The sequence below is a fragment of the Myotis lucifugus genome, unplaced genomic scaffold (assembly GCF_000147115.1).
Source record: "Myotis lucifugus unplaced genomic scaffold, Myoluc2.0 scaffold_9, whole genome shotgun sequence".
Classification (NCBI taxonomy): domain Eukaryota; kingdom Metazoa; phylum Chordata; class Mammalia; order Chiroptera; family Vespertilionidae; genus Myotis; species Myotis lucifugus.
In genome coordinates, this window is record NW_005871057.1 from 4,493,319 (window position 1) to 4,565,407 (window position 72,089).

The window sequence follows — 72,089 nt, forward strand, 5'->3', positions numbered from 1 at the left end:
TGAGCAAAAATATTTATGATATTATTCTTTAAAGGTTCCTTCGTGTTTGAAGTATTAAAATTTTTAAAGCATGAGCACATTTTAAAAGTTAGCAATTTATTAAAATGACATAAAATTGTTTATAGATTATTTTCACAAATCAACCAAAGTATCCTGCTCTCCTGCTTGAATGAGTGCAACGTGGAGAGAAATTGTTACACACTTTTGTTACTTAGTTATTCCATTCTCAAAGCACTAACAATTGGTGTTTTAAATATTAAAAATAAAACTTGATATGTTCCAAGTGCTTTCCACAGAATTTCTTATTCAGTTAGTATTTACAATCAGGCGAATTGCTATGGAAGATACTTGCTGGACTCTGGCACTGGGACACAGCTTCATCAATCTGAGCACCACATTCATAAAGTTGATGCGTGCTAACAAGATAAACCCCTTCTCTGTGTGTCTGTTAACATCAGAAATTTTTACAAATTGATATTTAAAAAACTATACTTAAAATTGTGGTATGAATTATCTGCATAAAATAGAATATTATTGTTTTATTTACTATAATCAATATAGCTTTCTTTTTTGAATTATTATGCATCAGACACTCTTCTAAAGATATTACAAAAATTAATACTGACAATTCTTGGAAGTGGATGCTATTATCTGCCTTTTACACATGAGAAAACAAAGCAAAAAAAAAAATTAAACAAGCTGCTCAAGGTTACTTACTAAGTAAGTGAAAAATCCTAGACTTTAAACCAGAAGTTTGATTTCAAAGTCTGCAGTGTTAGCCACCACCATACCCCACTGTATTACCTATAGAACACCAGGTTTAAAATAATATCTTTGATATTACCTACTGGGATGAAGAGCATACACTTGAACTCTAAAACAAAAGATTTCTGATATCATCAAAAACAGACCACTTTATGTACTAAAATTATGTGTCATATACTTAGTGATAATGCTAGCCCTTGAATTCAAGTATCAAGTTCAATATTCTTTCTATTATTTGTTCCTTCCTCCAATATATATTTGGTCCAAACAAAATTGTATTGTTTATTTGTTTTCCAACTCTCTGCAACTTGTTGCCAGGTTTATCTCCCCAGCTCTGAACTGCTCATTTCACGGATCTGTTTAGTAGCCCTCATTGCCTATTGAATTAAAGTCATAGAAGATTCATTTCCCATGCATTACTCTTTTTTCCAGACCTAAGCCAAACTAGAATACTTGCTGCCTACTAAAATGCACCCTACACCTTCCCAATACCATGCTTTGGCCCTGACAATTTCCTCAATAGCTCATATCCACTGGAATCCCCCACTCACTAGGTTGTCAGTTGCGGTGAACAAGGACTATGTTCTCCTCGTGGTTTTAACCACATGGCACTTGAATAACATCTTACACATGAGATAAATTCAAGCAAGTATGTTCAATTGAAATTTCTCCGTGGCAGAAATAGAACAGTTACCACGTGACTATGTATTTCACATGCTAAGTATCTGTCAATCAGGGAGCAAACGAACAGTAGTGGGTCCTGGTTAAATGGAGGTGGGAGAGCAGGGAAAAGTGGGTGCAGCCATGAGTCGCTTGTTCAGGTTATCAGTTACCCAGCATAAAATCAAGATCTTAATAGTATACAAAGAACCTGTAACAACTGAAGTTGGCAAAAAGGAATTCTGTACAACTGGGTAACTTATTAAATAGTAGTCTATCAAATTTATTTTTCTTACACTGTAGATAACGTCAACAAACTGAGTTTCCCAGTTGGAGGAGTTTGGAAATAGCAAAGCTAATGGTTTATATAGTTATATTGTGCATATGTACACATGCATGCATGCACACATGTACATCTTTCTAATTAAAAGCACATAGGCCTTTAAAACATAAAAACCCAGGACCATTTATTAAAATCTAGCATATATCAATAGCCACTGGAGAGAACAAAAATAAATATTTCAACCAGTCATTTTTGAGAAAACACATTTTTTCCTCTTTAAATTACATTATATTCCCTCTTAAGGAGGCAGGAATGAGTTTAACACTTAAAAAAAAGATTTTGTTAAAACTAATTAGACTAATGAGACAGGATGAGGAGGTTTTAGAAAACCTTGGAACAAGGCAGGTCTGGAGTTAGTGGCCAACATGCACATGCGCAGAGGCAGACACTAGGTCTAGAGAGGACAGTAACAAGCAACAGGTGGCAAACCAGGCCAGCAGGACACATGAGGGTGGACTAGTAAGAGGTAGCATATCATAACAGACAGGTGGAGCAAGGCTAAAGAGAATCCAGGAACTGGCCCTGTGCAGATCCAAAAAATTCAGAGGCAGGGAAGTGGGTCAGTAGGAAACAGGGTCCTACTTGCCAGCAAGATCCTGAGGCGGCTCACTTCCTCCCAGCAAGACACCTCATTTCCTGAAGGTAGATGAATAAATGGATGGGTAGATAGATGATGATAGATGATGATAGATAGATAGATGATAGATTGATATAGATAGATGATAGATAGATAGATAGATAGATAGATAGATAGATAGATAGATAAGCATATACCTATCTCTATCTCCCCTTCATAGTGCTTAAGAGTACTAAATAGCTGGTAACTGAGTGAATGAATGAACAATTGCTTTAAATAAGTAGACTAGTAGAGAAATTTTAGAGGCAACAAATATCAAAATCAGGTAGCCAAAGTGTATTACCACTATTCTAACCAAAGCAATGATAATGAAAGCAAAAACCAGGAAAAGCCAAAATTGCCATTATTTGATACAAAAAATATTTCATACCTAGAAGATACAAATAAGTAGACTGAAAAGCTTATAAGTAAAAAATTGGAACTTTATAAGTAACGAGTTCTTTAATAGAGGTGACCCCTAAATAAATACATAAAAACCAAAAACAATTAATGAATGAAAGATATAATGAGGAAAATTATTTTCTTGAAAATGTCCAAATGTTATAAAATACCAGGAGGTTAAACTTATAGGGCACTTCTGGAAAAAAATCTATAAAGCAGAGAAATCTAAAACATGATCAATTTTTTTGATATAGAAACCTGTTATAAAGAACATGTTTCTTCTCAAATTACTTCATAGGTTTACTATGACAATTAAAAAATATTAATAATATTAGATTATATCAAACTAGAGGTCCAGTGCACAAAATGCGTGCATGGGGTGGGGTCCCTCAGCCCGGCCTCCACCCTCTTACCATCTGGGACCCTTGGGGGATGTCCATCTGCCAGTTTAGGCCCGATCTCTGTGGCAGATGGACATTCCTCTCACAATCCGGGACCGCTGGCTCCTAACCGCTCACCTTCCTTCCTGCCTCATCACCCCTAGCCACTCTGCCTGCCTGCCTCATCACCCCTAACCACTTGCCTGCCTTCCTGATTACCCCTAACTGCTCGCATGCCTGCCTGATTGCCCCTAACTTCCTCTGCCTCCCCGCCTGATCACCCCTTACTGCTCGCCTGCCTGCCTGATTGCCCCTAACCACCTCTGCCTTGGCCCCTGACACAGTGGCTTCGTCCAGAAGGACGTCCGGAATGACGTCCAGAAGGTTGTTTGGCTGTCTGGCCCAATTAGCATATTATGCTCTTATTATTATAGACTAGAGGCCCGTTGCAGGAAGATTCCTGCAAGAATAGGGCTTCCTATGGCTGGAGCGAAGAGAGAAGGGAGCGAAACCCCCCCCCCCCAAGGTAGGCTTCGCTCCCGCCTCCACTGCCCCGCTTGCTTCCCTCCCACCTCCGCCGCCTGCTTGCTTCTCCGCAGCTTTGCTCCCTTCTGCAGTGGTTGGCTTCCTTTCATGTTATCTTCAGTCTTTGCTCCTCGTCTGCATATGCAAATTAACTGCCATCTTTGTTGGGTTAATTTGCATACTCATCTGATTGGCTGGTGGGCATAGCGAAGTGACACCAATTTGCATGTTTCTCTTTAATTAGTGTAGATTTGTAAAAAATGCTTAAGTTTGTCTGGAAGAATAAGTCACAGAAATAGGTTAAATTTTTTTGAATAATAAGTATGATAAGAGCAAAACTTCCCTTTCAGATATTAAAATGTTTTATTATCTAAATCAAGTTAAAGTGTATTACTTATATGAGAAGCAATCAAGTTAAATGTGTTACTTATATGAGAAACAAGCAGCACCTCAATGAAACAGATACGTTTTTCTAACACAAACCATATTATAAGATTCTAGTATGGCCAAAACCAGTTTGGCTCAGTGGATGGAGCGTCAGCCTGTGGACTGAGAGGTCCCGGGTTTGATTCTGGTCAAGGGCATGTACCTGGGTTGCGGGCACGTCCCCGGTGGGGGATGTGCAGGAGGCAGCTGATCGATGTTTCTCTCTCATCGATGTTTCTAACTCTCTCTATCTCTCTCCCTTCCTCTCTGTGAAAAATCAATAAAATATATTTTTTTTAAAAAAAGATTCTAGTATGTCAGTAAAGAAATAGGACCCACCAAATGGAGTAAATATATGCTATTCAGTAAATGATGTAAGGAAATTGGCTGCTGGGAAAAAACCAACAACAAAGTCATGTTAACTCCCTCACCATAATCCAAAATGAATTTTGAAGAAAACAAACGTTAGTCTGTTTCATGGCCCTGTTTCCTTTAAAAGCCATAAATAATTTTGCCTTCTCAGGTGGCTCAACCAACTTCTAATGCCCAGTGCATTCTACCACCCAATGTGAGACATCTATATTTTCTCCACAATTTATAAAAATTCAAAGATGTATGTCCCCAAAACAAAACCTGAAGTATTGACTAGTAGGCAACTTTAAGTAACTTTACTTCCCAGCCCAATAAATTTAATTAAAGTAGCATATAACATAATCCCTTATACTTAAGAAAGATCTTATTTACATAATTGAATTTTCTGGAAAATAGTAGCTTATAATCTGGAGCAAGCCACCTGATTCTTTGTTCCCACAATCCTCATCTCTGTTTATTAGAAGCAATTCAGTTTAACCAAAAAGCTCAGCCTCACTTTAATCTATGGGAAGAATTTAATCCTTATCTAGGGAATTTTAAGGTATATTCCTTCAATATTCCTGGGTCAGCATCAAGAGAACTTTGCTGCAAATGTTAACTGTTGTTAACAATCTGCAGTAGTGATTTCCATTCTTTTTTTCTGATCATGGTCACTGAAAGAAATGCATCAAGATTTTGTGATGATTCCTAATCATTGGTAAGCTTATATGACATTGGCTAGAAATATGACCATTTTGCTTTCAAGGTTTGGGCTTGAATTATATGTAGTTAAAATAATCTTATATAATAAAAGAGAAACATGTAAATTGACCATCCCCCTGCCATGCTCACCAGCCAATCAGGAGTGAGTATGCAAATTAACCCAACAAAGATGGCAGATTAATTTGCATACACAGGTGCCAGGTATAGAGCAGAGCGGGAGAGCCAGTAGAGAGTGGAGCGGCTTGAGGAAATTGGCTTCCCAAGCCGCCAGACGGAGAGCAGAGAGGGAGAGCTGGTGGCTTGGAGGTCTTGGCAGAGTGGGAGGCCATGGGACAGAGACAGAACAGGAAGAGAAAACCAAGATTGCTAGGAGCACCAGGAATTCTGAGAATAGTAGTTTTGGTGGCAGCCCCAGGACCGGAAGTGGAAGCCCAGAGCACAGGGAGCACCAGGAATGCTGGGAATCATAGTTCTGGTGGCAGACAGATCTCCTAGACACTAGAGCAAAGTGAACCTGAAGCAAGTTACTGTTGCGGTGGGGGATGGAGGGAAAGCAAAGGTGAGAGACACAAGTAAAATCAGAGTGTCTAGGAAAAATTAAAGGGAAGATATCCTAAAACTTCCAGGAAATCTCCACCAATGAAGCAAAGGGAAAAAAAATGCATCTATTATTCTGTGAGCAACAAACCAAACTGGGTTGGGGTCTCAGACAATTTGCTCATATGATTACAAAGACAGACAGAAACTCACAGATTGGAGAGGGCTCCCCTGAGGGCTCCCAGATTGGAGAGGGTGCAGGTCGGGCTGAGGGACCCCCACACCTCTCAGTGCACAAATGTTGTGCACCAGGCCTCTAGTATTTAATAAATGAATCCATTCAAAATCTTTGACATTAAGTCATTTGAAAGGAAAGCCTACTCTACTGAGTGTTTCATTATGTGTTGTTTCCTAAGAAGTTTATTAAAGCCTGATTATTTCACTAGCACCTTATCATTTCAAAGTCCTCTTATACATGTTCCTTACTGGTAAAATATTTTGATTACTATAAAGCCAAGACTTTATACGGAAGAAAGTTAAAAAATATGAAGAGGTACGTTAACGATTACTGTTTCCAGTGCTGGGTCCCATACTCTTGTTACAACCTTCAGGTACCAGGGGAGCCTGAACCAGCAGGGCTCAAGAGGTCAAAAGGTAGCAACACATGTCCCTTCGGCCCTCCCATTGGGGTCAGCTGGGTGAAACAGTGACTCATTGACAGGGAGACCAGGAACATCAATACCTTCGAAGCCAAGTATCCAGGAGCTGGGTGACCAGGAACAAGAAGCTCACCAATACTTTTTTAAAAAATAAAATAAAAGGAGGAAAATTATTAAAAACAAAAAGATGTGCTTTACCTTAAGGCCCTTTGTTCAATCTAGTAATGCTAAGAATTTTAAATAATTCCAAAGTATGTTTTTATTTTTAAAATGTGATCTTTTTTATCACATTCCATTTATTTTTAAAAATTTTATATTTCAGTTACAATTGACATTCAATATTATTTTGTGTTAGTTCAGGTGTAGAGCATAGTGGTTAGACAATCATAATCTTTACACAGTGTTCTCCCCTGGATATTTTAAGTAACCACCTGGCACCATACATAGTTATTACAATATTATTGACTATACTCCCTATTCTGTACTTTACATTCCTGGGACTACTTTGTGGCCTAAACAGTCAGTATTATGCTCAGTGAAATAAGTCAGATAGAGAAAGATAATACTATATGATTTCACTTATATGTGGAACCAAAAGAGTGGGATAAATGAACAAACAAACCAAAAAGAGATTTATAGATACAGAGAACAGACAGATGGTTACCAGAGGGGAGGGGAAACTGGGGGACTGAGTGAGAAAGGCAAAAAGATTAAGAACTGTAAAACACACTTTTTTAAAGGGTTGATTTAAAGTGGTCAATTCTGAACTCAGAATGATTTCCCAGCCCCACTTTCCCCTTCCAGCCTTTCCTTCTCCTCCCTCCGCTCTCCCTTTTTTCTTCCCTGCCTCTCTTGTAGCCCCTCCTCTCTCCACTGTCTGCCTTTACTCCAGATAGACTATTAAAAGCCCCAGAAAAGTCTTGCTGCCCACTTCTGAAGGTAGAGCTAAATTACTGCACCCTCAGGAAATCTCACACTAATCTTATAAGGTCTTATAAGATCATGCTTCATTTTTCCTGTGGCTGAAGTTATTGCTAAGATAATGTATTTATAAAACTCTTTAAGTAACACGCCATTGCCAAAAATAGTATTATAGTATTATCATATGTCCAAAAGCGGATTTTAATCATCACTTTAATCTTCAAAAGATAACTTATTCCATGGAGAAGACTAGGATTTTCTTCAAAGTCAGGAAAAAATAAGCTTCCTCAAGAAGTGAAATGGATAAGATTAAAGAAAAAAATTCTGTTATGGGAATTTTAGAAAGCTATATAAAATACCAAATCCTCAAAGAAGTAAAAATAAAGTTTGAAACCTAAGAAGTCTTAGCTATCTTAGAATAATACATAGAACATTAAGGCATTAATATCTTGAAATTATTTAGTTCTTAAAAAAAGTAATATATGTTCTTAGTGCTATTACATCATGACATATTATAAAATCTAAAAGATTAAACTACATAATTGATCTAAATATAATGGTAAAAGAATATTAAAACAAGCCAATATTACCTATCATACATATTATTTTTAAGCATAACAGCAACAAAAATTGCTATCTTTTTCGAACTTCACATACAAAAATTTGCAAGAATAGCGCAACAGATTGGTAACGTGCAAAGCAACCCTTGAGGCTTGCATTCTTTCTTCGTGACGTGATGTTTCTCACTAACCCAAAACAAAACAGACACACAAGAAAAGAGCTTTTGCCATGGAAAAGTCATACCACTGCACGGTCCAACTTCATTTTAGTACAAAACAAGTATACTCATCTATAGCCATTTATTATTCATTTTTATGCTCTTATATCCTCAAAGTGCTGGGGTTTCCCAATCACGAATAAAAATATCAAGGTTGACCACATTTCACAAAGAGATACAACAGTCATTCTCTGTTTCCTGGGATCTGTTATTGCTTTCAGTCCTGGCTCACTCAGAATATGCCCACATGTGCCTCCCAATCAGAGTGGGGGAAAAGAAAATAAATAGATTTTCTATAAGTTTATAACTACGGATCTATTGGATCTACTCAGGTCAGGTGTGTGGAAGGTTCCAGGTTAGGAAAGGAAGCATTGGCACGGATTTACTGCCATCAAGACCATTAAATCTTGGCAGAGAGAACTAATTGTGCGCTTTTCACGTTTTAAGAGGTCAAGCTAACATTTCCCTCTGTGAGAATGTGTAGTGAAGCAAGCGGCCAACTACATTAATGACTGCGACATACTTTAGGGCGCTGGTGTTATATGGTCCTCCGAACACAGAAACAGTGTTCAACAAAGAGCCATATCAGAAAAGCTTTAAAACTCTAAATTGCTACAACAGCTGAGTAGAGGAGAATAGTTCTACTGAATGGAAATTAATGAACAAGTGTCAAAATGGACAGTTGGTGTCTATTCCTAGAGGATTTGGAAGTGAGAAGTGGAGTGAAGGAGCCTTGTTAATAGAGCTCTTGTTTGTATGAAAAGAACATCGTTCTTCACAAATATACATCATAGGAGTCATGCTTGTCACAATTCGCATTAGTCTGTGTTTAGCAGAAAAGAATACTTTATGAAGGGCTATGTACGCAACTCAGTTTCTTGATCTCCAACAGCATGTGATCATCTGTTTTCTTGGACACAAATTTAGAAAGAAATTCTACCCTCAGCCAATGTGGTAATTCTTGGACCAAAATTTGCCCACCATTTTGAGAAAGAAATGACTCTTTCAAGCCCAAACTATTTCTGAGTGAGTTTAAAAAATATTTGGAACTAAAATATTTTAAATTCTAGCCTTTTTTAGTAGTAGCACCATTGAAAACTAAATCTTCTTTATTCTGTCAACTAATAAATGAATAGTAATAAAAGTAAATAAACATCGTTCCCTTGATTATTAAATCTGACTAGAAGATAGTTAATATTGACTGAAAATTTGAAGTGTATTCCTTCTCTATCTTAGGAAGACATATTACAGGAATTTCTTAATAAAGACTTTCTTTATGACTTATATAAAATAATCTGTTAAACCTTAATGTAAATTACATCAATAAACACAATATATCAAAAATTATATGGAAATTTAATTTGTTTCAGCATATGAACATGATTAAAAATAAAATTGTTCTTCCGAAAGATCTAAAATGCCTTTTTCCATGTGCTCACTTATAGAAATTGACAAGATAAGTATTTGTTTCTTTCTCTTTATTTCATTGACCACAGTTGCACTTAGACATTTCAATAATTTCAAAAAAGCTTCCCTAAAATATCTGACACCCAATTGGAAAAGACTCTCCCTACTCCCAATCCACAATGGATACCACTACAAATCTCCATACAAGACTAATAGAAACATGCAATTTTATAAGCTCAAAAATATTTATGGTTCTCCTCTCCCTATAAGCTTAGCCCCAATAGTCACAATATTTATACTTTTAGGTCTGTTCTACCAATCATTCTCATCACAGTTTGAACATGTCCTGTCTTTCATGTTCATCAACTATACCACTACAAATCTCCATTGAAGATTTTAAAGAAAACGACTTTTCCATAAGATCCTCTATTCATTCAAACAACCTTTCATTCATGCCATATTCCCAACATTATTCATTTTGGAATGTCACTGTACCGGTATACTAATTTGTACTGTTGTATTACTGCTTCAAAAGTTACATCTCATACCTCTAAATAAATTGTAAACTCTGTGAAGGCAAGCAATACATTGATCTTTCTAAATTTAACATATAATTTTGCACAAAATAAAGGCATATTAAGAAACAGACAGAAAAAGAGAATGAGAATAAAAGGAGAATTTTAAAAACATTTCATATGGGGAAGAACTAAGAGTTTAATTGGAACTTTCTGAACCTTTTGCTCAATTTTTCTGTAAACCTAAAACTGTTCTTTTATTTATTTTTATTTTATTTCTTAATTAAAATTCTTTGGGTAACAATAGTTAATAAGATTACATAGGTTTCAAGTGAACAATTCTATGATATATCATCAGTATACTACATTGTATACCCACGACCCAAAGTTAAATCATATTCTGTCACCATCTATTTGACCACATTTATCCTTTCCTATCCCCGTCACCATCCTTCCCTCTGTTAAACATCACACTTTTGTCTGTGTCTATGAGTAAAACTCTTCTTTTAACAAGTCTGGTAACTTAACAAAACATTTGAGAGGATGTATTTTTAAAAGAAAAAAGTTATATTGAATTTAATATATATATATAATAAATAGAAAATGCAGATAATGTGAAATAAACTTAGATCTATTGCTCGATAGTTAATCATATCAATGTTTGTAACATAACATGAAATCTGAAAATCCAAGAAGGATTGTAGTAAGTGATAGTTTTTCTTCAGCAAATACATAAACCTGTGGAATATAGGTTTGGGTTTGGGGGCTATAAATAAGTAAAATATCAACTTTCAAAAATAAGCCAAAAACAAGGGATGAATGAGGACAATTAGAGATTAGAGGAAATAAAACTTTTATAAAGACAGATTAATGTTACATAATTCAAACAAGTTAGTTAAGAAACTAAAAACATCAAGAAATAGCACTTCTAGTTGACAAGCATATAAAAATTATACATTTTCTGTTACTTAAGAATATTCAATTCTACCATAGAGAATAGAGGAGAAAACAAGGACAATAGATGAAACTAAATATAAAAGCAAATGTTTTGGAAAACATGTGAAACATAGATAAAGTAGGTGTAGCCTATGCTTGTCAACACAGGAAGGAATTGATTAAGCATCAAATCATCAAATACATCTGAGACACCCAATATTCAGGAGGTCATATATTGACCACTCATGGTGGCCCAACAGATTATAGGTAAATCATAGCCTTTGAGCAAAGATGTGTCATTAGAGATCAAAGCTAAAATCAACTACACCCTCTTATTCCCAATTACTATGTACAATGTGAAAGCTGTGAAGGATGATAGGAAGAAAAAATTAATTCATTTGAAATACGGTGTTAGATGAAGGCTCTATGGATACCCTGGACCACAAGAAAGGCAAACGAGTGGGTCCTAGAGCAAATTAAGCCTGAAACATTGCTGGAAGGAAAAATAACAAAACTAAAGTTGCCCTACTTCAGGTACATCATGAGAAGGCAGGTTTCTTAGAAAAGACAATAATTCTGGGAACAAAAGAAGGCAACAGGAAAAGAGGAAGACCAAATATGAGATGGATTGATTCCATTAAAGAAGCCATAGGAATGGGTCAACAGGAGCTGAGCAGGACTGTTGAGATCAGAACATTGTCGACATCACTCATTCATAGAATCTCCAGGAGTCCGAGCCAACTCAATAGTACATAGCTTTTGATTAGGAGTATGTAATATTGGTTCCAGACACCTTCCATCTGCTGACATCCCTTAATTCTAGTCTTTGTGGCTATTGTAAGTGGAATAGACTAAAGGGGAAGGGAGAAAAACAGATATGTGAGCATTGTATAAATCAAGACCTATTTAGTATGTTCTCTCTACCCAACTTTTGCCCTATCCTAAATAGGCTAAACTACTCCATCTTTTTCCCCTTTGCTTCATTTTTAAAATTTATTTTTATTTTTTTAATCTTTATTGTTGAAAATATTACATATATCCCACTTTTTCCCCCATTGAACTCTTCTAACCTGCCTCCATCTCCCTGCCCAATCTTTCCCCACCTTATTGTCTGTGTCCATGGGTTATGCATATATGCATACAAATTCTTTGGTTGATCTCTTCCTATCCATCTACCTTCCCCTCCCTTCCCTCTGAGATTCTATGGTCTGTTCCATGCTTTTATGTCTCTGGACCTATTGTGTTTGTCAGTTTATTTTATTCATTAGATTCCACATGTGAGTAAGATCATGTAATACTTATCTTTCTCTGACTGGCTTATTTTGCTTTGCATAATGCTCTCCAGGTCCTGCCTTGCTGTCTTAGTGTATATATTTTAAATAATGAAATAGAGCACGGATTTCAAGCATTTTTATGAGAACATCCGTTTTGTGACTTCTGGGACAGACTGTCTGTACATGGCAGTGTACGGGAAAACACCATTGCATCATTATTTCCCAATGGGACAGTATGCAGGTCCAAATATCAGCCAACAGCTATCAATAGTGCCTCTCTTAGTCACTCTAGCAGAAAAATGTAACTTACCCTTCAGGTGAGCAAATAAATACTCAAAGGTCCTCTAAATTAGTTTATCCTAGATTTTTTTTTCACTGAAGACTATTCTTTTATTGGTTAGTAAAAGCAGGCTCAGAATAATTACTTTGTGATTACAGGAAATAGAACTTAGTTTATAAGCATGTGACCTTGGGCAAGTAGATTAATTTCTCTTTGCTTTGTTATTCTCTCTTTAAAATAAAGATAACTATATAACACACTTGGTAAAACAACAGGTAATGAGATCACTCCTTTTAAGCATTCAGGGCCTGCTACATTTTCTCTTCTGTTCAATAATGGCTACAAGTTTACAAAATAAAACATTTATATATTTTTTATCTATATTCTAAAAGCACCAATTCTTGAATTTATATTGTCAAATGTATTAAATCTCATAATGGTTTATACTTAAGTACAGAAAAATGAAAAATCTATTTATATGCTTTAATAAAAAGATCACAATTATCTTGTAAAATTACATAGCAAGGCTTTACCAAGTACATATAGCCCAGATATGAAATAAGGGAAGCTAAAACTTAACATGATTAATTTTTTTGTGATTAGTGATATGTAAAACATATAATGCAGATACTTACAAAGCTCCAGATTATATGCAATTAAACATATTATAACTTTTGGCACTTTTCTATCACTTAATATTATCAAAACTGACATCTATTGTTTGAAGGCAAAAATGTCTAAGCTTCTGAAAAAGTGTAAAATGTGTGTGTACATCTGATTAAACAACTTTCCTTCCAAACTGGTAGAAAAACTTTTTATGGAATAAATGTGTTTGTACAGTGGTGACTATTTGTCACAGTAGGCTCTGACATAGGCATCAAAGCACCAACTATTTTAGACAATATGTCATAACCAGCCAGTTGGAGGGCAGTAACAAAATACTTGGCTAACCATTCTATACTAGAGACATCTGTTTAGCTTAGCAAGTTAGTAACACCAGACACTACTATAATTCGGATTATCTGAATATCACAATTCTTTTAGTTCTTAAAAGATGTAAACAATAGTGAAAAATCATTTTATACATCTTAGACATTTTAAACATTTGTAGCATAAAATGTTTATGTAATATTTTAAGTGACAGAGCCAATATTGTATTATATTTATGTTACATTTATTTATATTTATTTTGTTAAATCCTATAATACAAAATTTATATTATGTAATATTATATTACATACAATTTTTGTTCATGTAGTGAGCAAAAAAAACACGCAGAATATGATTTATTGAGGCAACATGTAGATGGGTGATTTTTTCTTTTCTTCAATCAACAGTTAAATAACATAGAGAATTTGCTGTGCTAACACTGTCTAATAAATGCTTCACTGACATTTTTTAATCTTTAAAACAACCTTATAAAGTAACAGTATTTCTACTTTATGAATTAGTTAATTGAGACTTAGAGAAGTAATATAACTTGCCTAAGGTCAACTATTAGCAAGTGGCAGAACTGGACCTAAAATTTGGATCTAACACCAAACCCTGCATTTGTAATCACTGTAAGTTTTGTAAATAAAAAGTTTACATTATATATTCTGCTCATAGTTCTTATTTGTGAATAGCATCTATTCTATTTTTCTGGGAAGGAGGGTGATTTGCCTGGGATTTTCCCAGCTTTAAAGCACAAGGCGAACCTCAGGGGCACCCATCCTAAGCAAACCTGTGGCAGTTGGTAACCCACCAGGAAGCAATACTTAACCTGAAAGATTCTATTGGTTCACAAATTTTACTCTCAAAATTCGTAAACCTGAGTGAAAAGTAGGGGGGCCTGGGAAATTATGAAGAGGACTTCATTTTTTAAGCTCCTAGGACTGTCTCTCAGGTAGAAGAGCATTCATTGTCTCCTTCCTTGGAAATTATGTCTAGAAACTTAGAAATGAGCAGTAGCCTCTTTAAGTAGCACTTTGCAGCAGTATGTGAACTAAATACAGGTTTTTGTGGCAGTCACGTTCTACTCCCGATTGAAAGGGAATTAGGGGTGAGAGCAAAGAGCAAAATATGTATTTCATGGAAGCTCTGAAGAGCAGCCGGCTGGTTCCTCCGTGAAACTAGTGACTTAAATCACCGCCTAATGTCTTTGGAACTGTTTTAAAAGGGCTGCTCCACAGCATCCTCATTTCTCTGTATCACTTCTCATGGCAGCCATTTGGTCTTTAAAATCTTTCCTTTTCTTCTGCTTGGTTTGTGCTCCTCCCCCAGCTCCTTTGAAGTGACTGGCATGCTCTGTGGGTCTAAGTGCAAACCTATTTTTACCACGGTGTTTGGGAATCTCTGGGCACAAACTCTGTGCAGATTAGGTAAGTTACAGGTGCACAGGTTCTTGTTACTCATTTAGCTACCACCAGTTTAAAGCATTAATCTGACTCTTCTGAATTTTCCCTTTCAGGCAGCGGGGCTTCCTTCACCTTCTATTGAGACACTCACTGGCCTTCCTAGTTGATCCTTTCTCTACCTGCAGGGTGGACTAGGTTCTTCTCATTTTCTTTTTCTCCTCTCCCGAGCCCCCTCTTTATTCTACCCTTTTCTCTCTTCTCTCTCTTTTCAATACTGGAATGTTCTATGGGTCTAAGTCAGACCTATTTTTACCACAGTGTTTGGTAATCTCTGGGTACAAACTGTCTGCAGATTAGGTAAATGGCAGTATCATCATTTTTCCTGTCTATCCCCCAGTCCTACTTTCTTAGCTATAACTGAAGCTGCTTTCTTTGAACACAACTATGCAACAATATGGTCATATCCCTTAGACCTAACCCACAAAAATATCTTCGCCAGTTTATATAACAAGCCCTCACCCATGTCCATTTCTTCCATGAGCTTCCTCATTCTGTCACCTTCTCAATCCCCAGGTTTGCTATGAAGCTTCAACTTTGCTCCCTAGAAATAGCAACCCAACATCTCAGTAACTTCTATCTCCAATCATCCTTTCCCAAGCTTCCCATTCATGACACACTCTTCATTGTTATACACTCGTGTAGAACCATACTCCTTTCCATTCCCAGCTCAGTTATTTCTTTGTGTGATTTTTAAATTAATGGCTGTCCTCCAGTAAACTGGAACTATGTTGAGGGCAAAAATACGTGAAACACTATGATTTAAGTCACTAGTTTCAATATTTTCACTTCCATTATAACATTAACAAATAAATCCTTACATTTATTTTAAACAGCAGTGTTACCAAATCTAGGTTTTTCAATTAATTCACTATGGCTATTTCAATAAGAGGCCTTATGAATTGAGTAGGAGAAGAATGGAAATGCACATTTGTTGAGTTATTTCATATCATGGACTCAGCATACATCATTGCACAACAATACATTATATAAAATACAACAAGCCTATGATGTATGTATTATATATGCCATTTGATCTCTTATAAAAATGAGGCTTCGAACACATAATAACGGCTAGGACTGCAATTCTGTCTCACTCCAGAGCTCTGTTTTTCCATCACATACACCACTATCCCCAAGGCTCAGAGCTAAAATCCACCAGAGTGAGAACCATAAGCCTTTCCCTCCCACTCCTTCTCAAGCAGAGAACTATACATACTCAATCTTTTATGAAGATGATAGAAAGAAAATGCATTTACAGATACCTAAGTGTAAAGTAAGAGCAATGGGGTGGCAAACTATTTGAAAACTCAATCACTAACCTTGTTTTAGATCTGTTAAGTAATTTATTAAAACTTAATATTATTGTTCTCTTATTATTATCTACTTTTTTCCCTAATTTTTAAACATGTAATTTGAATTATTTAAAGCCTAGGGGATTTCAGTTTTCATAAACTTGTTTTGACCACTTGTCAAGGTTTGTGGCTTCCAAGTTCTTCTGAAAAATAATGTAATTGCAATTACAGACATCTCAGATTTTGCAAACAATTGGAGTTCCAAGAGTTCACTAGTTCACTTGGAATCATTGCATATTTTCCCATTACCTAATCTAATAAAGGATGGTTATTTCCCAAGCTGGCATTTCCTTTTTCTCTCCTCCCACTCCCACCCCAAAACAACAACAGAGAAGTGTCGACCAAAACGAACAACAACACTAATTTTGCTGACTTAAGTTTTACAAAATGTTGGAAAGGAGCTTTGTAATTTGATAAGAAATGATCATTTGATAGTGAAGGTTGAAATGCCTGAGAGGTTATTCTTGATCAGCACCTCAAAGATTTTTCTACTTTTTTCTAGAATATTTTCTTTCTACATTTTGAACTACTGTTTCTCAAGTGGAAACACTTAAATGAGGGAAAAATAAAGGAGAAAGAGCACACTTTCCTATTCTTTAACAGCTCATGATGTACAGACTCTCACATCTCTCCAATACCTCTTAAAATCAGTGGTGAGTCTAAGAATTATACCACCTTAAATGTTATATCTATTATCCAAACAACAAAATTCCTTAGAAGCAATATTTTTCCTATCTCAGTTTTTCTCTATATCTAAGAAAGCTAAGAAAGTAATAAAAAGTACTTTTATAGAGTATGCAATATTTTTAAGTGATTTTGCATTTTTTAAAATGTCATATTTATTCCAGTCTTTGAGAGTATGATATCTTTTGTCATTGTATCAATTTTATAGATTAAAAAATTGGGAATTTGAGGTGTTAGAATTGACTAAACCCTCATAGGCCCCAAATGATTAAAATCTAGGCCAGCCATACCCCAGTTCCAGGGCCATTTCTCCTCCACACACTTTTTTTATATATATCGTTGTCAATTTCACCCACCCTTCTACATCCAAACTCCACAAGTGATCATTTTCACCTCTTTATCCGTAGTATCCAGGACACTGTCTGGCACTTTGTAGGTACCCAAAAATGTTGAATAAATTAATTTCAGTTATTATTATCTTAGTAATCTTTGCAACTATGCTATGTAATTGTATTGGTTAAACGCGCCTTTTAAAGTTATCTTTACATTATAAAATGCAGCATAAGAGTGTGGTTAAGACACAGGGTAACTTTCCATAATGGATGTTTGTCCTGTGTTGTTGGAGCCTCCAATCTGCAGTCTTATCTGCTGACATTACCGCAACCAGGGCGCTGGCGGAAATAGGAGAAACTATCACAAAATACGTATCTTTTTATTATTATTCTTACCTATGCTCCCTGCTTTTCCAAAAAAATTGATTCATTCTCAAATTTGATAAGGAATTATTCGGCTGCACAACAACAAATACATAAAAACAGCCCCAAATGTCAACCTAACACCTGTGGCTCAATATAAAGAGACTGAAGAATTACTTTTTGAATAAGCGACTTGGCTGGAAAATGTAGCTAGTTCCTACATTGTCTGACCATTGATTCATGGCATTGTCTTCACTCTATTCATTTAAAAAAGTGAAGTCATATTGAACATAGCCTATAATTATCACTGCTTGGTTCCCATCCAGTTTTTCAGGCACTAACTATACAGGCCCAAACCAAAGATTCTCATTTGAAAGGCCACTTACAGGTGGAGTGGGTCCTTCCAGAACTCTAAGGGGGAAAAAGAAAGAAAAGGAAAAGAAAAGAAAGGAAAGGAAAGGAGAGGAAAAAAGAGAAAAGAAAAAAGAAAGGAAAGGAAAAAATAAATGAAAGGAACAAAAATAAAAGAAAAAAGAGGAGGGAAAGAATACAATAACAAATGAGAAAAAAATAACAATAGCTGTGCTTTATTTCCTTCCAGAGAAATGGTCTGAGCCCTGACATAGCCTTATGCACTAATGCTTATCTAGCAGTTAATATGGGCTATAGGCTTCACATGCCTATCATGGGATCAAATCCTCACCAAGATTCTGTTAAGCAACTGCTATTACCTTGAAGAAATTGAGATCTAATGCTTACCTATGCACACATAGATAGAAATGAATGAAGCTAGGACTTCAAGGGAGTCCTTAGAATCTAGGGCCTCTGCGCTTCATCCTGACATTGTACTGCCTTCCAACCACCGTACTTGCGTGCATTGGGCCTTAGGGAAGCAGTAATTAAAGTTCTGTTGCCTTGCTTGTGCTTCAGTGGCTGCCTTTCTCATCTGAATCCTATGAAACAACTGATTTGGAGTCAATGGACAGCGAGCACACCAACGCAAAAGCTGTGTAGAACAGGAGCCATAACAGGCGCCTTGAAGTGGGGGGCCACAATGAGTCTTGAAACATCGTCTAGTTTTAGTGGAAGTCTTGTTTCCACTAAAAACGATCTTTAAACAGGTTATTACATGTATTGCATTCACATCCTCTGTTCCACCCCTTACCTCATAGGTACTGCTATGCCACCTAGGAGAGGTACAGAATTCAGATTTTGGTTGCCACCCCTCCAAAAAAAAGATAGCAAAGGAAGGAATCTGAGCACCCTCCGACCACCCCCTCCAATTCCCAAACCATCTAACTGCCTTATTAAAAGAGAGGAAAGAGATTTACCTGCTGCTACTGAGGCCGCAGCCTGAAAGTCATGTAAACCCTTTGAAGGACTGTAATGGTTTTAATCACAGGAATAGCATCTTTTTGACAGACAGGAGAGAAAAGAACTGAACCACTCTGCAAATACTAACCAGGCTATTTTGGAGCGATGGCTATTGCCTTTGAAATCTTTCATCATGGATCTATACTTAGAATTCAGATGAGCCTGGGGGAGGGGAATGGGGCAGTGTTAATCCCCAGTTGTTTTGAAGTTGTCCTGTAAGCAGGTTAGCATTTAAACTGCCCCAAATGGAAGCATTGGATTCTGTGCTTAAATTGTGGGGCTCTCTCCATGAATTTTGTTTCAACCTGTCCTGCATGTAGATTGACACCTCATTCTGGGGGTGACACTTCTCAGTTTTCTTTCAGACTAGATGTTCTAGAGAGCACTGGCTGTAACCACATTGGGAGACTGATGCTCCATGACAGCTAAAAGTTGGATTGAGTTTCAGGAGCTACTATATATAAAGCTGGGGTGACTTATGTCACCGCACTAATTAAATGCCATCTGGGTGGTTCCTCTGGGTTTTTGAGCCCATCACCCAGTTCAGACTGAGTCAGAGGCCAAGGAGGAGAACATGATGATGGACCTTTTTGAAACTGGCTCCTATTTCTTTTACTTGGACGGGGAAAATGTTACCCTGCAGCCCTTAGAAGTGGCAGAGGGCTCTCCTCTGTATCCAGGGAGCGATGGTACCCTATCCCCCTGCCAGGACCAAATGCCCCCGGAAGCTGGGAGCGACAGCAGCAGCGGAGAGGAACACGTCCTGGCGCCCCCAGGCCTACAGCCTCCCCACTGTCCGGGCCAATGCCTCATCTGGGCTTGTAAGACCTGCAAGAGAAAATCTGCCCCCACCGACAGACGGAAAGCCGCCACCCTGCGCGAGAGGAGGCGGCTAAAGAAAATCAACGAGGCCTTCGAGGCTCTGAAGCGAAGGACTGTGGCCAACCCCAACCAGAGGCTGCCCAAGGTGGAGATTCTGCGGAGCGCCATCAGCTACATCGAGCGGCTGCAGGACCTGCTGCACCGCCTGGATCAGCAGGAGAAAATGCAGGAGCTGGGGGTGGACCCCTTTAACTACAGACCCAAACAAGAGAATGTAAGGCCACATGCTGCCCAGGCAGGGGAATACAGACAGAGTCTGATTAGCCGCTTTCCCTGGGGCTTTCCCATCCAGCTGTTGGGTCTCTTTTCCCGTCCCCCTTCCTCGCCCGCCCCTCCAGCTCCCTCTCTAATGAACCCCCAGTGACCCCTGGACACGGGGTGCCTGCAATAGGCAGGAAATGCGCACCCGGCCCGGCCCGAGGAAGCAGGGGAGATATCCCCACAAAGGCACCCCCATCCCCGGAACCGATGTTTATTTTCTAATCTGCTGCCTTGGTTTTTCTCCAGCTCGAGGGTGCGGATTTCCTGCGCACCTGCAGCTCCCAGTGGCCAAGTGTTTCGGATCATTCCAGGGGGCTCGTGATCACTGCCAAGGAAGGTAAGTGAAAGCAGGGGCGCCGCGCTAGGGAACACCCCGGGAGGGGGCTGGTTGCTCGCGCCGGGCAGGCCAGGCTCAGATCCACAGCAGGGACGCGCGCGCCCGGGGAGAAGTGCGCTCTTTTCGCGCGGGGACCCTGTGCCCCGGGGTTGCCTGAGAGGCCTGGAGCCGGGCGCGGGGCTGCCTCTCTGTCTTCCTTGGCTGCTATGTTTGTGTGTTTTCTGTGCTCAGGAGGGACAAGCATTGATTCCTCGGCCTCAAGCAGCCTTCGGTGCCTTTCTTCCATCGTGGACAGTATTTCCTCGGAGGAGCGCAAACTCCCCTGCGTGGAGGAGGTGGTGGAGAAGTAACTGGGAGCCGGCGTTGGGGATGGTCGCGGCAGCAGGAAGATCCCACCCTCCCTCCTTCGACTAATCCTTCGGATTAGTTCACATTACACTCACGTTGAGGAACCCAGACCGCAGACGTTTGTGAAAGGGAAGGAGACACAAAGAAACTTCTCCGAAACTGTTGTGCACGCTCGGATGCCTTTGGGCTCTGGGCTTTCATCTTTTTGGAACAGCGAGTGGCGTAGGTCTAGCAGCCTTACTTTGCTACTGTTTGGTTGGTTTTATAATATATTTCCTTTTATTACGGTGATTCTTTTGTGCCATGATCAAAAGAAGTTCATTCCTGTCTAACACAAAGTGGGAACGTTGCATTTAAATGTTAGGGGTGTTGAATGTATATTTGTAAATAATCTTAGTACTTTCATTTTATATGTAAACCTAAGAAATATATATTGTAAAGTAACAGACATATTGTATATACAATGTGAGAGGATCCTGGTATTGTAATATTAAAAAATGAGTTTCTGTATGAATAAAGTTGGTCCTATTTCGATTCAGCTGAACAAATATATAGAGAGCCATATTTTAATTTAGACATCACCAGCCCATTTATCTGGGTGATTTCTTAAAGGCTGATTTAAAGGAAGGAAAACGGGTTGTTTTTCTATGTCTGAATTAAACTGTTTGCTTTTCTATACGTGAGGAATATCCAGGAGGAAAATGTCCTTTTTTTTCTTGTATCAGCATACTTTCTCGTTCTGTTTCTGTCCTGTACCTGGAGCTCTGGGTGAGACTTGCTTACCCAAAGTTGACTGAATTTTCAATCCAGTAAAATCTCATTGTTGCAAGAAATTGCCACACCAAAACTCTTCGCTTGTTTTTCTAAAAGATCTCCAGCTAATTTAGGCCGAATGACTTTCCCTCTTTGACTTTCTCCAGGCCCCCGCCCTTGCATAAAAAGCATTGACCTGGAGCCCCCAGGGGCTGCACTGCCCGGTCTCGGGGACCCTCCCCAGTTTTCTTGAACTAAACTGGTGGCTAGAAGACCGGACTATCCTCAAGGCCTTGTGTGGCCTGGGTTAGTGTTCCAAGTAGAAAGAGAAAAGAAGGAGACAATCTATTGAGGTGGGGTGAGGAAGGGTTGCTTCAAGAGAGGGAAGGGTCAAATGCTGAGGGCAAAGGACAACAACAACACACATGAAACCTCTTAGCTGGGCCAAATAGCAAAGCCCCAGAGAGGCTGGCCTCCCCAGGAGCTCCTCAGGGTGAGGATTTTACAACGTGTGCCAGGTTTGTTTATCCTGTAACCTCAGGCAGGAGCGACCACCAAGAATCGCAGTGGGAAGTAAAGCAGACGAGAGGAGCAAGCCATTTCTTTGGTATCACGACTTCTCTCTTGCATTCGGTAAATGGGACCTTCCGGTGGACTCCCCCTCCCCACTCCTCCCTTCCCTCTTTATCCTCACCGCTAGTCCGTCCTCAGCTGGAAAATGTGAAAATCAAATTGAATTCAGTATTTCCCAGACCAACCTTGCTTCCTAACACGCCCTTCGGGACCTTCCTGTTGCACAACACAGTTTCAGGACCGCCACAGGCAGCGCCCCCTTCAGGCCTGGAGCAGGAATTGCCCCTTTTCCATCTCAAAGGGCTGCTCTGAGGGTGATAGTCACTTTGTTTTCTGAGCCTCTAATTTCTCCTAGAATGCTTTTAAAATGCAGGAAGTTTCACAGCGAAAACTGACATTGACATGTAATCCCTCTCAAAGGTTTGAGAAGAGCAGGCGGGAGTGTTAGTGGATTTTGTAAACGGCCTCTGTGGGTGCTGACAAGCTAGACTGAATGCAGGCTGCTACTGGGTAACCTTGGACTGTAATTGCTGCTCTCGTCGTCCATTTCTTCATTTATAAAATAATGGGGACAATAATAGCGCTCAACTCCTGGGGCTGTCAGGATTCACTGAGATAGCCCACGTAAGCTGCTTAGAAAAAAAGAGGGCGCAATATAAACACTCAATGCCAGCTCTCTCTGTTTTTCATTCACAAATATAAATGGACCATCAGGAGGCTTTTCTCCCACCAGAAGCCACAGTTCCTTCCGATCCAGCCTTTGTAGGGGAAAGTATATTTGACAATGAGACCAAGAGCAACCTGAATGAGCCATTTGTAGCATTTTACATATTAGCTCATATAATCTCACAACAAGCTGCAAGAGAAGTACTATTGTCACATCTAGTTTAGGGAAAGGGACTCTTTGGGACAGAGAGGTTCTTGTAAGTATAGAGCCAGGACTCAGAGCCAGCTGATATCACAGGCTTGTTCTCCCAACCACCATGCACCCCAAAAAAGAAGCCTTGGGGAATAAGAAGGAACATTTACTGTCTGTGGAATAATTTGGCTCTCTTTGGCAATTATTTACCAAAATCTTTGTCTCAAGAAAGATTAGCTAGTAAACTCTACCTTAGAGTAGTAATTTAATTTAAAAATAAGTGGGAAAGCATTTCAAATGATCCAATCAGGACACGTGTGAATATGTCTGGGAGGTGTGTATAACCATTAATCACCCTTTTTAGGTATCTATGTGTGTTTTTTCCCTGAGAATCAATAAGGCTTTTCCCTGAAATGTGTGTATATACACACACCTATATTTTTAAAAAATCAAGTTCATGCCATAGTGAAATCAAATATCATAATCGACCAAGTGAACTAATTTATGATTGCACACATATTTATAAAATTTGCATTTTAAACTGCTCAGTAGCAGAATGCTTTTTTTCAATTCATGGACTTTACTTGCTGATAGATTTGATTCAGTCTTTGCAAACCAAATCCTCTCTATCTCTCCTAGTTGGGTAATTTGAGAAATTGTTTAGAATAAGTTTGCCTACAGAAGTCTCTTCGTTAAATAGAGCAAACATTTCCCAAAGACTTCATGTGACCTCCATTGCTATATAGTTAACATGTTAGGCTTTCCAATGAAATTCTTGGTGTGTTTGCAATTAAAGTGTTTTCATTGGACATTAATGATGACAATCTTTATTAAGGCCAAAGCCAAAACAAATAGGGCCATGGAAGCAGAAAATCAAGATGTAATAACTTGGTAAAGATCAGTAATTTGGGATTTAAACTGACCCTCCTCTCAGAGACAGGCATAAAGTTATCAAGTATGAAATAAGGAGTGATTTTCTGTTTTATATTACTATAGAAATAATTTGCAAAACATGAAATGTCAGCTTTCTCTATCTTTAATTATCACACCTGAATCATTGAATTCCAAGCCTGAAGGTAGTAGAAATTCACTTATGTCTAATATAATCTTTTTTTTCTTTTCTTTTCTTTTCTTTTTTTTTTTTACTTTTTCACATGTTTGGGGCAGGGTGGGAGTTGGTGCTGAAATTCAGTGTTCCCAACTACTCTTGTGACTACCAGAGAAGTCTTGGGTTGCTAAAGTAACTTTTAACCTAAAGGTATTTTTTACTTGAAGTTACAATGCATTTATTTGTACTTTCTCTAAGTAATATTTTATCCCATTTATTTATCTTAAAATCATCCTCCCAGAAAATCATAGCTAAAAATATTTTTAAATATTTTAATTTAAACTTTGAACATATCATTTCCTAATTTAATGCATTAATAAATTAGCAATAACATGGTTTTTCCTCAAAGAGCCAACCCATCAAGACATTTCCCCAACAGACCCCATAGTGACTCCCTTAAACTCAAAAGAAGTGTTAGAAAAAATGACCCTTGGTCCTAGAGGTTTTATTCTGAAAAAAGCAATTTTGTTAGCCTTGTTCAGAGTCAGCTTATGAGATGGAATGGCTATGCCTTGCTTGTTGTTGGAACCAAGATAATGTTGCCAGAACTGGCTACTTTCTCTACTCTCAAGGCTGCTGAAAGTCCTTCCTTAGGCCTTTGATCTCTCCTGGGAGCCTTCGAATTCAAGCAGAGGCCAATGTCTTCCTCAGCTGTCTTCTCCACAAATTTTTCCAGCAGCTTTGGCAGGTACTAATGTGTTTACTTAGGTGTTTCTGGTTCCCAGAGCTAATGGCAGTTTGAAATTGTTTAGCACATTGTGCACTCATATATAATAAGCAAAAACTTCTGGAACAACTCCGTTTGTCCAGGAGTTGACAGTGTCTCAGGTAGAGGCAGAAGTGAATTGAAATGGATGTATCTCTCTGGGTATATCTTCTCCAACTAAGAGAAGTATATAGACTTCCTAAGGTAGGCAAATTTTACTAGTAAAGGAAGCTCTGAGCATCATTTTGCTGGTGTTGTCTGTCCATCAACACTAAGATTGTTGCCATAATGCTTCAACTAAAATAGGTTACCTAAAACACACACACACACACACACACACACACACAACAAAAAACAAGTTGATGATTACTTAAAGGTCTATGCAATTAAAACCTTCTTATAAGTCTACCTTATAAGAAAATCAAACGTGTTTATTTTTATTAAGAACGTAAAATGTAAAATTTAAGTTATCTATCTACTTCACCAGAACCCTGGTGGGCTTTCATTTATAACAACAGGCCATAGCTTGGTTTTCTTCCCCTCATCTGCCTGTTCTGGGGTTTCCTAGCAACGCTGGCATATCATTTCTAACATCCTGATTACTTAATTAAACACATGTGAGTTTTCTCTACTGTAAGAGGTCCCACTTCTCTGGAGAAATAGTAGAAAAGAGTTTGTATTTTTATTATTTTCTATGAGGAACAAAAGCCAGAACCTAATCTGATTTTGAATAAAAGAGAATACCCGAATAACCAGCAGATATTTTTAAGTGGTTTTTAACTTTTTCATATTTCTCTGTTCAACTTCTCCACTGAGAAAACATTTTTTTTCTCTGTATCGCTCACCCAGTTTCCCATTTTTCTCTCACATGTTTTCCCTAGGAAAAAAGCAGCAGGACCGCTCCTGAATTTGGGAGCCCTAGGCATCTTTGAGGTGCTGGCTTCCTATGTATACTGCCTCCTATTTTTTTTTATCTTTCTCCTCTGGCCCCTGACAGCAGTTTAAAAGTTTTGTCTTTTTTTATTTTTTTTTACTTTGGTGCTCTGAGACCCTATTTTCAGCACTTGAATCCCAAGGGTCTTCAACCCAGGACCCTGTCTCCCCGCCTAGCTAGTCCCATTAAGCCACCAGACTCTTGTGTTTTCTTGAATTCTTTAGTTCCACTCGCCAGCCACACTCTGGTCAATTTGTTTTGAGATCACCTTACCAAAGACAGCACTGACTTCTGAGAACTACCACTACTGACAGAGCCTTGGAGCGACAGCTTCTTCCCAGGACCGGGAGTGCAGGGCAAGACATCCCGCTTGGCGAGTTTCTGCTCTGCGGCGCAAAGCAGGCGCACGGTGCCTGAGTCGGGAGAAAAACAAACAACACAATTCACCTTTAGAAGCCTAAGTTAGACAAAGGAATGCCTAGTTGCCAATACTGTGTGGCCTGTGGCAAATTGCTACCTCCTCCCTCGTTGAGCTTTGGTTACCCTCTTTAAAAAGTGAATCTAAAAACAAGTAGTTCCCATAGTATCATTGGAAGTAGCAAACGAACGAATAAATACGTGGGTAGGGTTGAGAACGTGCTTCGGCAAATAGAAAAGTCTTAATAATTGTTTGCTACAAATATCCCACGCTGAGGGGTTGGGTACAAAGCACATTCAGTGCCTTGAGGAAAGAAATCAGCTGGAAGGCTTGCAGGAGCCCAACTTCTATCTCCCACCTAAACGTTAAGAGCAACTTTATTTTTGCCCAAATCATAAACCTGCACGTAATTCTGTTGAGCTTAGGCCAGTGTGCTAACATCTGAGCTCCATCGCCAGAGGAAGTGCTGGCATTGCTGCGGGCCAGAACCTGTGGGATCTGGCCGAGAATTCCTGGGTGAGAATATCTCCCCACTATAGTATTTCAGAGGCAGCAACGTGCACAGATGCGAATGTTTTTACCTGGGTGGATACAGCCTTCATTCCTCCGGCGTCCTTGAGGACACTGATTCTGTTATCTGGTGTGGCCCTGGGTACTGTATTCATGTCAAAAGCATCCACTTGCTAAGAGTCCTAAATAAGATGCAGACGGATTTCCCACTGGCCAGACAATTGGGTGTTCAAAGTGTGGTGGTAGCGGTGTCTTTGCCTTAGGGATGGCAAAACCTGGGCGAGGGACTGCTACCAGCACCCTGTAGCAAACCTTAGTGCCTGGCACTCTCCCACCCCTGGTTTTCCCGGCCTTCATTTTGGAGAGCGGATCTCACCCTGAGAAGTTAGCACTTCTCTGGCCCCTGCAGACATGGGATCAGCCAGTCAGGGTTCCTTTAGGAAAATAATTGCAGGAAAAGTAGTAGAAAGGAAAGCACCACACTACCCCCAAGTAACTTTGGAGCCACCACACTTACTGTAGATCCGGCTGAGAACAATCCCTCCGGTTTTAATAGGGACTGCAAGCTCTGATCCAAAACCCCAGTCTGCTTAAGTCTGTTTGTGTAAACCTTCATCAATTGTTTTTCCTACCGATAAGCAGCAGGACCCCCAACCCCTAGTGATCTGACGTGGGCGAAGGGCAGAGGAGGACCTGGCAAGAGCTGATTAATAGATTTATTCTTGCTTAAGTGACAGCCCTCCCCTCTCCTCTTCTACCCACCGAAGTTTCAAAGGCCCTCTGACGATGGCTTTTCGGGGAGGCTTTTATCGCGGGAGTGTGTGAAGTTGCTCAGGGTTTGAGCTGGAAATTTTACACGAGCTGAGAGGGATCGCTGTACTGGCAGCTGGGATGCATCTGTAACGGTGTTAGTTTGCCTGAAAGCAGAAAATTAGCGACCCCAAAGCTCGGCTTGGCTGTTTAGTCTGTGGAAGGGACAGGGCGGGGCAGAAAGAGGGGGAGAAAGGAGACGCGCCCCTGGGAAGGGAGTTCACCTTCTAAAACTGCGTTTCTTCTCATGCAAATGCCAGAGATGCGGCTGTGCGGAGCGCAGGCCCCATGAGGTCTAGGGAAGGCCTGGTACAAGGAGGAGGCGCTCGTGAAATGCGTGCGGAACGGGGAAAGGAGGGAGGACTTTCCCCATCACCTGGCCCGTGAGCACACCTCCTGGTAGATGAATAGACACGCAGAGAGAACGCAGAGCTCCCGCCTGCCCCCAGTCACACAGGACTGAGAAAATGACCATCTGATCAAAACGAAATGGAACCATCCAAACTCAGCCCATGACTGAAAGTGTCCATTCAAGTTTTTAGCAACTGTTATTCCGGTCCACTGACAAAAAGAAATCCCGAGATAACTAAAGTTCATTAAAAAGAGAAACAAACGCTTAAGAATGAGGTGATTCCTTTCGTCCAGGCGTGGGTAGGCAGGTGGGCTTTTACATTTTCCAAATTGTGCGCGCAATGGCCAAAAGTTGGAACTCCTTCGTTTCTTTTGTGTGCAACACTTTGTAAGCGAATCAATCTAGAGAGTGCAAGTGAGCGGGTCGGGGACGGTCCCCCCGCCCAGCAGAGAGGCAGTAAAACCATTAGCGTCAAAGGGGCAGCGAACAGCAAATTGTCTCTGGAGGGTAGGCGGGGGTTTGCCCAGACAGCCCCGGTGGGGGTTGCGGTGGGATATGCTAATAGTGCCTGGCCACTGGGGCCGGCCTCCCTCCCTCAAGAATATATAAGGAGCCCTAACCCCGGCCAGGCCGACCCGGGCCGCCAGGCGTCTGCCTTTGTTAATTACCCAGAGAAACCGACCCGGGAGCCTCGCCGGGTTTGCCGGCCCCCAGCGGCACCAGGCTCCAGTTTCTCTCCATCCCTTTCGCTGCTGTCCAGGTGCACCGCCGGCGTCGCCACAGAGGATGGACATGATGGAAGGCTGCCAGTTCTCGCCTTCTGAGTATTTCTACGACGGCTCCTGCATCCCGTCCCCCGAGGGCGAGTTCGGGGACGAGTTTGAGCCTCAGGTGGCTGCCTTCGGGGCGCACAAAGCAGAGCTGCAAGGCTCCGACGAGGACGAGCACGTGCGAGCACCTTCGGGCCACCACCAGGCCGGCCACTGCCTCATGTGGGCCTGCAAGGCATGCAAGAGGAAGTCCACCACCATGGACAGGCGGAAGGCGGCCACCATGCGCGAGCGGAGACGCCTGAAGAAGGTCAACCAGGCTTTCGAGACGCTCAAGAGGTGCACCACGACCAACCCCAACCAGAGGCTGCCCAAGGTTGAGATCCTCAGAAATGCCATCCGCTACATAGAGAGCCTGCAGGAGCTGCTGAGAGAGCAGGTGGAGAACTACTATGGCATGCCAGGACAGAGCTGCTCCGAGCCCGCCAGCCCCACCTCCAACTGCTCCGACGGCATGGTAAGGGACAGCTCTGGTACTTACCCGGGCACCCCTATCTTTCCCCATACTCCTTATATGTCCTTTAAACCAGGTGTGGCAGCTAAATGTTCAGTGATTATTTTCTTGGCAGTTGGGGGTGGGATGGTAGTGGCTGTAAGTCAGTGGTTCTCAACCTTGGCTGCACATTAGAATCACCTGGGAATCTTTATAAAATCCCGATTTCTGGGCCTCATCCTCTAGAAATTCTGTTTCTTTGTTACTAATGTTGTGGCCCCACCCCATAACAAAGAAGCAGAATTTCCGGAGGATGAGGCCCAGAAATCGGGATTTTAAAAAGATTCCCAGGTGATTCTAATGTGCAGCCAAGGTTGAGAACCACTGCTGTAAGAGAAGAGAGATGCCACATTTGGAAAGATGCCAGGAGACAGCTGTTGAACAGGACTTTCCTTTGACTTCCTAGCAGGTTCTAGCTGGGCATTGCAGGAGACAGTTGTCCCGGGACATAGGTGGCTGTGAGGGATCAATCACATATTTCACCATCACTCAGTTTATTTCCAAAATATACCACCAGCGGACCCTGTCGTATACTAACATCTAAGGACATCTCTTTCAAGCCCCCACTGCCCCACAGTTTGTAACTTAATGAGGAAACAGAAAGACATGCATGGGCTGCGGTCCCTGCTCTGCCGAGGCCTGGCTGGAAGGAGATGTTGACGCATTCTTTACAGAGGGCGTCTGCTCCAACACTGCCAGGTTTTAATGTGTTTTTGCCCTGGGAAAGTGTTCTCTCCCTGAATTAGTGTGGCTTCCTTCTACTCCAATCCATTTTGCATGGTTAACCCAATGCACATGGCTGCTGAACTCCACCCCCTCTCCCCCTGGCTGCTGCTTTCCTCTTGTCCAAGCACAGAGATTGACCTCGGTGCCCTTGCAGTTTGGTGGGGCTAACCCTTCCTAAATCAAGGCAATGAAGGTGATTGACAGTGGTCAGTTTAGGGAGCTTGGTGGGCAAGCCCTGCCTTCCTCTAGAGCAGAGAATTTTTTGCCAAGACCTGAAAACAAGCTTCTTCTTTTGTGTCTTATATTACAGCCTGAATGTAACAGCCCTGTCTGGTCCAGAAAGAGCAACAGTTTTGACAGCATCTACTGTCCTGATGTACCAAATGGTAAGAATTGATGGCTTCAGAAGAGTTTAAAGACAAGTTCACCTTCACAGTTAGAACCTGTCAAAGCAGTCCCTCTTTCCCAAAGTATCCAGGAAGGGAATAGATTGATGGTTCTTATGCAGAGATCTTGGCAGAGCAAAAGGGACACACACACACACACACACACACACACACACACACACACACTTTTAAAAAAATCAAAATCCACCTAACAGATACACACACGTGCACTTTTTCTTGCAATAGTACTAGAAGGACTTTTCACTCCCTACATTCACTGCCAATGAATTGCTCGATATTTGTTGAAGATTTCTACATCAGGCTTTCTGAGACCAGCTGACCCCTTGGTGTCAAAAGAGCTGAACTACGGTTTAAAGGGCAACAACATAAGCAAGGCTATACATTTGGGAATTTCTTTTTAATGATTTTCTCTTTGTGTCCATAGTATATGCCACAGATAAAAGCTCCTTATCCAGCCTGGATTGCTTATCCAGCATAGTGGATCGGATCACCAACTCAGAGCAACCTGGATTGCCTCTGCAGCACCCGGCCTCTCTCTCCCCAGTTGCCAGCACTGATTCACAGCCTGCAACTCCAGGGGCTTCTAGTTCAAGGCTAATCTATCATGTGCTATGAACTAAAAATCTAGTTTCCACCAGTTCTGCCAGGAGGGCCTACAGAAAGAAGGATGCCCAAAGTGTCCAAAAGCAAGTCGACTCATATATAAAGATTTCCTTTCAGTTGTAAATTTGTACATATTATCTTGCCACTTTATAAGAAATGTATTTAACTAAAAAGTGACCATTGCCATTAATACTTATATCTTTCCTCATCCTTCAGCTCTTTTATTCTTTGCTTTAGATACTTAGTTCCAATAATATTATTTCTGATATGGAGCAACTTATTGAAGGTAGCTTGTTGCAATGCTTAAATTATGTTTTTATTAATATCGCTTATCAAATATTATCTCTGGTGTTTAGATCTTTATTTTTTCTTCAAAACATTAGAACAGCTGGAAATCAGTTATAGGAAAATTTAAATATATTTAATGTTTTTCTCTTTAATCCTTGGTTATATAGTATTAAATAAAAATATAATAATACTGTCTAATGGTACATATTTTATCTTTTCTTATAAGAAATACATCTTTTTAATGTAAGCACAAAATAGTACTTTGTGGATAATTTCAAGATACAAGACATTTTGAAAATTCCACCATAAATAAAATTGTTTAAATGAATAAATATTTTGCTTCATGATTTTTTGAAAGAATGCCCCTAATAGAATTAGCATAGTCATTGACATAAAATCTTTAAGGTAGGACTGAAAATAACAAAGAAGTTGGCTTAGATGATAAATCTGAATATTTACCATCTCATGGACTCAGTTTATGTCCTGTTGATGTCTCAAATTAAAAAAAGCATGTTTCCATTTTAATGATATTTCAAGGGAGCCTGCTGAATAAAATTGTCCCTGTAAGTGCTGTACCATATAATTTCAGTTTATGTGTGTGTGGAGGAAGATAGAAATTATTCAGGACAATAACATTTGCTTAAACAAAAAAGAGCATTACATTATTTTAATACCTATAGTACATCATAAATCATGAATTAGGTAATATTTACTTTATCTACTTGCCTGAAACAAATCTTGATACATTAATGTATTAATGTTTTCAATAAAATATTCAAAAGTATTGAACTGATTTTTTTTGCATTGTTCAAGTGCTGCTTTTAAGAAAACATACACAAATTATATAGTAAAGTGAACCAAACTGCAATTGGCTTCCTTCTTTTCACAGCCTTTTTGATCTTATTAAGCATAGTTTGCGCGCGCGCGCGTGTGTGTGTGTGTGTGTGTGTGTGTGTGTGGTGGGCGTGGGTCTTTTAGTGTTCATCACTTAAGATGAAAAAAATAGAACAATTATGTGGAAAATTAGGTTGAGATTATCATTGGGATAATTTTCACAAGTTTATCATTGAGAGAAAGAAACAAGCAATATCGTTGAAGCATTTAAAGTAACTGTGCACAGAGAACACTACAAATAATTGTTTCATCTTCTAACTTGGACATTCGTTTAAAATTGCCAAGGGTTTATAGTTATATCTGTTAACCAAGCAAAGTGGCCAGACTCTGCCACAGCTTGCCAGTCATACTGTTCTCAGAAAGGGTTTCCCTTCTTTCTGATGTGATTGATTTCTTGAGCTTATCCAGTTATAAGACTTAAAAGAATAGAAATTATTCTATAAAGGGAGGGAGAGGGGGGAGGCTGAGTACCAAAAAATAATGTAGCCACTGTCACTCTGTTAGCATCTGGTCTAGTATGGAATACTGGCTTTTAGCACACAGGCAAGTCTTTTTTGTCCATGATTTGGGAGTGTGAGGAGAATTTAAGAGAACATGATAGAGATTCACATGTAGTTGCAGCATAAGTTGGAGTTATTCACTTTTTTAGACACTGTGCTAGGTACATTGTTCTCCTTTCTATATTTCTATCGCAGGGGTAGGGAACCTTTTTTTGCCAAGGGTCATTTGGATATTTATAAAATCATTCACAGGCCATACAAAATTATCAACTTAAAAATTAGCTGCTATATTTGCTCAGACATTTAATTAACTCACCCCAAGTGCCTTGGCAGGAGCAGACCAATGATTTCTCGGGCCTTACAGGGCTCATGGGCTGGGTGTTCCCCACCATTGTTCTATGGAGAGGTTGCAGTTTTGCTGTTGTTCTTACTAGAATTAGAATAAAAAGGACTATCCAAAGATAGGCTTGTTTTTTAAAGGTCAGTTTTAAAACACATTACCATGCTGAGTTCTATTTAATAAAAGTAAGCAAAGAATATTAGGTAATTTTTAACTCAAGTGAATAAAAATTAACTTTCTTAACCAAACCCCAGTTATTTCTATAACTGGTAGATGTGTTTGCTATTCTCAGTGGATATTATCATGCCTAAAAGTATTTAGTTAAGAGTTTTCCAGCGGTCTGGATTTAATACAGGTGGTGATCAATGTATCAACAAAGACAATACTCTCCCTGCCAGCTTGCTCAACGCATCTCATTTTCAGTGCAGTAACATTGAAGGCTGGTGTCTACTCAGAAACAGCTCAGCACAGCATGTCACTTGCAGTCATGCACACTGTTCTGACATGGGGACTTCAGAAATTGGTTCTCTAGTAGACCAGACACAGAAGTGGGGGGTGGGGGGGGAGGAGTGATATTGGCAAAATAATCACGTAAGGACAGGATTTTGTCATCTATAAATCCCTGAAGTGAACAACTGGGCTGCCACTGATCTCTTATCAGACCACCTCACCTCAGCTGATGGAAAAATACAACCAACAGTCAAATTTCTAGGAGCAACCAGGTAAATGTTCTCTTTACTATCTACAAACCTGATGGGAAGGAGGTTCTTAGGAAATAAGAGTGGAAAGAGACTCCTGGGAAATGCAAACTCACTGGGTTCCATAGGACACTGTCCAGTGAGGTTATGGAAGTGGGGAAGTACTATTTGGAAGCAAGTGGCTTTAGTTATGGTTAAGGTGTCTTGAGTGCTCCTATTTTTTTTCTCATTTGAAAGATGCAAGTCAGATAAGATTAGTGGCTGTATTATACCCATAAGTTCTTTAAGATGGCATTTTTACAAATAATTAATCTGGGAATGGTATTCCTTGAAAATCTTTCTTTGGGTTATAACAATTACTAGGTTAAAGTAGTAATTTAAATATCTGCCTTTCAGAGATGGTATTTCTGGGAATGATGCTAGAGTAAAGCTATTTGTAACTTCAGAAAAGTCCTGCTCAAATGGCAAAGTACCTCTGAAATATCACCACTGAATGTTCCCACATTGTTGCAAAAAAACCACTAAACATCAAATATATCGCTTTTAAGAATTCTAATTAGATATTTTAGTTGACTACTGATTTAATTGTTTAATAATATGGTACATTTGCTGAGCAGAGATCTAGAATTTAATCCAAAGTCTAAACTATGTTTAAAATTTCTAATGTATTGCACTCTTTTTCATTTTACTTGCCACATCTGTAAAATGGGTTAAATGACAGCTTATGATAAGATTATAGTTACCACTAAAATTATTATATTATGTTAAAATATAAAAATAATCTTTTTGTAAAGAAAAGTAAACCTTATTTCCACTTATGATAATTTATTTCATTCAAAACTAAGTGGGAAATAATGATAAAACAGCAACTAGCCATATTGAGTACTTATAATGCAAACTAGAGGCGGGGGGGGGGCGGGGTGGTCCCTCAGCCCGGCCTGGTCCCCCTCACAATCTAGGACCCCTCGGGGGATGTCCAACTGCCAGTTCGAACATCCCTCTTGAAATCTGGGACTGCTGGCTCCTAACAGCTCACCTGACTGCCTGCCTTCCTGATCGCCTCTAACCACTCTGCCTGCCTGTCTCATTGCCCCTAACTGCTCACCGGCCTGCCTGATTGCCCCTAACCACCTCTGCCTCAGCCCCTGCCTCCGTGGCTTCATCCAGAATGACATCCGGAAGGTTGTTTGGCTATCTGGTCTAATTAGCATATTATGCTTTTATTATTATAGATAAGAACATTGAGGCTTAAGGAGCTTAATAATTTGTCCAAGAGCAAATTATTTGGGCTGGCTATTTGGGCTTCTACACAGCACATGTTCCAGGAGACTCAGATAGAAGTTACAAGGCTTCTTATGACCTAAGATTGGAAGTCCCAGAATATTACATCTGCAGCATTCTTCTGGTCAAACAAATAACTAAAGCCAGCCTAGAATCACTGAGAAGCACATTAAACTTCACTTTTCAATGGGAGAAATAGTAATTAATCTGTAGCCACATCTAATCTACCACAATAACTAGTCTACACTTGCTGTCTCTATTTCCTTACCTTTCACCTGTGCCACCCATTCACCAAAATCTGGCTTTGCCTCTGTCACCATCCATGGTCAAGACTCCTTCAAATCTGTGAACTGTTCCTGTGCTGGGCAAGCTTACATCTCTAGCCCAGGTGCCTTCCTTGATCTTTAGACCTGTATGTCCAACTGATCTTTAGACCTCAATGGCACCTCCAACTAAATATGTTTAAATTAAATTAAACTCATGCAGTTCTGCCTGTCTCCCCTACCTTTTAACCTGGCTCCTTTTCCGTGTTGACTCTTCAGTGAATGATGTCACCAGTTATGTAAACATGAAACTTAGGACACACTTCTGATACTTCAATCTTCTTAACCTCTTGTCTAATTCATTACACAATTCTATGAATTTACTCTCCTAAGTCCCTCTTAAAGCTCTACTCTCAATATAAACTATGGTTATCTCTATCCAGGAGTATTATAATATCCTCTTAACCTGTCCCCCTATGTTTTCTCTGGATCTCCCACTTCTGGAGACAACATCCAGTTTTCCTTTTCTCAGGCCATGTGGTTCAGGTGGGATTGACTGTACTTCCTGGCTCCAGAAAAGAGCAAGTCAACAGGCCTGACCTTGAGTATGTTCCCTTCCTTGGCCATAATGGTTGTTTCATAGATAGTCACGTGATCAAGTTATTCCTTAAGTGACAGTCCCTGGTGATAATATGTGATATTTTTTACTGTAGGTTGCCAGCTTGCATTGTATCTCCAGGAGAGGAGATTCTGCCTAAATATAAAGCCAACACAGTAGAAAGCTGAGCTGTAATGCAGAGAGATGTATTCCTGGAAACATAATTAAGTATCTGTATCCTAAAATGCCAGAATACCCGCTCTTGACCATGCTTTCCAATTTTAAAGTCAATAAATAATTTTTGTTCTTAATCCAGTGTAAGTGGGAACTTTGTTAATTGAAACTGAAGGAATCATGCCTAATACCACTCTGATCTTTTCTGCCTATTCTAGCCAGAGAAATCAACTCAAAGTATTCATCTGATCATGTCAATCACCCCATTTTCCTCTTATTTATTGTACATAGGTTAATGATAGACAAAACTTAATGTGACCTTCCAGTTTCTGCATGTCTATCTCCTATCTATCTCTCTAGCATTATCTCTTTCTAGAGGTAATGTCAAAACCCTGCTCTCTTCTCTCTGGACACATAAGGGACTTTTTATCCATCACCACATTCTCTCTTGCCAAAGGAGCTTTACACATTCTCTCCATCTGCAATCCTCTCCACCTTTAACTCATCTCGTCAATTCCCAACCTTCTTTTAGATCTCAACTCAAGCATTAATTCTAAGGCAAATTTTCCTTGAACTCTTTCACAGGATCATGTCTTTTTATTCTATGATCTCAAAATACCATATACCTCTTCTATGTTGTATATCTCATAATTGCAATTATTCAGTAATTTGTGTGATAATTAACATTTGTTTCCTCCACCATGAAAAGCAAGGACCTGTTCTTGCTCAACCCTGTGTGCCCTGGACTATAGTAGGATATTTTGTGTATGTACATGAATGAATTTATATTGTTGAAGCATTTGTTGTGAAAAGCATTCCCATTTTCCAAACTTTCTCCTTCATGGACTACTTTCTTAACACTATTTTTACTTTTCTACTGGTTCTCTAATTTTCTGCTTTATGTTAATTTCTTGTACTGACATTTCTTATACTGGCCAATCTTTGTATATTTGTTTCTTAGGGTTTCATTGTGTGGCCTCTTGTCTTTTTGGTCTTCTGTGGACCTTTTCTACTTTCATAGCTTCACCTCATATGGTAGAGGTTTTTCTATCATTGCCTCATCCATACCTTTTCTAAGAGACACTGCTCCCCCACACAACCTTGATTGGCATGATTGAGCTTTTCATTAACTGTTAATCAGTTAGAGATGGATATCTGAGTGGAAGACAACAAATCCATAGATTGACCAACATTTATGAAATGCATAGTTTAATTGCAATGCATGAATTGAGATAAACAGATTCTTTTTACCAGAAATTCAGACTCAGAGAAGTAAATTACTGTTTAATAGTGGGAACTAAACTGAAAGGAGGGGTTGATAGGTCATGCATAGACTGAAATTATGCGGTAATATACAAGTTAGGTGAACCAAAGAAACCCATTGGTAGAGGGATAGAGTGAATTGAGCACCCACTATGTGCCCGCTATTTGTAGTAGATCTAGAGCCTGGACAAAAGTGGAATGTGCTTCCCACTAATTCACCACTAATTAGCTGAGGGAACTTAGGTAAGTTTCTGAAATTCTCAAAAGCTGTTTTCTTAACTGTAAATGTGGATAATAATACAATATAAATCATAGAATTTGTGAGGGTTGCATGATATAAGGCATATATATGATATCTGTAGCTTAGTGCCTAATACATAATACTCAAATATTATAATTAATGAAAGAAAGAATAATGGTTGAGACTTCATCATTTAGAATGAAGATTCATAAGTGCCTGGTGTGGGATCTTTGGAACTATCCTGATTGCAAGACATTCACCTGGCCCTTGGACCAAATAAGATTCCCTTATTACTTGTTTTGAATCCTATGAATCCTATATATGAGCTACTTAAGTGTAGTTGTAACTAAAAGAATCACATTAACCATCCTCCAAATATTAATCAGCAAGATTTTCTTAAGAAGGCCATTCAAAATTTTAGTGGGCAACTGAACCTTTCTACCTTAATGGCAATCTCAACATGAACAAAATTGAATTCATCTTCTACATTCCCACTTTTGTGACATCATATTCACCTGGCCCTTGGACCAAATAAGATTCCCTTATTACTTGTTTTGAATCCTATGAATCCTATATATGAGCTACTTAAGTGTAGTTGTAACTAAAAGAATCACATTAACCATCCTCCAAATATTAATCAGCAAGATTTTCTTAAGAAGGCCATTCAAAATTTTAGTGGGCAACTGAACCTTTCTACCTTTTCTAACTCTCTATCTCTCTCCCTTCCTCTCTGTAAAAAATCAATAAAATATATTTAAAAAATAAATAAATAAAATTTAAAATAATTTTTATTTCTCTCATTTCCTTCAAAGCAATTAATTTAGTTGTTCAAGAACATAACACAAAAAGAATTGTAAAAAGAATAGTATTAATACCAATAGAAACAATTTGTATTTTCTTAATAAGCATAATTTTCCACACTGTAATTTATGAAATTAGTCTAATTTCTATAGTTTTGCCTACATTTAATGAAATATGGTTTCTTTTCTACTTAAAATAGTTGTTTTGAATTGAACATCTTATAATCAATGAAATTTTAGGGTCAAGAAATGTTGACCCTAAGCAAAAATTAAGGAAGGACATTTATTAAATACTTCTTTTATACAAGGAACTGGGTTTTACATGCATTATTAATTTTTATCACTAATAGATAAAAATAATTACTTCTACTCATGGAGTGACTGCTATCCCTGAAACGGCTTTCAGAGTCTCATATGCATAATATATAACTAAGCATATAAACAGTTCAATGATATGGGTACTACCTACTCCAGACTAGAGCTGATGAAGGGCTCACAGACAGAAAATAACGTAACATGATTAATTTATAAGAGAGGTTCTGGTAAACCTTCCACTTATGGATATATACAGCAACTACAGAATTCAGTGAAAATTTGAAGCAAGGAAAGTATCTTAATAAAGCTACTAAAATCTTAAAAATGGGACGTATTTTAGAGGGAAAGAGTGGGTGAGGAGTTAACGGATTAACCAAAGAATTTATATGCATACAATAGTCTGGGAGGGGAGTGAGAGTAGAGTGGAGGGGGCTCATTGGGGTGGGGAGGGACATCTGTAATACTTTCAACAATAAAGATATTTTTTTTAAAAAATGGTGTTTTAAGATTTCGGTAGTTTGGAAATGGGAGAGGGGAGAGTTAGGAGGACTAATTAAGAGAATATTTGTAATGGCCCATATAAAAGGTGACATTGTCCTTTAACCCCTGCTGAGTTGTGCAGCACAAGGGCAGTGGGGTGTTTCTCAATGAAAGTTGTTGACTGATTGAACCACTGAGGTTGTGTCTGCATGATGCCAGACATCTGGATATAGAGTAAAATTCAGTCATCCAGATGTTTTGGTTACATGATATGTTGCCATCAAACATTTAAAACTTTTTGACTGCCTTTACTTTTTCATCCATAAGAATCGCATTGAGTTAACTCAGCTTGAGCATGTACCAATTGCTATTCCTTGAATTTTTACCAGGGAATGGTCATCAGGTTGCCAGTGTGGATGAATCACTAGAATGTAAATAGTGGTATAGCAGGCAGGTGAATATTGAAAAAAGTGAGAACTAGTAAAACATGAAGAAAGTGAAAGCTTCATATTATCAGAAATGCATTTTCAACACTATTTGTTGTGTTTTTTCTTTTTTTATTCAAAGAATTTTCATTGGGTTGGGTGTCTCAAGCTTACAGCATTACAGTTCTCTAAGTAACTATTATTTTTTCACATCAAAGCTAACTCCTTGGAAATATTTCACAGATAATTAAATGTTAACACTTTCCTTCTGTGCACAGTTAAATGTGATATAAAAGTAAAGCATTGTAATACCATATTGAGTTCAGTAAAAGTAAATTTTATCCTCCTAAACAACTATATTGCATCTAACAATGTATTTGAAAATCTAATTCTGATAAAACTATACTGCTGCAATCAAGTAATATGGTGGTAACATAAAATAAATATACCTTTATTCTTTGAAAAAATTGTCTCCAAAACAACATATATAACTTGAATATAAGAATATATTAATTTATCATTGAAGATAATGGCATTAATCAAATTCATGCTATGTCCATATGCTAACCTGATTTGTTGAGAAGTAAAAGTTTGAGTAAAATAACTGGTTAACTGGATGCTTTGTGTGCATGAAAATAAAGAGATTAGCTGGTATGGGGTTGGCCTTTTTATTCTTGACTCACTTATTTGGCTTTACATTTTGTGCATAAGGATAATATTACCTGGGAAGATGAGCTATCTACACAGGAACATGACAAGGAGAAATTAAGGTAATTTCCTGGATAACTAAGACTTCACCAACTTTATTAGTATATTTCGTAAGGAACATGAGTTCTTGGCTAAAAAATATTAAAAGTATGTGTTTTTTCTTACTAGGGAGGCTTTGAAGTTCCTTGAATGCAAAACTATTCTGTCTCCCTGATACATAGTCTTGCTTTAGACACAAAAGTGGATAAAATAAATGGTCATTGAATAAATTTCTATTCTCATATCAATGTGTATACATGAGTAGAATATCTATTGGAAGAATTCAAACATTTTTCCATCTCTAATTGCAGATCAGAACATCCATCCTGTTTGAAATGTTGTAATCTCTTTCAGAAAGACAGGATATATGATAGGAATGGTCTCATACAAATTTAGAATCAATTCAACTTGAAGAAATGAGTATCTGTAATTGCATCAAAACAGTTTGCCAACATTTGAATGGCAGTAATTTTTTTTTAAGTTACATGAAGAATTTTGAAAATCTTTCAGGCTTGCTATGCTGGAGGGATAAATGTCTTTTACCTTGACATGTTGCCAACTCAAAGCATCTAAAAGTCCTTTCAGAATTACATATAAACAAGACTCATTTCACCCACCTCTGGGCTGGAATGTGACAGCTGGTTAAAGTAAGCATAGCAACACCACACAATAATGTCAAACAGGATGAGTGGCTTAACCAATCAAAAATAGAGCATCAAAGTAAAACTGCTCAAATTAGATTTCTGCCCACGACAGAAAGGTTAAATGTTCTGTACTGGTTTAAAATCCCTAGAATCCATGATGACCACAAAGGTCATGTTAGTGAAGCCAACCGAATTCAAGATGTTATTAAACAGCTCAAAAGTTCTTTCATATCACATAGGGACTTTTTGTGGTTTTCTGACCCAACATTGAGGATATAGAAAGCTATGTGTATAGTAGTTAAGTGAATGAGCTATGACGTAAAAGAGACCTTGGTCAAGTCACAAGTTCCCAGTTTATAAATTAACAAGACTTTCCCTCTCTGTGCTTTATTTTTCGCAGTCCTAACACAGAGTTCTTAATCACCTCCGCAAGCTGTTTTTAGTTGTGTATCAAGCTCTGAAATCAATTGCTAGTGCATAGAACATATGCCATACCTGGAGATAATTAATTTTACCTATTAATGGTCAGAAAATTTTATACAAAATGCGGGCGAGGGGATTTTGAGAAATATTTCCCAATATACTTAACTATCCTTAACCTGACAAGGGATCTGACAAGTGGTTGGCCCATAGTCTAGTTTATTTTAAGATATTTTAACAATAGTGTTTTGGTGAGATCTTGCTGAAGCACAAAGGCACCTGGAACACATTCCTTTATTTTCCCTCTCTCTCTAAATCCCTTTCTAGGAATTAAATATCATAACCAGAACTTATGTTTAGGTAGAAACAGAGAAAATCTAAACATATTAATTTTCCTTTTTCATTTGTTTCTGCCTAGCAATAAATATATAATCAAAATTTCAAAATGAGTTGTTTCAAACTCATTTAACAAACTCTAGAATTTTCAGATATTAATATAGAAATTTATATATACTCTAATATTAAAGTTATTTAAATATATTACCTAAAATTATTATTTCTTTTATTTTGGTTAATTTACACATTTTATTAAAATATTACTTTCAACACCAAAGACTATATCTTTCCAGCCCACCTCTTTCCTGAACTTTGGTCTTCATTCTTTTAATTAATAAATGAAGATATAATTTTATTATGTTTTCACAATATAAATTAAATTCTGAAATATTAATAAATCTATGTGAGAATATAATACAAAAGAGCTATGAAAATTGCTTTGTAATAATCTTTAGAAAAAAATATCTGAGTTACACTTTGAAATCATATTCTACTGATTGGCATACGTGATCTACAATCATATTACAAATATAGTGCTCTTCAATCTATCTGGGTTTATATGACTATTTCAGCACATGAGAAAAAATAATTTTTAATTCTTACTTGAGTGTGGTAAGCAAATTCATCTTTTTCTTTTTTTAAATCAATGTATAACAAAATTAGAATGGCAAGACATAACTCACCAAAACTTAAATGCATAGGATTCTAATTGTTAATCTAATCCTCTCTGGAGGTTAATTCTTAAAATCATGGCTATTAAGTTTCATGTGTTATATTTACTGTGGCACTTGGGAACATTGACAAAGGATTGAGTATCTCTGGTATGTCCATTCTAGCTTTACTCAGTGAGTAATATCACTTACTGGTAAGTTATATGAAAGACTTCTATTTTTATGATGGTATGTTTTTCAATTACTTTATATGTTAGCGTCAAGTAAATGTTTTGTCAAAAGTAATGACATTTTCTAAACTGTTGTAAAGTCTGCAGTATTTGAACTATACATTCCTTGCTATTGATGGACAAAGATTGACAGTGCATTTGGATGAAGGGACTAGGGATATAATTGCCTCATTATTTTTTTTCTTTTTACTTTTTTCCAAGTTTTCTAAATGGACACTTTTATTTAAAAAATTAAACAGTGCAAAGCAATTTATAGAAACTCTTCTTATATAACGACTAGTGGCCTGGTGCATAAAATTTGTGCACGAGGAGGGGGGTCCCTCAGCCCAGCCTGCACCCTCTCCAATCAGAGACCAACTGGGGGATGTCCGACCACAGGGATTGGGCCTAAACCGGTGGTCAGACATCCCTCTCACAATCTGGGACTGCTGGCTTCTAACTGCTCACCTGCCTGCCTGCCTGATTACCCCTAACTGCCCTCCCCTGCTAGCCTGATCTCACCCCCAATTGCCCTCCCCTGCTGCCCTGGTTGCCCTCAATTGCCCTCTCATGCTGGCCTGATCTCACCTTCAATGGCCCTCCCCTGCAGGCCTGATCTCACCCCCAACTACCCTCCCCTGCCAGCCTGATCTCGCTCCCAACTGCCCTCCCCTGCTGGCCTGACCTCGCCCCCAACTGTCCTCCCCTGCCAGCCTGGTTGCCCCCAACTGCCCTCCCCTGCCAGCCTGACCTTGCCCCCAACTGCCCTCTCCTGCTGGCCTGATCACCCCTAACTGCCTCTGCCTTGGCCTCTACCACCATGACTTTGTCCATAAAGAAGTTGGATGTCCAGAAGATGGCTGGTTGACCCGGTCTAATTAGTATATTGCCCTTTTAGTAGTATAGATAGATTATATAGGCTAGGATTGCTTAAATGGGGGTGGGGAGGGAGAGCCTTTTTCAGCAGGAGGAGATGCTCTTGGCAGACAAAAACACATAAGCCCTATATCTGGACTGATAGCCAGCCATATGCACTATACTACCAAACTGATCATGAAAAAAATGAATTGCTTTCTTACACCTTACACCAGTAGTCAGCAAACTGCAGCTTGCGAGCCACATGCAGCTCTTTGGCCCCTTGAGTGTGGCTCTTCCTAAGCCTTAGGAGTACCCTAATTAAGTTAATAACAATGTACCTACCTATATAGTTTAAGTTTAAAAAATTTGACTCTCAAAGAAATTTCAATCGTTGTACTGTTGATATTTGGCTCTGTTGACTAATGAGTTTGCCTACCACTGCCTTACACCAAACAGCTGTTGCCTGTAAAACCCCTCCTCAGCCCCCACCTTAGGTTCTGCCTTTGCAGTTCACCCAGATTAGGTTCTGATTGGTTGGTTTCTATGCCAGTCAGATCAAAAGCTCTGCCTCCTAGGCAGCCATTGGCTCTTGGCACTTCATCCAGATTTGGTTCTGATTGGTCGGTTTCTATGCCAGTCAGTGTCTCCAGGCCTATCTCTGAGCCTGATCAAAGAGGCGGGCTGATCAGTAGCCCCCCCCAGGAGGCCCTGCTGCTGGCAGCTGCCTGCAGAGTGGGGAGAGAAAGAGAGAGGCAACGGCTGATCAACAGCTGCCATGGAGGCTGGGGATCAGACCCTGCTTCTCTCTCTGCTGGCCTCTCTCCTGGCCTGATCTGCAGCCTCCTCAGCAGTCAGTGCTAGGTCCCCATGGCAACACAGCACTGACTTCTGGTTTGGTCAAGCCTTGGTCATTGTGGATGTTATGGACCCTGGCATATATATATATATATATATATATATATATATAGAGAGAGAGAGAGAGAGAGAGAGAGAGAGAGAGAGAGAGGCCCATTGCACGAAGATTCGCGCAATAGGCCTTCCTGCCCCTGGCTGCTGGCACCGGTTTTCCTCCGGCACCCAGTACCCAAGCCTTTGGTCCGGCTGCAGCAACGAGGCTTGGCTTCTCTGCTTGGGCTGCAGCAGTGAGGTTTGGCTGCAGCAGAGAAGCCAAGCCTCTTCAGTCTTCAATCGTCTTCAGTCTTTGGTTGTCTTCAGTCTTCAGTTGTCTTCAGTCTTCGCTCTGTGCCTGCATATGCAAATTAACCACCATCTTTGTTGGGTTAATTTGCATATTCATCCTGATTGGCTGGTGGGTGTAGCAGAGTGACACCAATTTGCATGTTTCTCTTTTATATATATTATTCAAGATATAATTTCTCTTTTAGATAGTTAGTTGACTTTTGAAAGCAGCCCTAATGTTTTATGTGCTGTTTGCACAGGGATACATCTACTGTGACCATAAGAAGGAAGGATACCTTGGGAGAAAAGGGAGATGCTCATGAGGGCAGGCTCTGGGATACTTCCCACCCTTAGTGTGCTTATACAGAAACCTTTGTGAAAGCTACCTTGAGAGAGTCTCTTGCCCTACTGCCCCAGTGATCATGCAGACCATCCCCTAGGGAATTGTCCCACCCCACATATTATTTGTGTTCAGGATAGCTTCAAGAAGAAACATGATGCTAATTTAAAGACACAGAAAAAATATCAACTTCAATAAAAAAATGTATTCCAAGTCTATTTCATGGCCAAGAATAGGTGCTAATAATCATAACTCTAGCATCTCTTTTAGCCTTCTAATGCAAACATTGGTTTTAGTTTACTGTAGTATAATAGCTAATGTTAGTCCCCTTTGGATAATTTTAATTTTTATTATTTTTTTGTAATTATAAAACAGATTGATTCATATATCCAAGAATCTAATCAATATTCAAATGTGGGTGTATTACCAGTGTATCTCTAGTATTTTTTTTTTTAGACAAAGCTATCTCCCCCTGTAAAAACAGGTTCTTAGAATAATTTGAAGAATATTTCAGAAGTCCTAGGAAAATATTAGTCTTTACTGAAGGCTAGAAATGAGTGACTTGTAACACTTTAATAAAATCCACAAAATAACACAAGGACACACACTTCATATGAATTTTCTAATGGAATTACAGAATTTTTTTTTTCTAATGAAAATGATAGTCTGACTTTCAGTGATGAAGAGAAGCTAAATGAAGAAAATGTTTTGGTGGGATGTTGCTGAAGCCCAAAGCCACCTGAAACACATTCCTTTATTTCCCTCTCTCCCTCTAAATCCCTTTCTAGGTTTTGGCTCTTGTTTTTATTATAGTGGCATATACCTTCATACTTGAAATATTCTCCCAGTGCATTATGAACCCTAAATAACTGTGAGTAATGTCTGTAATGCTTGCCTCCTAAAGGACTTAAGCTGGCCTGCATAGTTTATAGATGATAAACTGGGAGTCCATCTTTCACTGCAATGATGTATTCACTGCACTAAGAACCATCTCCATTGTAAATTAATTCTTGAAACGTTGGGCCATAAATGTCATCAGTATCATTACCCAATCTGCTTCCAGAAGCAGCGACTCTGTCGTTCTGCTGCAGGTGCTAGCTTCTAAAAGCAAGGTGCTCCAAACCAAACACATTAAACCATGACTCCATTCTTAAGGGCAACTCCTTTCAAAGGCCTCTCTACTTTATGCTGCTTGGCAAAGAGATTAATGGATGCCATTTCTGATATGCAACTGGCTTCAAGGTTTTATTTTGCCCTTTTAGAAGGAGGCACCCTTGAGTGCCTCTTACAAATATATTTCCCAAATGTTCCTTCTTTAGAAGAATATGCTAGGTCAGTCAGAATTCAATCTCTTTATTCCTCTGTTTGGAATATGTGGACTTAAAATATAACCAGTTGTCAGGTCTTTATGGAGTCACCAGTGTGCAGAGAAATTACTTGAGATTATGTGCAAGAAGTAGACAATATTGGGCTGCCCTGGAGTAGCTTAGGTTTATGTAGGATGAGAAACAATCCCATCATGATGAATCAGGGAACAAATAATAAGTGAAACAAATTTCAGCTGTTAGTTACTTAGGGCACTCATCATACATTTTTTCAGTGTTTATTGGGGGGAAAATGTTTTGGAGAAATAAGAGTAACTTACTGGTTTAAATCCTTGACACACAGTTTGTTGAATAGTACTTCATTTGAAATAGTACATTGATTCCATAATTGCTAGGCAGAGCAGAGAAGAATTTTAAAAGCAGGTTTTTTTTGTTTGTCTTGAGATAGTCTCTTCTTTTTAAACTGACTGGATTAACTCAGTGGAAAGAGCTAAAGGATGCATCTATCTGGTGAAAAACTTTCAGAGCTGCCAAAGAAAATTGTTATTTCTTTATTTTGCCCTCTGATTTTTTTTTTATTCAAGGAAGGTACCAAAGAAGTGTTCTGCTCCTTTAAGCATTCTATAATCTTATGATTAAATCTCAGTCTCTTGGTCGGCCTATGTCTTTGGGCTGCGACCTTCACAAATGCTTCTTATCTTTATTTTTCTTTCCCCTCACTTAGGTGAGACAGCTAGAGGAGGCTAGAATTGGGTAATTGCTCTGCAGCCTACATGAGACAAGGCTTTAGAAACTTATTTTTCACTGAGGAGTAAGCCTTTGCATAGAGAATTCTCTGAGCACATTTTAAAAACGTAACACATAAGTAGAGGTCAAACATTGAAGGGCCCAAGTTTGCCACTCATTACTTAAACTAGTTGAGCACAAATTTAAAATTATTCAGTTAGACTTTTGCTTTCAGGTGAATGGCTTCTGATATGTCCCTACTGACCACTTAAAGAAGCAGGACATTATTTTAGTGTCCTTATTTTTACTTATTGTCGTATTTTCCTAAGAACCCCTTCTTAAATGGAGACTGAGCCTTTGCACCTCTGTCAGCTGTCCTCTGAAGCTGTCCATATCTGTCTCTCTGGTTTCTTTGAAGAGTTTCTCTTCGTCTTTGTTTTTCTGCATTTTGAACATGGTATGTCTAGATGTTGAAAGACTGAGCTACCTGGATCTGTGTTTTGGTGTCTGTCAGTAATTTTTGGAAAGTTTTTGGCTATTACTACTTCAAATATTTCTTGTGTTCTACTCTCCCTTTTTTCTCCTTTTGAAATAATTCTGGTATTTTAATTACTAGTATGTTATACCTTTTGAAATTGTCACATAATTTTTAAACAATCTTCTCTTTTATTACTATCTATCTATATAAAAGTCTAAGCAACCGTTCAACCATTTGACCGTTCAACCAGTAGCTTTTTTTTTTAATTTTTTTTTATTTTATTGATTTTTTACAGAGAGGAAGGGAGAGGGACAGAGAGTCAGAAACATCGATGAGAGAGAAACATCGACCAGCTGCCTCCTGCACATCTCCCACTGGGGATGTGCCCGCAACCAACGCACGTGCCCTTGACCGGAATCGATCCTGGGACCCCCCAGTCCGTAGGCCAATGCTCCATCCACTGAGCCAAACCGGTTTCGGCTCAACTGGTAGCTTTGACGCACACTGACCACCAGGGGACAGATGCTCAACACACAGGCATGGAAACATGAAACAGACTGAGGAACCTCAGAGGGAAAGGGGGAGGAGGAAGGGCAAGAAGAGATTAATCAAAGATCTTATATGTATACTAGGGTCCCTCAGCCTGACCTGCAGGGATTGGGCCAAAACTGGCCTGGTGCTGCATGGATTCATGCACTGGTGGGGTCCCTTGGCTTGGCCTGCGGGGATCAGGCAAAAACTGGCAGTCCAACATCCCTAAGCTGTCCTGGATTGTAAGAGGGTGCATGCCAGGCCGAGGGACCCCACTGGTACACGAATCCCTGCATCAGGCCTCTAGTAAATTTATAATTATTTTATAATGACAAGAGGGACAAATTAGGAATATTCTGTTATAAATTATCTGCATCATCTCTACCCATGAATTGGACTACTGTTATTTGAAATATACTTAGATTAGTTGTAGATGTATATTGCAGTTTTTAGGGCAATGACTAAATTTGTATAATTGATATGCTTTTTAAATAAAGTATAATTAATATCAAAAGAAAAAATGAAAAAAATTACAAATATAAAATGAGGTATAAAAGTAAACATTTGTTTAGAATGAGAACAATAATTACAACAAATTATGCAAAAATCTGACAAATACCATAAATATCACCAAAATCAGAAAAATAACACTATTCCTACCAATTAACTATCTTATACATTTTATACCTTTTCCTGACATTTCTTTGCCTGCATACATTTTCATCCTCTTCTCATTTGTCAATAAGTTTGTAAAACAAGTATCTACAGAGAAAATAGAAAAATAATTCAGTCTTTCTTCTATTAGAGCTAATAGAATTCTTCATTAATTGATTGCAGAGGTGCCTAAAAGATATGACCTTATACACACAGATGAGCTCACTTGCTATAGTGTGGCTATAAGTAGTATCTTTCAACATAGGGATTCTGTTAAAATTTTGTTATATTTACTCTTATGCATTTTTAAATTGTATACAGTGGGGCCTTGACTTACGAGTTTAATTCGTTCTGTGACGGAGCTCGTAACTCAAATTACTCATATGTCAAATCTTAAAGTGAACGAGTGAGACACGTGATGCTGGGCTGATGTTGTGGCATTCACTGTGATGTTCACTGGGCCAACTAGCGGTGGTGGGGTATCTGAAGCTGGCTCGTAACCCGAATTTCAGCTCGCAACTCAAAGCAAAAAATCAGCTGAGAGACAGCTCATATCTCGAAAAACTCATTAGTCGGGACACTCATAAGTCAAGGCCTCACTGTATAATGTATGTTTCCTTACATGAGAGAACTTCTGTTTTGACTAGGTCTCAATGAGAACTGAATCCTTCTTAAAAAGTTTGTTGATCCAATGTGTAAAATAATTTTCTGCACCATCAAAACTAATAAAAGACAAACATGCAAATTGACCATACCTTCGCTATGCCTTAAGCCATGCCCACTGGCCAATCAGAGTGACTATATGCAAATTAACCCAACCAAGATGGCGGCCAGCAGCCATGGAGCTGGAGCAAGCAGGAGGCTTGGTTGCCCCAATGATGGAGGAAGCCAAGCTTCCCGCTTGTGGCGGTGGCTCTGAGCTCCACTCAAAGCAACAAAGTTTCAATTATAGAAGGTAAATAAACCCCAGATACCTGCTTTCAGCTGGCCATGGCCACGGAACTGGAGCGAGCAGGAGGCTTCCCTCCCACCCACCCTGGCCAGCTCTGAGCTCCTCTCAAGGCTACAAAGTTTCAATTATAGAAGGTAAATAAACCACAGAATAAAAAAAGAAAAAGGGAAAAAAAGGAGAGGCTGGGAGCTTCCTTTGCCAGGGGGCTTGGCCAGCCTGAAAATGGCCCTCAGCCCCTCACCCAGACTGGCCAGGCACCCAATGGGGACCCCCCACCCTAAAGGGGGTGTGGCCAGCCTGAAAACAGCCATCAGCCCCTCACCCAGGCTGGCCAAACCTCCATGGGGTGAGGGGCCCCACTGGGGTGGGGGGGCTTGACAGCTGCAAACAGCCATCAGCCCCTCACCAGGCTGGCCAGCCACCCCAGTGGGAACCCCCACCCTGATCCGGGACACCTTCAGGGCAAACCAGCCGGCCCCCACCCATGTACCAGGCCTCTATCCTATATAATAAAAGGGTAATATGCAAACTGACCCTAACAGCAGAATGACTGGGAATGACTGGTCACTATGACACACACTGACCACCAGGGGGCAGACGCTCAATGCAAGAGCTGCCCCCTGGTGGTCAGTGCACTCCCACAGGGGGAGCTCTGCTCAGCCAGAAGGCAGGTTGATGGTTGCCAGTACAGTGGTGGTGGTGGGATCCTCTCCCACCTCCTCAGCAGCACTAAGGATGTCTGACTGCAGCTTAAGCCTGCTCCCCGCTGGCAAGTGGACATCCCCTGAGGGCTTCCGGGCTGCCAGAGTGATGTCTGGCTGCCAGCTTGGGCCCGATCCCCCAGCGTGCGGGCCTAAGCCAGCAGGTGGACATCCTCCGAGGGGTCCCAGACTGCAAGAGGGCATAGGCAGGGCTGAGGGACCCCCCCGAGTGCACAAATTTTTGTGCACCGGGCCTCTAGTATATTTATAACTTTGTTTCCACTCCACTATCTGTATGCTTCCTCTGCTGGGACATCTTGGGACAGCTCACTGACTGTATGACATGATAATTGAACCCTTGGCCTTAAGCCTTTATGTGACTGTGCCAAGTAATTTGGCACAATGAAAACCTGTATGGGGATAGTAAACAATAATGGAACTATCTCCCAATCAAAAATTAAGCATATTTCCAACTCAAATTCCATTAGCCAGATCATAAAAATATGAGTATATATTCTAACATACCCAACAGGAGGGGCAGCGTGATATTGTAAACTTCAAAATAGTGACAGCAATCTTAATGAATAGTAGTTAAAATCTTTTACATTTGCAAGTGACCATGTGAACACATTGTAAGGGCACCTTCTAGGACCTTCTAGGGGACTTACACAAGGGAGAAACCTTGAAGCTTTAACTTCATTGTCCTCACTGTAAATCTACCTCTGAAACAATTATTATTTGCTGTTATCAAAACCTTGAAGTTCTTGCTTGATTTTTCCCATCTTTTCTTTGCCTCAAAATTCCAATCTATTGTCATGTCCACCAATTCCTCCTCTGAAATTTTTCTTGCAGAGTAAGTCCTATATCTACATACTAGGTTCTAGTATATAGCCTCTTTATGATCTGTCTCCTTGGTGTAGCAGCCTAATTTCCCAGCACCCAGTATTCTCCTAATCCTAAGTATATTTTAGTCTTTAGCTGGGCTAACCAAAAAGTCTGGGAAATTCTTGGAGGCCAGAAGCAAAGTAAGAATCAAAATCCACAGAATTTGCAAGTGACTGAAGAGCATGTGGTGATCATTTCAGTCTTGCATAGAAAAGTACAATCTGGTAAGAGAACAAGCAAATCAAAACAGGGAAGGGGAAAAATTCAAGAAAGCATGTGACTGCAGACAGAGCTCTAATATGGGCTAGATCCCACAGGGAACTCTGGAGTGTAAATCCTATCTCAGGATTTGTCCTTATGAAGACAAAAGAATTGATTTTTCAGTCAGTCACTGACTAAAAACCTCTCAGAAACTTCCTGTTCTCTGCATTTGCAGGCAAAGTGGTTCCAGCCCAGGTCAGCACTTCCCATAGTAAGACACACTGAACCTGACATGGACCCACAGATAAGATCAAATGGAAGTGAGGGGAATTTTCTCTCAGTTGGAGACAATGCTAGAGAAAGAGCAGTTAGGTCTCTCAGAGAGGTAAAGTGGACATAACAGGATGGTTCCCAGGAGCTAATCCCCGCCCCCCGTACATATATACAATCAATACTACTCAGCCATAAGAAAAGATGAAATACTGCCAGTTGCGACAATTTGGATGGACCTTGAGAATATTATGCTGAGTGAAATAAGTCAGTCAGAAAAAGCTAAGAACCAAATCATTTCACCCATATGTGGGATATAACACTGAAACTCATTCACACAGAGAGCAGTGTGGTATTTACCAGAGGGAGGAGGGTAGAGGGGACCTAACATACAGTGAGGGAAGATAGTTTGAATTTGGGTGGTGGGCACACAGTAAATATACAGATCTTATATCATAGAAATGTATACTTGAAACCTATATGACCTTATTAACCAATGTCACCCAAAAAATTAAAAAATAAAACTAGAACTGGAGCTAGAGATTTTAGAGCTATATCATTGTAGATTTCTTCATTTTGTTTACTGTTATATGGATGAAATAACTTTGGCATGCCAGTCCTATTGCATAAATATGATTTGATTAAGTTGTACTCTGTAAAATTTAAGAAGGAACTCTGGCATAATTAAGAGGGCAGGAGAGGATACAGAGATAAAACATTTCTTGAGCGAGACTGAACCCATGCTATGGTGATTCTGCCAGTTTACTGACTAGATCTCTAGCTGGTGGAAAAGAAGAGTATAAATACAAATGTGGGTTTTTCCCTATTTATTGAGGTATACTTGACAAATAAAATTTGCAGATACATACTTAAGGTGCACAGCTTGATGTTTTGATGTATGTATTTATTGTGAAGTAATCACCACAATCAAGCTAATTAAGATATTGATCAACCCATCATCTCATATAGTTACCATCTTCTTTTATTTTTTTCTGTAGTGATAATGCTTAAGTTCTACCCTGGTAGTAGATTTCAAATGTGCAAATGTTTTTTGGCTGCTGTCAGCACCAGATGAGAGAAATACAGATCAAGAAATTAAAGTTTATAAGAATGCAGATATAAAAATAAAATGCCAATAAGAGTTATGATCCAGTAAAGAGAAAGATGTAATAGTGTACATAAGAGTGAGTAGCAGTTTGATTGAAATGTTTAAAAACTCATTTTCTTTGGAAGGACCAAGTATAATTTTAAAGTGATCAAAGTTGGCCATTTCAATCATAAATCAACTAGAAATGCTTTGGGCAGAAAGTAACAGAAAACTGTATATATAATGGTTAAATGATAAGATAGCATAGTGGTAAAGCATCTACTTTATAGTTCATTGTGAAAATTAAAGTTATTCCATGTAAAGTACCTGAAATATGAATGTACATGAAAGTATACATGAAATGTAGTAATCTATATAATAAAAGCCTAATAAGCTAAGTGTCCAGTTGTCCATTCAACCAATCCTATATAATAAAGATGTAATATGCAAATGGTTGTTACGCTGTGAAGTGTAATGACAGACCATGTAACGACCAGATCACGGATCAGCAGGAAGGTGGGGCAGTGAGCTACAAGCAGGTGGCAGAGAGCTACAGGAGGGGGCAGGGCAGCAAGCTATGAGGGAGGGCAGGGGGAGCTACAGGAGGGCAGGACAGTGGGCAGAGAGCTACTGGAGGGTGGCAGTGAGCTACTGGCGAGCTACTGGCAAGCTACTGGCGCACAGATTCGTGTGCAGGGCTACTAGTATATAAATAAATAAGGTAAAATTTGGTTTGCAGTTATGTAAATAAGACATAAAGATGATTTTGTTGTCATGGATTTTTATTGATCCCTAAAATACGTTATCAAGGAGACTGACACTAATACCCTCACCAACAAACCAGGCTTTATTTGTAAGAGAGGAATAATTAATGTCATGCATATTCATTTTTTATGCATGTGGAACACCACCTTTTTTTTCTTTAGGTTTTGTACCTTGTTTTAAATGAAATTCAGACATCTTTTCATATAAGTACATGTTGGTATTCCTAGTGCTTTTTAAAATCAGTATAGTATCTATAATAATAAAAGCATAATATGCTAATTAGACTGGACAGCCAAATGACCTTCCGGATGTCATTCGGACATCCTTCCTAATGAAGCCATGGCAGGGGTGGGAGTGAAACAGAGGTGGTTTGGGGCAGTCAGGCAGGCAGGCGAGTAGTTAGGGGCGATCAGGCAGGCAGGCAGAGTGGTTAGGAGTGATCAGGCAGGCAGGCAGAGGTGGTTAGGGGCAATCAGGCAGGCAGGCCAGTGGTTAGGGGTGATCAGGCAGGCAGGTGAGTGGTTAGGGGTGATCAGGCAGGAATACCAGTGGTTAGGGGCAATCAGGCAGGCAGGCAGGTGAGCAGTTAGGAGTCAGCAGTCCAGATTGCGAGAGGGTGCAGGCCAGGCTGAGGGATCCATCCCCCCCTCCCTGTGCATGAATTTTGTGCACCGGGCCTCTAGTTCTACTATATAACCATACCATCATTGATTTTACATTTCCCATACTGATGAACATATAGGTTGCTTACAAACAAAACTGCAATGAATGTCCTTGTATATGGATTTTGGGCTATTAAATTAATATTTGGAATGTAAAATTAAGAGATAAAGCATATGATGAGGACTTAATCTGTGTAGACCATTAGTAAAGATTACAAGGGATACAGGAAGATGAGAAAAATGATAAAACATGTTAAAACTAGACATTTAAATATATCCCACATGAGTTAGAACTCTCTGTACTAAATCTTACTACATGTGTGTTAAAAACAGGGAATGAATAAATTTAAACAAGGAAGTATAGGACCTGTACTCAGAAAATTACAGGACATTGAAAAAAGAGATAGAGGAAGACATAAACAAATGGAAGAACATACCGTGTTCATGGATTGGTAGACTCAATATCATTAAAATGTCCATACTACCAAAAGCAATCTATAGATTCAATGCAATCCTCAATGGTATATTTCAAAGACCCAGAACAAACTTTCCAAAAATTCATCTGGAATAAAAAAAGACCCCAATTAGCTGCAGTAATATTGAGAAAGAAAAACAATGTTGGAGGAATCACAATACCAGATATCAAGCTATATTACAAAGCCACTGTTCTCAAAACTGCCTGGTACTGGCACAAGAACAGACATATAGACCAATGCAGCAGAACAGAGAACCCAGAGATTGACCAAAGCCATTATGCTCAATTAATATTTGACAAAGGAGGCAAGAGCATACAATGGAGTCAAGACAGTCTCTTCAATAGATGGTGTTGGGAAAATTGAGCGGATACATGCAAAAAAAATAAAAAAGAAAAAGAAAAAGAAACTAGACCACCAACTTATACCATACACAAAAATAAACTCAAAATGGATAAAGGACTTAAACATAAGATGGGAAACCACAAAAAAATCTTAGAATACTCCATAGGCAGCAAAATATCAGGCATATGTCATAGCAATGTCTTTACTGACACAGCTCCAAGAGCAATGGAAACTAAAGAGAAAATAAACAAATGGGACTACATTAAAATAAAAAAACTTCTGTACAGCAAAAGAAACCATCAACAAAACAATAAGAAAGCCCACTGCATGGGAGAACATATTTGCCAATGTTATCTCCGATAAGGGTTTAATCTCCAAAATGTACAGGGAACTCATACAACTTAACAAAAGGAAGATAAACTATCCAATCAAAAAATGGGCAAAAGACCTAAATAGACACTTTTTGAAAGAAGACATACAAAAGGCCAAGATACATATGAAAACATGCTCAAAGTCACTAATCATCCGAGAGATGCAAATCAAAACAACAATGAGGTACCATCTCACACCTGTCAGGATGGCTATCATCAACAAATCAACAAAGGACAAGTGCTGGGGAGGATGAGAAGAAAAAGGAACCCTCATGCACTGCTGGTGGGAATGCAGACTGGTGCAGCCACTGTGGAGAACAGCATGGCATTTCCTCAAAAAATTAAAAATGGAACTTCCATTTGACCCAGTGATCCCACTTCTATGAATATATCCCAAGAAAACAGAAACACCAATCAGAAAGGATACATGCACCCCTATGTTCATAGCAGCACAATTTATAATAGCTAAGATTTGGAAACAGTCTAAGTGCCCATTAGCAGATGAGTGGATTAGAAAACTGTGGTACATCTGTTATGCCCAGATTTCAGGATCCCCAAGAAACCACATCAGGGAGCCAGCCAGTCCGATGCAAAAGCATAAGAGTCTTTATTCGAGCTAGCTCGGCTCCCCCACCTTGCCAACGCAGCGACAGGAAGCAGAGAGAGATAACTCTGTGTGGAGACCGGTTATATAGGGGGAGTTGGAGGAAGGGGAGGAGAAAGGACTGTGCTCTGCCGATTGGCCAGGCACAAGTCTGTGTCTTGTTCCTGGGTGTGGCTAGCAGAGGCTTAGACTTCCAGGAAGAAGCTCCTTGCCAAGCATGTGGCCAAGGTAAGATGGAGCACTTACCCTGGGGCAAGGTGGAGGGCGTAGCCCTTACCCTGGGGCAAGGTGGAGGGCCTAGCCCTTACCCTTTCACATCTACACAATGGAGCCCTCGCCCTTTCACATCTACACAATGGAATTCTATGCTGCTGTAAAAAAGAAGGAATTCTTACCATTTGCAATAGCATGGATGGGCCTGTAGAGCATTATGCTAAGTGAAATAAGCCAGTCAGAGAAAGATAAATATCACATGATCTCACTCATTTATGGAACATAATGAATAACATAAACTGATGAACAAAAATAGGACCAGAGACATAGAATCATCGAACAGACAGTACAACCTCTGAGGGAAGGCGGGGTGGGGAGAGGGTGGAGGGGGCGGGGTGAGGGGGCAAGAGATCAACCAAAGGACTTGTATGCATGCATATGAGCAAACCAATGGACACAATCAGAAGCGGGGGGTAGGGCTTGTGCTTGGGGGAGGGGATGGTGGGGGAAAGGTCAATGGGGGAAAAAGGAGACTCATGTAATACTTTAAACGATAAAGAATTTAAAAAAACTGGGATGAATATTTAAAATTCTATTTGACTAATCCTATAAAAGAAATCCAATGTCAACAAATTCTGCCTACGTAGAAAAAGCTTCTGATCAGCTTTTAAAGCTGAGCTTTTAAATAAGAGCAGACAACCAAGAGTCAGCAGATATATGTGAAAGAAGCCAAAATAACAGAAAATAAAATTTTGAAGAAAATAGACTATGCAGAGAGAATAAAATCTATAAAAATATCCCCAGAGAGATACATTTAACAAGTATCTGAGGGCCCAGCATGTGCCAGACACAAGGGATTCAGTAGGAAGTAGAAAAAACAAAAAGCTCAGCCCTTTTGATATTTAAAAATTATTGTATCCTGAAATAAGAAATGATTCTAGAAAAAAGTAAATACTTGGAGAACAAAAAGGAGCTCATGGAAATGAAAAATAGAAAATGAAATATTCAAGGGTAAAGTTCCAGATACTTCTCAGAAAAGGGAGCAAATAGTGGAGCAATAGAAATTTTATTGGACTAGTCTAAGTGGCTTAACATCCAAATAATAGGAGTTCTAAGACAGGAAAACAAAAAAGCAGTGGAGCGGAATAGTTCAAAAGAATTCAAAACATCTCCTAAAGTTAATAACAGGATTTGTCAGATTAAATGCGTACATTGACTGCCCAACACAATGGGTCAATACTGACTCAAACCAAATAACATTAACATGCAATTTCAGAAGATTGAGGACAAAGATAAGATTCTAAAACCTTCCAGAGAGAAGAACACAGATTTTATACACATGGCCAACATCAGAAAGGCAGTAAATATCGATAGAGCAATACTCAAAGATAGAAGGCAGAAAAACAATGCCTTTATAATGTGTGAAAATTATTTTTGATCTAGAGTTTCTTTCAATTAAGTGTGAAGGTAGATTTTTTTTTTCAGAAAGTTACTAGAGGATATGTTTCTAGGAGAGAGTTTACAGAACTAGTGAGACATAAAGTGCATGAAACAGGAGAGCAAACACAGGAATAGGCTAAGGGTAAATTTCGAAGGGGCAGCTATTCAGCCATCCAATTAGATGGGACAAGACACAAGTCTCCTCCACAAGAATCATCTCCAGGAAGAGAAGACTGAAGATTATCTTCTGTTTTTAAATGTACCAAGAAGAGAGTAATAAAACATTGGGGAGAGTTTGGGGATGAATTTAATGTAAATGTACAAAAATAATAAAGAAAATAAAACAAAAATTAGTTCTATGGGGGTGGAGGGGAAAGGTTGTGCAGGAAGGAAAGAATAACCCATATAATTCATGCCCCCTCTATGAGTAACATTTACAGAACCCTAAGACCTAAAATTGGGAGTAATCTGGAGTGAGGGTGACATCACAGGCTGGTTGGTAGATTTTACTTCAGATGCTTGAGGTCAGTCAGTTCTCAACTAAATTTGCTCACAAAATCTCAAAGACTTATTATTTGATTGGGTGGACTGAAAAAATAGGGCCACAATATTTTGCTGCATATCAATCGTGGGCTGAGCCTGTGGCTTGCTTTGACAAATATAATGTGGTGTAAATCATATTTACAGGTTCTTTTTTTTTTATTAAATCTTTATTGTTCAGATTATTACATTTGTTCCTCTTTTTTCCCACCATAACTCCCCTCCTCCCAGTTCCCACCCCACCCTCCGCCCTCACTCCCCACCCACTGTCCTCATCCATAGGTGCATGATTATTGTCTAATCTCTTCACTCACCCCCACACCCCTTTCCCCCACCCCAAGAATAGTCAGTCCATTCCCATTCTATGTCCCTGATTCTATTACAATCACCAGTTCATACTATTCATCAGATTATTTATTCACTTGATTTTTAGATTCACTTGTTGATAGATGTGTATTTGTTGTTCATAATTTGTATCTTTACCTTTTTTTTCTTCTTCCTCTTCTTAAAGGATACCTTTCAGCATTTCATATAATACTGGTTTGGTGGTGATGAACTCCTTTAGCTTTTTCTTATCTGTGAAGCTCTTTATCTGGCCTTCACTTCTGAATGATAGCTTTGCTGGATAAAGTAGTCTTGGTTGTAGGTTCTTGGTATTCATCACTTTGAATATTTCTTGCCACTCCCTTCTGGCTTGCAAAGTTTCTGTTGAGAAATCAGCTGACAGTCGTATGGGTACTCCCTTGTAGGTAACTGATTTTCTTTCTCTTGCTGCTTTTAGGATTCTCTCTTTGTCTTTTGCTCTTGGCATTTTAATTATGATGTGTCTTGGTGTGGTCCTCTTTGGGTTCCTTTTGTTTGGGGTTCTCTGTGCTTCCTGGACTTGGAAGTCTATTCCTTTCACCAGGTAGGGGAAGTTTTCTGTCATTATTTCTTCAAATAGGTTTTCAATATCTTGCTCTCTCTCATCTTCTGGCACCCCTATAATTCGGATGTTAGTACGCTTGAAGCTGTCCCAGAGGCTCCTTACACTATCTTCGTATTTTTGGATTCTTTTTTCATTTTGCTTTTCCAGTTGGGTGTTTTTTGCTTCTTCGTATTTCAAATCTTTGACTTGATTTTTGCGATCCTCTGGTCTGCTGTTAGGAGTCTGTATAATGTTCTTTATTTCAGTCGGTGTATGCTTAATTTCTAGTTGGTCCTTTATCACAACATCGAGGGTCTCATTGGATTTCTTGAGGATCTCACTACATTTATCGGCGGTCTCACCAGTCTTCTTGAAGATCTCACTACATTTATCTGCAGTCTCACCAGTCTTTTCGAGGGCCTTATTAAATTTATCGGCGGCTTCTAGACAGTTCTTTAAAGACCTTAAAAGTGTGGTTTTGAACTCTATATCCAACAGTTTGCTTTCCTCCAATTCTGTCGTTTGTGTCCTGTTTCTTTGTCTCGGCATTTTTTATGCTTCGCTGTGTCGATAGAGTGCCTTTCTGTACTAAGTGTCCCAATTACCTGAGGTAGACACTCTTGGTGCACCCCCTTGTGGGCTTTGTGCACAGTCTTATTGTAGTTAAGCCTTGATTGTTGTAGTTAGCACTGTGAGGAATTGACCTCCAGGCCAATTGGCTGTGAGAATCAGCTGTGTCTGCAGTGGGAGAACTTCTGTGCTGGAGACACCCCTCTGGGGCTAGACTTGCTTCAATGGGGCTTTGGTGCTCACTGAGTCTGCCCCCTGAGTGTGTCTTTTATGGTTCCACGGAGCTGCAAACTCAATGGTCCCACTCTGACCTCTGGGCTTTCTGGCTCCTGGATCTCTAGGGAGGTGCTAATCTAGCCTTTGCCTGAGGCTATCCAGCAAAGGTCTCCCTACAGGGCTTGGGCGGGGCAGGTCCCACAGGATCAACAGGGCGGGGTTAGCAATTATGCCTGCTCTCAGTCTTGCCCTCAGAGGCTCTGCTTCTCAGTGTCCCAGTAATCGCTGCAAGCCCCTCAGAGAGAAAGCTACCCTAGGGTTCTGAGCGATGCCAGACAGTCCTGCTTCTCCCGTATGAGTCTGGGTCCCTAGAGACTTGCCCAGAACTGGAGCTCAGAGCCTGAGACTCCCTTCCAATTGAAAACGACAACCGTGCTCTCAGCAGCCAGCCCGCTCCGCATGCACTCCGAACCTTAGTATTTTACTTCAGCACTGCGCCTCCTCTGAGCCTCGGTATGCTTTTCTCTTTCCTCCTAGTTGTAGAACTTCCACTCAGCCAGTCTTCCTGTGGTTCTGGATGATGTCCGTTCCATCTTTTAGTTGTATTTTTGAAGTGGTTGTTCGAGGCAGCAATCTCCGGTGTTTACCTATGCCGCCACACAGGTTCTTTTTAAAAAATATATTTTATTGATATTTTACAGAGAGGAAGGGAGAGGGATAGAGAATTAGAAGCATCAATGAGAGAGAAACATGGGTCAGCTGCCTCCTGCACACCTCCTACTGGGGATGTGTCCGCAACCAAGGTACATGCCCTTGACCAGAATCGAACCTGGAACCTTTCAGTCTGCAGGCCGACGCTCTATCCACTGAGCCATACTGGTTAAAGGCTATTTACAGGTTCTTGAACCTCAGACTCCAGAAGCCTGGTAACTGTGAGCTTCATGCACTTTGAACCCTGAGACCATCATGCTGTAAAGAAGCTCAACCAAACCTCCTTGAGGGCAAAAGAGTACACAGAGAGAAAGACCTTTCCCTTTCAGCTGCCCAGCTGAACACATACATCCCCAACAGTCAGTTCAGCAGACCAGCTGAATATAAGCCCCAGGAGGAAGCTCAAATGAAACCAGTAGAAGAGCCCCCCAACCAACCCTCAGGACCATGAAAAATAATAAATTGTTTCAGCTACTAAAATTTGGGGCACATTGCTATGCAGTGATAGATAATTAATACAGTATACATTGTTTATGTATGTATGTATGTATGTATGTATGTATGTGCTACTTCCAGTAGCACCTCTTCTCTTTGCAATCCAATTTTATCATTCTTACCAGGCATATAGCTAGCTGCTGTTTTTCCTAAGACACTAAATATTTTCCTCATGAAAACGTTTTTTTTAAAAAACTTGTTTTGTTTCATGTCCCCTTTTGACACATGCTTGATATCTACTATGGATCAAGCATTTTTTATTAACATAAGATCTGGCCTCTGGCGTTATTTCTGGCCATTAGTCCATTCCATTGCTTGACCTAGTTGCAATCCTCCAATTGTGGCATTTATCTCATGCCTCTTAGTCTTGAAGACACTTCCCCTCTCTCTGGGAATAATCTTTCTTCCTAATCAGCTTGGCAAATGCTTACCTAGACACATTGTAATACTGCTATTTCCTTGCAAAGTTTGAAATTTGCAGTGTGGATCCCCTGTGACCAGGTCTTACTTGGTTTTGCTCAGCATATTTAAAACTTTTTTTATCTTCATCTCCCACTAGGATCTGTGCTTCTTATGCTGTGTTTCTGCATTAATTCACGAAACCTTCCCTTTCTCTTGGGTACAAGCTCCATGACTGCTCTCACTGCTCTTGGCTGTGCTGTTTTTCAGGCTGGTGAAAACAGCACACGTAGGAAGGTGTCCACCTGGTCTCCACATTTGCTCAGCTGCAGAATCTCCTTCAGCGGTTTCTGAACTGACGCCCATATCTGGTTGGTTATTGACATTTTGATGCTGTGTCCCAGGGTCCAGTAAAGAGCAACACCTCTGCTGTGTGCTTGACAAGACCCTGACTTCCTGAAGCTTTGAATGTTTCAGAACTTTCTTGTGCTTGTTTTTTTTTTTTTTACAGAGCTGTTATATTCTTTATTTCCCTTTGACGTTCCCCTACTTATTTTAGAAATGTTAATTTGGCTTTAATAGTTTACCTGATTCTCAAATTGCTCTCTTTTCTAGTGTAGACGAATAGCACCAGCACTATTTGCCATGTTGTTTTTTAAATCCTTATCTGAGGCTACCCGAGGATATTTTATTGACTTTTACAGAGGGAGAGGGAGAGAAATATCTATGTGACAGAGAAACATTGATCAGTTGCCTCCCAAAGGTGCCCCAACTGGGGATCAAAACTACAACCACAAAGGATGACGACACTGCAACTAACTGAACCGCCTAGTCAGGGCTCTTTGCTGGGTATAAATGTCTTTTCCTTTCCTTTCTTTGTTTTCTGGTTCAGACTTTACTTTTCTTACATTTTTCTCTAGATGTTGTGTTATTAGGGTCTGCCAGAGACAGAAGAAATATGAATTTTTGGAACTGCTAAAAGCTCCCACAAATCAAACAAATTGTGTCCACTTTTACCTCCCCTGAGTCAGCTTACCTCACCCAGGAGATAATCTTCCATTGGACAAACATTCAGATCCCGCATGGATTCTGTTATTGTTCTGCCTGGTGTCCTTTAGGATGTCTCATCATGTCTGTACCTTCCTTTGGATTCAAAACTCCCTCTAGCATGTTTCTTCAAGACTCTGGCAATATATATGCAAGCCTATTGACAATAACTGTCACTTGAAAGTTCACCAAGTAATTCTTGATATCTGTATCAATCTTCTCAGTTTTTCTTTCTCAAGGTCCAAACTTTCTATATTAAACTGCCTGATATAGTTGTCCTTTTTTACAAGGGGATTTTCCACATGTGCTCACATTGACTCTGCAGCTTTTAAAAAAATATGTTTTATTGATTTTTTTTTTTTTTAGAGAGAAGAAGGGAAAGGGATAGAGAGGTATAAACATTGATGAGAGAGAAACATCAATCAACTGTCTCCTGCTTGCCCCCTCCTGGAGATTGAGCCCAAAACCCGGACACGTGCCCTGACCAGGAATCGAACTGCTGACCTCTTGCTTCATGGGTTGGTGTTCAACCACTGAGCAATACTGGCTGGGCAACACGTGCAACTTTACTTGAACTAACTGCATGGTTCAATCTTGCTCTTTGTGGAGCAGGCATTATACACTGATTTTTAAGATCTGATTTTTAAGATCTTCCTTTACTAGAAGTTATTGGACCCTACTTACACTTTATGAATAATTGAACTAATTCCTCTATCTTAATATGCTAATTAGACCAGATGTCCTTTTGGACATCCTTCTGGACAACCTTCCAGATGAAGTCAGGGCTGCGAGGGAAGCCCAGGTTCCTGGTGCCAGAGGGAAGCTGGTGCAGGCAGCAAGGGGAAGGAAGGCCTACTCTTGCACATATTTCGTGCATCGGGCCTCTAGTCTATATAATAAAAACCTAAGTGACTGCTACATCAGAATGACCAGTCTCTATGATGCACACTGACCACCAGGGGCAGACGCTCAATGCAGGAGCTGCACCCTGGTGGTCAGTGCGCTACCACAAGGGAAGTGGCCACTCAGCCACAAGCCAGACTCATAGCTGGTGAGCGCAGCAGCAGTGGCAGAAGCCTCTCCTGCCTTTATGGCAATGCTAAGGAGCAGCAAGCTGGGTGGTAAGGAGCCTGCTGCTAAGGAGCAGCGAGCTGAGCAGTAAGGAACGAGGGATCCCGGATTGCAAGAGGGATGTCCCAGGGGATTGTGCCTAAGTTGGCAGGTGGACATCTTCCAGGGGATCCCAGGCTTCAAGAGGGAGCAGGCTGGGCTGAGGGCAGCTGGCCACCACCAGTGCATCAATTTCATGCACCGGGCCTCTAGTTTTTTTTGTTTTTTTTAATTTAGTTGGCCTTTATTTTTCTTTGGACTCTTCTGACATAAGCCACTCCTTAGCGTAACACCAGGGGCTGATGACATTTAATTTTACATAGAACAAGATATAACCTTTGTTACCATATATAACTAAAAATATGTTACTTTCCCACCTACTTAGGACACCCATTGCAAGAATAGATTAGAGTCTGACCAATCATTGTCCTTCCAACTTGATTATCTCTGTTAGTATAATGCAAATATTTGTGTATGGTTTATATAATAACATTTTAGACACTGTTCTGAATGTAATTTGCCTTACACAATTCTGTTTTTTCAAAATTTTCTTTATTGATTAAGGTATTACATATGTGTCCTTATCCCCCCACTGCCCCTCTCCCCCCACACATGCCTTCACCCACCTGGTGTCTGTGTCCATTGGTTATGCTTATATGCATGCATACAATTCCTTTGGTTGATCTCTCCCCCTTACCCCCACCCTCCCCTGCCTTCCCTCTGAGGTTTGACGGTCTGATTGATGCTTCACTATCTCTGGATCTGTTTTTGTTCATTAGTTTATGTTGTTCATTATATTCCACAAATGAGTGAGATCATATGATATTTATCTTTCTCTGACTGGCTTATTTCACTTAGCATAATGCTCTACAGGTCCATCCATGCTATTGCAAATGGTAAGAGTTCCTTCTTTTTTACAGTGGTGTAGTATTCCATTGTGTACATGTACCACAGTTTTCTAATCCACTCATCTGCTGATGGGCACTTAGGCTGTTTCCAAATCTTAGCTATTGTAAATTTCGCTGCTATGAACATAGGGGTGCATATATCCTCTCTGATCGGTGTTTCTAGTTCTTGGGATATATTCCTAGAAGTGGGATCATTGGGTCAAATTGAAGATCCATTTTTAGTTTTTTGAGGAAATTCCACACTGTTCTCCAGAGTGGCTGCACCAGTCTGCACTCCCACCAGCAGTGCAAGAGGGTTCCGTTTTCTTCTCTCCAGCACTTGTCCTTTGTTGATTTGCTGATGATAGCCATTCTGACAGGTGTGAGATGGTACCTCATTATCATTTTGATTTGCATCTCTCAGATGATTAGTGACTTTGAGCATGTTTTCATATGTATCTTGGCCTTCTGTATGTCCTCTTTTGAAAACTATTTAGGTCCATTGCCCATTTTTTTGATCAGGTTGTTTATCTTCCTTTTGTTGAGTTGTATGAGTTCCCTGTAAATGTTGGAGATTAAACCCTTATTGGAGATAACATTGGCAAATATGTTCTCCCATGCAGTGGGCTTTCTTACTGTGTTGTTGATGGTTTCTTTTGCTGTGCAGAAGCTTTTTATTTTAATGTAGTCCCATTTGTTCATTTTCTCTTTAGTTTCCATTGCCCTAGGAGCTATATCGGTGAAGATACTGCTTCGGCATATGTCTGAGATTTTGCTGCCTGTAGATTCCTCTAAGATTTTTATGATTTCCCATCTTACATTTAAGGATTTTATCCATTTTGAGTTTATTTTGTGTATGGTATAATTTGGTGGTCTAGTTTCATTTTTTTTTTGCATGTGTCTGACCAATTTTCCCAGCACCATTTATTGAAGAGACTGATTCCAGGACTCTAGTTTTATATATTCTCTTTCAAATAAATGAGATCTGGAAGAAGCATTTTTCTTTTTTCCCTTTATATCTGTTTACTGTGGCTTTGACGATCTAATGTTATTTTTCTCTTCATATCTGTCTGTAATATCACCTATGATATTAAAATAAAAAAATGCTTTCTTTTCCTCAAGTTTAATTATTTGCTTTTCTTTATTTTTATTCGTATCCTGCTCCTTTAGGAGAATATGGCTGAAACCTATTTTTTTCAAACCATCTCTTAATTTCCTTGAAACTGATTCTAAGAAGCATGTTTGTTGTTCCAGGCATAGAGCTCTTTAATTAATTTCACAGTCTTTAGTTTTGCCTGTTTCATTGGGTTGTTTCTCTGTCTCCAAATAAGCAGAAGGAATATCCTCTTTATGTTAAAGAACTACATAAGTTTATTTTTTCATAATTAGCAAAATTGACCATCCTAATATAAGCAAAATCATAGTCTGGACCTCTGAAATGTAAAGCTCTGATCAGAACTTGTTTAGTGAAGAAAGCCATAGCCATTTTTGGACCATGTGGTGATGGCAGAAAAGAGGGTACATGTATGAATTTGTGGACACGGCTCATGAATCAAAAGATGTGAGCTCTTTGCCAAGAATGCATTGAAGACAACAAAAAGACGAATAAAATTTCAGGCAGCTGATCTTGCCTTGTCTGCTTAGGCCTGGCACTAATAATTCAAAGTTTGAAACTCACTAGTGGAGTCCACTTAGAACTCAACAGCCTGTGTTGTTCAAAGTCCTGATCTGAAAGCCTGGATCAAAAACATAGCATAAGCAGCAAATATTTGTTTCTCTGGCAATGTTCAAAGGGAATGAATAAATTTTTCTGTCTCTTTTGCAGGGCCAAGTCAGGATAGAGTTTATCAAGCTACAACAGCTTGCATTCTAGAGCTCAAGCCACTGACACATGCCAAGGTCACTATGGCCCATTTTTGCTAAGATTCAGTCAATTGCCTGAGGATAAAGTAGCCCTAAGCTGTGATGATCTGTTAAGATCAAAATAACCATGTAGCTTGCATTTACAAAACCTCAAGTCCTACAGCCACTTACCTAAATCATGCCCTTTTAAAGTGAACTACAGAACCTTAGAAGAATACCATGAAGTACAATTTTGACCATCATCTATTTTTTAAAATAAACATTTGATTAAGTAAACCACCACCAAAACTTTAAGCTCTAGGTAATATGTTATCAGAAGCCCAAGACCAGACAATAATATCTATATTCTCTGGAGGCAAAGAGATTCCAAAGGGAATCCATAGGTGTTGGGCCATGCATACTTAGTCCCTCCCGCCACATTCTCCAAACACCTGTCACTCCTCTTTAATTAGAGGCCTGGGATTTTTTCACTATACCACTAGTTCTCAACTGGGGGCAATTTTGCTCCAGTGGCAAGGTTTGGGAAAAATGTTGGTTGTCATAATTGGAGGGATGTTACTGGCATCTAGTGGGTGAAGGCCAGGGGTGCCATTAAACATCCTACAAAGAATAGGAGAGCTCCCACAACAAAAAGATCTCTGGCTCACAATGTCAGTAGTGCTGAGGCTGAGAAAGACTTCTTCAAATAGAAATATAAAAGTTGAACAATAATATTTTTCCTTAACACTTAGATTTGCCATGTCACCAAAATTACATATGAAGGAGGTAAACATGATACTCCATAGAATAGCAGTGTTGGTAGGTAGGGGAAAGATGCTAGAGGAGAAAATGACAAATATCCTTTTCAAAATGATGTGTATATGTATGTGTATGTGCATATATTTGGAGTTGTTCAGAGTAAACTGTCACCCTGGTCGGTGTGGCCCATCTAGTTGAGTGTTATCCCATGCACCTAGAGGTCGCCCATTCGATTCCCAGTCAGGGCACATGACCAGGTTGTGGGCTTGATCCTCAAGAGGAGGAGTGCAGGAGGCAGTCCATGGATGTTTCTCTCTCCCTCTTCCTTTCTCTCTCTCTCTCTCTCTCTCTCTCTCTCTCTCTCTCTCTCAAATCAATAAAAACGTATTTGGAAAAAATAATAAAAATAAACATGCATTATCTTAAAAAAAAAAGAGTAACTGCCTACATGGCAGTATTTTAGGTGATTTTCATTTTAATGTTTCCTTTTTATTTCTATTGAGATGTTTTATCAATGGGTAATTAATATTTCTATAGTGATACATTTTAAGAAGAAAATCACTTCCTTTATTTGAGACATCAGTCTGATGCCAAGTCGGGGGAAAGATAATACATCCTACGACAGGATTCTGAGCTTCCCAAAGACACCAGGGAGCCTGTGTCCCCCAGTTGCAATATTAGCAAAAAAAAGTACTCTTCAGATTCTGACAGTCCTGCTGGAAATAAAGCAGAACTTGTTACAATTATTATTGTTTATCTTTCACACGTCAAGGGAATTCTTACTGCTCTGCAGAACAGAAAGGAACACATGACTCGGCAAATTTTTCATCATGAGTTCCCTGGCGCTTCTCTGTCCCCTTTTGTGTCACATAATGGGGAAGACAGAGTTGCTTGACGCTTACCATATTATTAACTAAATCACATCTGAAATGGGAGCCCTGCAAAGGAGGATTTATATAACAGCACATCAAAGAAAAAAAAACGCAGTCTAAAAATATTTGGTTTAAAACCTCATTCACGATGTGCCAAGTATTATTTTCTTTGACATGCTCTCTTGCCTGCCTTTGCAAAAACTATAATTAGAATAATTTCCCACTCATATTCAGTGGTAGAGAGCATGGTGATTTTGTGACCCAGCTGGGAAATTTATAGAAATTGAGGGAAGTCTAGTTCAAAGAACGCTGGCATCATGAAATTCTGGAGTGAAAAGATAATCATGATCATTCAAATTAACTTCCCCATTTTAAAAAACACAGAAATTGAGACTCCCAAATAGAGGTATATCTTGCTAAAAACCACGTAGTGTGTTAATAAAAAGCCAGATGTCCTAACTCCTGTACTAGTCCTTTCTCTACTCTGTGACACATTCTCATCTACTGCAGTATCCTTTCATCAATGTTCATTGCACATTCATTATAGGCCCTTTGGTAACCCAAAAAGCAGAGAACTCTTAAAGGGCTAGCAGTTGAGTAAGAGAAAGGACTTGTATACTAGTATTGATATTTATAAGAACAGACGTTAAGTGATACATGCCCTAAAAGAGATATAGGCACCTATAGAAAAAGTCAGAGAAGTGGAATTCAAACTACTATTGAAAATAGAGAGATAGTGTAAGCAAGTGAAAGAGGCTGTATGTGATGAAAGGGATGAGTGAGGACTGGGGCAGAGAGAGAATCCAGAGGCTTTACACTGTCAGCTCTAGCTACTTATTATCAAGAAGGAATGCAGGCCCATTTTTTCCCAAAAGCAACTATGACTCTCAACTTTTATTTAAAACGGCTATAATTTTGAACCGTGTCAATTAAAATTGTTTTAAAGTTCTGAATTTTGTATGTGTATTGTGAGGAAAATGGGGGGGAGAAGAAAGTAAAGAGATAGACACTGGAAAGATGATAAGAGGCTTTGGGGTTGAGATGGCCATCAAAGTAGAATGCCCAATATTAAGTAGGTTTGCGACTGACAATCCCTCTCCTTAGGGTCCTGTTATATTTTGTATGACTTTTTGGTTTGGTTTTTGAGTGAGGTAATTATTGAACAATCTATTTTGTATGTCTTTTCATTATCTCAATAACTGGCACCTTTTCTGAAACTAACAGGCTTTATATGTACCATGGGTTCTTCCATTTGCATTTTTCTTATGGATTGAGATGTGGAATATCTCTGCAGCTTTTGTGCTACTCCTTTGAATTTCATTGGGCAGTGAATCTCTTTTGTGACAAGTTTGTATTGAAGCTATAAAACAGATGGGAGTTGGCTGGAAATCATAAAGAACAGAGAAAAGCCAGCCATGAATTATGATTGCCAAGAAATCATCCAAAGTTATTCTATATTAACTAGCATGGAATATACTGAAAGACCCAGAATATGGAAGGGCTAACACAGCTCATTGTTTTTTGCCAAAGAGTAGTGAAAGCTTTTTGATAAATTTTAAGCACCTGCATTTCTTCTCCTAAGATAGGAGGAGGAGGATTTCCTCTCAGATCTGGACTGGTTTGGTTACAGAACAGGGAAATGGCTGCTTCTCAGGTCCTTTCACCACCCTCAGCAGGAGTTGTTGTGCCACTAAAATAGTAAGTGCTGTGCAATAATTCCATCGCATGGGAGACATGAATTCTGTTTTTTAAGGTACTTAAAATCCAGTATGTGCAGGAATGAATCCTATTTCATCCATGTATTGGTGTAATAGGCGAGATTATATTGCTCTTAGATCAAGGAAGGAAAGCACAGAGAGATTCATTATGGATGATTTTTCTAGTTTCCATAATTACTCTGTTTATCATTCAAAAAAAACAACCACTGGGATAAACATTTATTGAGCACTAGTTCTGTGCAGGGCATTGTCTCCTGCTGGGATTTGTCAGATGGACAATGTGGCTGTTAAGGTAAGCCATACTCTATTTTAGGTTCTAAGCCTAGGGATTGCCATGGCTTCTTTCTGAAATGCAATTCCCCTCCACTCATTCTTCAGATCTCAGCTTGAAAGTTTCTTCTGTCCAAAGCCTTTCCTGACTTTGGGAGGCCCAGTTAAGAGCTCCTCCAATGCACTTCCCTAAAAGTCTGTGCACATCTCAGTCTGAACTCTAGACTTCCTGTCTCGTCCTCTAGACTAACATGAAAGCAGAGTTTTATTCAATCTTATAGCTTCAATGGCTCTCGAAGTGCTTAGTAGATTGCACACACTAAATGAATGTTGTGTGAATGAAAAAATGAATGAGCAAACAAATGAGTAAATGAATAGGTGGATGAATAAAATATACTCCCAAATGGAGTGTAGAGGGAGTGACTAATTTCATCTGAACAAATCAGGAAGGACTTTACAGAGACAGTAGAAATACTTGTTGGGACTTCAAAGATTCTTTAATGAACTTTGTAAAGATTTCTTGAGGATCTTGTCAGTGCTGTATGCTTCTCTAGATAATAAAAACACAGTCCTGATCAAAACGGTTGAGGTCTCTACTCTCAGCCTTAGAGTGTAGGGCTAGTGAGAATATAAACAACAAACAAACTAATAAATAATAAATTAATTAATAAGAACATTTTAGATAGTGATAAGTGCTATAATGAATATAAAATAGCATTATATAAAAGGGTGTGAATAAGGGCAAAAAGGAGTACAACTTTTCCAGAGTTTAGCTTAACCAAAACTCTTTATAATTATATAACTGATTCTGTTCAACTCTCAGACTTGTTGCTATGAGAGGTGTCAAAGGCACATAGCACTAATTGGGCAAGATCTTCAGTCTTTTGCTGCTCCTTCCTCTCTACACTTCAAACCTTCTGCCCTGTTCTATTGTGCACTCAATAAGATCCCTTCCTTCTGCTCATGTAAGTTCAAAATTAAATTACAAATCTCTCAGCAAACAGCCTGTATCCATTTTTTGTCTCCCTAGCTAAATTATCCAAGGAGAATACAAGGAAATAGGAAAGAGATCCATGTGTTTTGTTTGGACTTAGAGTGCATAGAATAGGTTTGGGGGTTGGACGGAGGTCAGCAGGCATGGAGGCAAAAAAAGTCTTCCTCCCAGATGGGAAGGACAACACTGTGGCCCTGCCTTGTCTTTGAGCTTTCCCCGTGGGTGTGAAATAAATCTTGAGCCAGCGTGAGACAAATCCTGCAAACCCATTTCACTAATAAGCAAGGAATCTAGATACTGGTCAACCTAGAATACATATTAGAATTTAAAAATATCCAGTGGAGGCATTGAAGTGTCACCAGAGTTGTTAAAATTCTCTCTTTGATTGAATGTGAGTATATCCAATTCAGGCATTTCATAACTCATACCCATAAGCATTGTGGCTATGTTCTATAAAAATCCCAAAATTCATTAGAAGAACTATGTATGTATAATGAGTTAAATTCCATTCACATTTTTTGCTTAATAAGCTGTACTCTTCCATTAGTAATACATAGATATTAGATGCTAAGGCTAATGGCAGGTCACATTTGTTGTCTAAAACATTACTAAGCATGAATTATAGTATCCATTATTCTAGCATCTGCATCACTAAGGCAAAAATCTAGTTTCATAGTAAAATTTAAGATGCATATATTACATGCAGAACTTCTCAATATAACTTGAGTCTTCCAACTTGAACTTTTTAACTGAAAATAAACACTTAAGAAATTTGCCCTATTCCACTAGGACCTAGTGACAGTAGTTTTTATTGATTCACTCAACAAATATAAATGAAAACTTACTCCATAACATGGCATTGTACTAATTGCTGCCATGCAAATGAAGTGTACTTTCTAAGTAGAAAAATATTAATCAAATAATTATGCAGATAAAAGATAAATTACAAATTATCTAATAATTAAAAAATAAAGACATATGGTGCTTTAAGAGCAAGCGATGGGGACCCTGATACAGTCTAGAGAATCAGGGAAGGCTTCTCGTAGGAAGAAATAAATATTGTGAGCTTTAAGGGAGTTAACTGGGTGAATGTAGGGTAGATGGGCAGTGGGGTTGGGGAAGAGAGTTCCAAGCAGATGTATACAAAGTCCCTGCACTGAACAAGGGTTCAATCAAAAGGGATGAAGATAATTGTT

The 72,089-nt window shown here is 39.4% G+C and overlaps 2 protein-coding genes across 2 annotated transcripts; both read left to right on the forward strand.

The window, feature by feature from the left end:
- The first annotated feature begins 19,424 nt into the window (after nt 1-19,424).
- On the forward strand, nt 19,425-21,361 carry MYF6 (myogenic factor 6). The gene is made up of 3 exons (XM_006083966.3): nt 19,425-20,095; nt 20,389-20,479; nt 20,711-21,361. Exons 1-3 carry the CDS (start codon nt 19,574-19,576, stop codon nt 20,827-20,829), a joined length of 732 nt encoding a protein of 243 aa, XP_006084028.1. The 5' UTR covers nt 19,425-19,573; the 3' UTR covers nt 20,830-21,361.
- Nucleotides 21,362-28,506: 7,145 nt separating this feature from the next.
- Nucleotides 28,507-31,519, forward strand: MYF5 (myogenic factor 5). Its single transcript, XM_006083967.1, has 3 exons — nt 28,507-29,137; nt 30,210-30,285; nt 30,731-31,519. The coding sequence occupies exons 1-3, from the start codon at nt 28,637-28,639 to the stop codon at nt 30,919-30,921; spliced, it is 768 nt and encodes a 255-aa protein (XP_006084029.1). The 5' UTR covers nt 28,507-28,636; the 3' UTR covers nt 30,922-31,519.
- The last annotated feature ends 40,570 nt before the right edge of the window (nt 31,520-72,089 follow it).

What these genes read in the sequence shown, in the direction of transcription:
- MYF6 (XM_006083966.3), top strand. Translation starts at nt 19,574, where the DNA reads ATGATGATGGACCTTTTTGAAACTGGCTCCTATTTCTTTTACTTGGAC. An exon ending in ACAGACCCAAACAAGAGAAT is followed by an intron (nt 20,096 to 20,388) that starts GTAAGGCCACAT and finishes GTTTTTCTCCAG; the next exon opens with CTCGAGGGTGCGGATTTCCT. An exon ending in CGTGATCACTGCCAAGGAAG is followed by an intron (nt 20,480 to 20,710) that starts GTAAGTGAAAGC and finishes TTCTGTGCTCAG; the next exon opens with GAGGGACAAGCATTGATTCC.
- MYF5 (XM_006083967.1), top strand. Translation starts at nt 28,637, where the DNA reads ATGGACATGATGGAAGGCTGCCAGTTCTCGCCTTCTGAGTATTTCTAC. An exon ending in CCAACTGCTCCGACGGCATG is followed by an intron (nt 29,138 to 30,209) that starts GTAAGGGACAGC and finishes CTTATATTACAG; the next exon opens with CCTGAATGTAACAGCCCTGT. An exon ending in CTGTCCTGATGTACCAAATG is followed by an intron (nt 30,286 to 30,730) that starts GTAAGAATTGAT and finishes TTGTGTCCATAG; the next exon opens with TATATGCCACAGATAAAAGC.